The sequence below is a fragment of the Schistocerca serialis genome, chromosome 1, assembly GCF_023864345.2.
Source record: "Schistocerca serialis cubense isolate TAMUIC-IGC-003099 chromosome 1, iqSchSeri2.2, whole genome shotgun sequence".
NCBI lineage: Eukaryota > Metazoa > Arthropoda > Insecta > Orthoptera > Acrididae > Schistocerca > Schistocerca serialis.
In genome coordinates, this window is record NC_064638.1 from 546716463 (window position 1) to 546788551 (window position 72089).

At 41.3% G+C, this 72089-nt stretch overlaps 1 protein-coding gene across 1 annotated transcript; it reads left to right on the forward strand.

The window, feature by feature from the left end:
- The first annotated feature begins 14453 nt into the window (after nt 1-14453).
- LOC126457838 (odorant receptor 2a-like) lies at nt 14454-52443 on the forward strand. Its single transcript, XM_050094475.1, has 4 exons — nt 14454-14549; nt 36832-36945; nt 50807-50962; nt 52352-52443. The coding sequence occupies exons 1-4, from the start codon at nt 14475-14477 to the stop codon at nt 52409-52411; spliced, it is 405 nt and encodes a 134-aa protein (XP_049950432.1). The 5' UTR covers nt 14454-14474; the 3' UTR covers nt 52412-52443.
- The last annotated feature ends 19646 nt before the right edge of the window (nt 52444-72089 follow it).

The following is a 72089-nucleotide window of genomic DNA, read 5'->3' on the forward strand; positions in this document are numbered from 1 at the left end:
GAGTCAAACAGAGCTTGGACTGCGTGTACAAGTACAGCTGCCCATGTAGCTTCAACACGATACCACAGTTCATCAAGAGTAGTGACTGGCGTATTGTGACGAGCCAGTTGCTCGGCCACCATTGACCAGACGATTTCAATTGGTGAGAGATCTGGAGAATGTGCTGGCCAGGGCAGCAGTCGAACATTTTCTGTATCCAGAAAGGCCCGTACAGGACCTGCCACATGCGGTCGTGCATTATCCTGCTGAAATGTAAAGTTTCGCAGGGATCGAATGAAGGGTAGCGCCACGGGTCGTAACACATCTGAAATGTAACGTCCACTGTTCAAAGCGCCGTCAGTGTGAACAAGAGGTGACCGAGACGTGTAACCAATGGCACCCCATACCATCACGCCGGGTGATACGCCAGTATGGCGATGACGATTATACGCTTCCAATGTGCGCTAACCGCTATGTCGCCAAACACGGATGCGACCATCAAGATGCTGTAAACAAAACCCGGGATTCATCCGAATTAATGACGTTTTGCCATTCGTGCACCCAGGTTCGTCGTTGAGTACACCATCGCAGCCGCTCCTGTCGGTGATGCAGCGTCAAGGGTAACCGCAGCCATGGTCTCCGAGCTGATAATCCATGCTGCTGCAAATGTCGTCGACCAGTTCGTGCAGATGGTTTTTGTCTTGCAAACGTCCCCATCTGTTGACTCAGGGATCGAGACGTGGCTGCACGATCCGTTACAGCGATGCGCATAAGATGCCTGTCATCTCGACTGCTAGTGATACGAGGCCATTGGGTTTTAGCACGGCGTTCCGTATTACCTTCCTGAACCCACCGATTCCATATTCTGCTAACAGTCATTGGATCTCGACCAACGCGAGCAGCGATGTCGCGATAGGATAAACCACAATCGCGATAGGCTACAATGCGACCTTTATCAAAGTCGGAAATGTGATGGTACGCATTTCTCCTCCTTACACGAGGCATCACAACAACTTTTCACCAGGCAACGCCGGTCAACTGCTGTTTGTGTATGAGAAATCTGTTGGAAACTTTCCTCATGTCAGCAACGTTGTAGATGTCGGCACCGGCACCAACCTTGTGTGAATGCTCTGAAAAGCTAATTATTTGCATATCACAGCATCTTCTTCCTGTCTGTTAAATTTCGCGTGTCGTGGTGTAGCAATTTTAATGGCCAGTAGTGTAATAAACTAGGGCTTGATGAGGATACCGACAAATACAGCATCAATGGTGTTTGTAAAATAAAATGCGGGTGTTGTGAAATTTTTTATATTTGCCACACGGGTAGAGAGTTTAGGACAAGGTTTAGGGAGCGGCAACAGTGTCTTTGGTTGCCACCTAGCAGTGCCACAGGTCGTATGCCACCAAGCGCCAACTTGTACTCCTAAGCGGGAACGGCTGCCAGCCACTTCACTCTGCTGTTAGTAGCACACATTTTTATGTGGAATCTAATTTTGCTGTGTGGAATTGTAAAATGTATGTCGCTTCTGACGTGACTTGCCAATTTTTGTCAAAGTTGTATGTTCACTTTGTTTCAAGTATTTTAAATGTCTTGTTGTTATATGGTGGTGTAGTATAGGGGCTCCATTTATACACGTGTGTTATTTTGCAAGATTGTGAAAAGATATATTGATCACCAGGTAATCTGAAGATGGGCAGAGACCGAAACGCGTAATGAACAAAAAGAAGGGTCCAGAAACATCCTGTGACTATTATTTCGCCACCAATCAACTGTTTTTAAGCCATTTTTATCCTTGTGATTACAATGGTCAGATACCTCTACCATGACTTTCTGTCACGAGAATATATCCGATATTGTGAATATTAGTAAATTTTTCAGGAGCCATACCCCTCCATGTTTCAGAAGTGCTCGCTGACATACAAAAAAATGGTTCAAATGGCTCTGAGCACTATGGGACTTAACATCTATGGTCATCAGTCCCCTAGAACTTAGAACTACTTAAACCTAACTAACCTAAGGACAGCACACAACACCCAGTCATCACGAGGCAGAGAAAATCCCTGACCCCGCCGGGAATCGAACCCGGGAACCCGGGCGCGGGAAGCGAGAACGCTACCGCACGACCACAAGCTGCGGACGGTGACATACACTATAAGATAATTTAGAGAGTACAGATGCAGATGTAGATTACTGTGACTGTGTGTTACAGGTAACATTCATTCAACATGAAGTACAATCACGAAATTCGTCTTTCAGTATTTCTGTTATCATTTAAAACTTATGTCTCTACCTATGAGATGAAGGTGCTGCGAATATATATGTGACTGCTGGTTTTTCACTCGTACATCGGCTGACAGTTTTGCTGTCAGCAAGACCGCTACGGTCGCAGGTTCGAATCCTGCCTCGGGCATGGATGTTTGTGATGTCCTTAGGTTAGTAAGGTTTAACTAGTTCTAAGTTCTAGGGGACTAATGACCTCAGCAGTTGAGTCCCATAGTGCTCAGAGCCATTTTTTTTGCTGTCAGTTTGCTACAGTAACTGATAGATAAACGTCGCGATGAATGGAACTTCCTATCGGTTCCGAACTGCTCGCCGGATTCTGAGGACAATGCTGCACCAGTGAATAACCTGACCAAATGTTAAACGATGGAGTCAAAGTTTCAATGTGTCAGCACACTTCTTATGTTTTTTTTAAATATCCAGCTGTAGGTGGACTGTCGCCCATGTGGGTCAAGATATCCGTGGTAGGATCATCACATGTACATTCCGCTGCATTGAGAAAGACTCATTATGGTAATCAAGAAAGGGTGCCTGGTTTGTAAACACCAGGGGAAATCTTGAAAAATTTGTCAAGTTTCTTAATAGTGTAGCTCAAAGAATAAGAAATGTAAGCCCATGTAAGGCTTACCATCTTTTAACAGATCTTTTAGGAGAAATTTGTTATACGAATCAACGAATCATAGCTTTCGGTCTCACACCTTTTTTCCGAATTGTGTTTTGTGTTGCAACTGAAGTAAAGCTTATTAATGATATATGTTCATCTTAGGTACACGTATCTTGAACTAAAAGGAAAGTAGAGGCTTGTTTTTTTTTGGAATTTCTTTACGCTGTTGTATTTAACGTGGACGTTTAAGAAGATGTTACCGCCATAAAACATGATTCAAATTTTTTTCATTAGTGATTATCAAAAACTTCAGTAAGTAATTCATAGATTTGCTTTAAAAGCTATTTGATTTCCAAATTTAAGTTATAAGAATTGTCTACTTTTTAGTTAAGTACATTTTAAGGTAGTATACACAATTTAAGTCCTGTGTCTTTAGTAGTTTTTAACAAATGCGTACCATAACATCACAAAAGTGAACATCCAGAAAATTCATGTTAAAGCTTGTTTCCGTATCTACCCTGCGTAACACTAATGCATCTTGTTTTTGGTGTTGATCTCTTTCCTTTTTTTATACTTTACTTATTCTTGCTTCTTCGGAGGTTTACAACACTGATTTCTTTGCTTCGGATACTCTCCTACGATCAATGGCAATTAAAGTTCTTTGCATATGTAGTCCACCCATCAATTACATAACCTTAAACTTCGACACTCCACTGTCACTGAAACATAGCAGATCATCCATATATCTATTTTCAGAATACTAAGTCCCACCAGAATAGTTTTCATTTCTGCTCCACTATACATTTACTAAAATTCTCATTTGGATTTTGTGTCCCGCCATATAATTACTTCTCTGATAACATTGTATCACTAGGACGTTAGCGACTAAAAAGTCATAAAAAAGAAACAAGTGAGAACAAACCACTCTTTTTAACAGAATTGTCTGCGTGACATAGGTGTGTCGTCATGTGTGCAGACACTTTCGAGTTCTAATCTTGCGGCTTTCTACGGAACTATTTCCTTGAAGAAAAACTCTTTCTTGTTCAGAAAACTATAGAGAGTTTATTAACACAAAAATTTGAATTTTTTTACGGTTATTCGGATACTGTTCCCCTCGAAGCCCGATCAGGCACTCTACAGAAGACGAGCAAGGGTTATGACTTGAACCAGGAGGAGTTGAACAGTTGAACAGCTAATAGTTGAGGTGTTCCATAGTTTGTGACCACGCTCATGTATAGATTTTGCTTCTGAACTCTCCACGCAGAACTACGATAACGTAGTATCTTTGCTCGTGCAGATGGTGGCGGTGCCGGCGATGATCGGCTGGGTCCTCTGTCCGCTGCTGTCCCGCAGCGTCGCGAAGGCAGACCAGGGGCTGCAAGAGGCTCAGAGGCAGCTCCCGGCGCCGGTGTGGCTCCCGGTCGACGCCTACGCGTCGCCCACGTACGAGATCCTGTATGTCGCCCAGTCCTTCTGTGTTCTCGTCACAGCTGAGTCGTGCGTCAGTATAAACCTCTTCTTTGTCCATATGATGCTGATGGTTGCAGCTGAACTGGAAGTTCTGAATGACAACCTTTCTGCCTTGGAAAATATTAACTTGAAAACACGAAGAACAGAGAGAGAGGGACTTGATTCTAGGTATAAAATAAATGGCAGAGGATTGGCATTACTTAACGGTGGGCAGTGTCTTGATGAACACGCGCTGACAGAGAACGCTGCACATGAGTGGCTTCATCGACAACTGGTGAAGAACGTGATACATCATCAGGCAATCATAAGGTTAGCACTGCAGAAATAATTCACATCAGAAGAACGTCTCACTGTCTTTTCACTTTCGCTTCTCATTGGCAATGTTTTTCTGAGCACCCAACCTACAGCAATAATTGCTTTATTGTTTGTTTTTTTATGTGAGGACTGCATGAGAATAAATAGCAGGCTGCCGTGATAACACATGCACCTCTATACCAGTTACAGGCACAGTAACCAGTTGTAGAGAACTTGTTATCACTTAACAAGCAACACACAAAGTTTTAAGCAGACATCTTTCAAAAAATTACCACAGATCAGACTAAAAGTTGCAGAAATAATAGTAATTTCAATGAGAGTTTATTAGTAGGCTGTACACTGGCAACCTTCACATGATAATTGAGGTTAGCATGTACTGCCAAATATGAAATGAAGTATTTGGCTAAAGATTGTACCTTTCTTAACTTCTAATTGCTGGCTCTGAGCACTATGGAACTCAACTGCTGAGGTCATTAGTCCCCTAGAACTTAGAACTAGTTAAACCTAACTAACCTAAGGACACCACAAACATCCATGCCCGAGGCAGGATTCGAACCTGCGACCGTATCGGTCTTGCGGTTCCAGACTGCAGCGCCTTTAACCGCACGGCCACTTCGGCCGGCTTTAACTTCTAATGAGTCCACAATAAAGCTGATGTAAAGCTGTTCTAGAATAACTGATACCGTAGTGCATATTATCACAGCCAACATTAATTAATTGTATGTAAAATATTCTCCAGTATGAAAGGAGTTACAATGAAGCTAATACCAAAAATAAGACTATTTCACAAAATTATACGGAATCGTCCCGTAAGAAATTTACTTATCTTGTTGATAGTTGAAGATGTAGTTGCAGTTTCAGAAGAAATATATCATATTTAAAGTTTTTATTTAAATAAGGATTAGACTACCAAAAATTCGCTGAATGACACACTGACACTGTTTCTATTCTCTTTAAGTTACATGTGATATTATCGTCATTAGTGCATTACCGTCGCTGATTTCGCCACGAACCAAGTTCACACATAACAAAACTGTTCAAGTGCAACTAACTTCCCATTAACTCGCTACCAACTAGCTTTTAACAAACCCTATGCTTAAATTAATGTGTGGTACACAGTGACACATCTAGACAATTTACACTGATTATTTTATGTCTGGTATAAGAATTTACCATAATTAGGCTTCTACAAGATAATAAATAATTCTGTCCTAGCACAGTGTTTGCAACAGTTTTAATCTGCCAGGAAGTTTCATATGTAGAATGAATTTCTTATGTTTTAAATCGGACCAGATTATGATGATATGTTCACAAATATATTAAACAAATTACGTTTATCTAGATACAGTTTTATTAGAACAAAAATGTCCTGTACCTCAAAAGTTCTCAGTCATAGTATACAAATATTTTGATAACTTAGTTGCCCCATGAAATAAATTAGTGTGTCCTTAACCTTTATAGAAAGCAGATTCAGATAATTAAGCGCTCTAGTTGTAGACAGTTTTATTGGTTCAAAATCCAATAAAAACTTTACCAGTTCACGTCTCCAACATAGTGTAAAACTTTCTTTCTGTGATATAAGATACAAAAATATGCTAGTTTCTAAAATATACTTTCCAAAATAAAACAACTAGCTGTAATATCTGTTCTGAAGTGAAGTTTATTAAGAATAAGATCAGTCCGCCAGAAGAACTGCTATTTTGCGACATTAATGTAGTACATAATTTATCGATTCTTTTTGTATGTAAAGTGCTGAGGGGGTAGAGGGCTTTCCTGGGTACTCAAAGATTATTGATTCTACACTACTGGCCATTAAAACTGCTACATCAAGAAGAGAAATATATTATACTAGAACTGACATGTGGTTACATTTTCACGCAATTTTGGTGTATAGATCCTGAGAAATCAGTACCCAGAACAACCACCTCTGGCAGTAATAACGGCCTTGATATGCCTGGGCAATAAGTCAAACAGAGCTTGAATGGCGTGTACAGGTACAGTTGCCCATGCAGCTTCAACACGATACCACAGTTCATAAAGAGTAGTGTCTGGCGTATTGTGACGAGCCAGTTGCTCGGCCACCATTGACCAGACGTTTTCAGTTGGTGAGAGATCTGGAGAATGTGCTGGCCAGGGTAGCAGTCGAACATTTTCTGTATCCAGAAAGGCCCGTACAGGACCTGCCACATGCGGTCGTGCATTATCCTGCTGAAATGTAAAGTTTCGCAGGGATCGAATGAAGGGCAGAGCCACGGTTCGTAACACATCTGAAATGTAACGTCCACTGTTCAAAGCGCCGTCAGTGTGAACAAGAGCTAACCGAGACGTGTAACCAATGGCACCCCATACCATCACGCTGAGTGATACGCCAGTATGGCGATGACGAATACACGCTTCCAATGTGCGTTCACCACGATGTCGCCAAACACGGATGCGACGATCATGATGCTGCAAACAGAACCTGGATTCATCCGGAAACATGACGTTTTGCCATTCGTGCACCCAGGTTCGTCGTTGAGTACACCATCGCAGGCGCTCCTGTCTGTGATGCAGCGTCAAGGGTAACCGCAGCCATGGTCTCTGAGCTGATAATCCATGCTGCTGCAAACGCCGTCGACTGTTCGTGCAGAAGGTTGTTGTCTTGCAAATGTCCCCACCTGTTGACTCAGGGATCGAGACGTGGCTGCACGATCCGTTACAGCCATCGGGATAAGATGCCTGTCATCTCGACTGCTAGTGATACGAGGCCGTTGGGATCCAGCACGGCGTTCCGTATTAGCCTCCTGAACCCACCGATTCCATATTCTGCTAACAGTCATTGAATGTCGATCAACGCGAGCAGCAATGTCGTGATACGATAAGGTGCAATCGCGATAGGCTACAATCCGACCTTTATCAAAGTCGGAAATGTGATGGTACACATTTCTCCTCCTTACAAGAGAGCATCACAACAACGTTTCATCAGGCGACGCCGGTCAACTGCTGTTTGTGTATGAGAAATCTGTTGGAAACTTTCCTCATGTCAGCACGTTGTAGGTGTTGCCACCGGCGCCAACCTTGTGTGAATGATCTGAAAAGCTAATCATTTGCATATGACAGCATCTTCTTCCTGTCGGTTAAATTTCGCGTCTGTAGCACGTCATCTTCGTGGTGTAGCAATTTTAATGGCCTGTAGTGTAATTCGGATGAAACGTTCGGCAGCAGATGCCCTCTATTCTAGTCCCTTAGCGTGTGAAATGGATATCTAGTTTAGTTAGGCCTAGGTATAACTCAGACTGCATCCACACCTACTCGACTCTGTACGACAACTCCGGAATTTACACTTAAGTGCCTGGCAGAGGGATCATTGAACCACTTTCACTATATTTCTCTACCATTCCACTCTCGAACAGCATGCTGGGAAAAACGAACATACAAATTTTTTCAGGCGATTTCTGATTTTTCTTATTTTATTACAAAGATAATTTCTCCCTATATAGGTGAATGTCAAAACAAATATTTTCGCTTTCAGGGGATCGAAATTTCGTGAAAAGATCTCGCCGCAGCGAAAACTCTTCGTTTTAATCATTGCCACTCCAACTTGCCTATCATTTCCGAGATACTCTGTCCGCTACTTCGCGGTAATATGAAACGAACAGACAACCTTTGAACTTTTTTGGTGTTCATCACCAATCCTATCTAGTACGGATCCCACACCGCACAGCAATATGCAGCAAATAATTGTGTTTGAACGATATTAGCGAGTATGATCTTTATTTCAGTGCCTTAATTATCTATGAAATTTTCGATACTTTTTGTTAAAAGTAAGGGAACTGATATTTAGTTTTCCCTTCAGTCCTCTTTTTCTTCTTCTTCTAGCTTCGTAGCTAGACGTTTTTGTCATCTTGTATCTTGAATTGTGAAATGATAACCTTATCTACTTATTTATGATTTTACTTTGGTAGCGGTGTGCATAATCATACATGCAAGTAAGATTAAAATTTTTTGTTTATTTTTTTGGTCTTTTAAATTGGTTGGAAATAGTGGATTTGTTAGCGCAACGATCATGAGCCGTAAGCGCTCTATTGTTTTTTTCTCGTTTCCAACATTTGTAAGTCGAACCTGCACTGTATGTTTTTAACGAAGTCCGTGGGTCGCTAAACTCGTTGCTTTCCAGCGACGACCTAGGGGCTAGAAGCTATGTTTTAATGAGAAGGAATTCGAGCGAATGATTTGGTCACCCCGATCGCCCGACATTAATCCCATCGAATATTTATAGGACATAATTGAGAGGTGAGTTCGTGAACGAAATCCTGCACTGACAATACTTTCGCAATTATGGGCGGCTATAGAGGCAGCGTGGCTCAGTTACTGGGCTTAGTCTTTAATTCAGAGGATATACCGTATGTTATGGTTAAAATGGGGGCTATATCAGCAGTAAATTCTATATAGAATGTGATAGTGTCTGTATTATGTGGTGTTATTATTATAAACAATGAGTGGTAGTGTTCCTATTCCTCTTTCATACTTTTGTCCGTTATGTGACATTTTATTTATTGTGTATGCAGTTTTTCGAAATGCTGCTAGATTATGGATCTGAGGTCGTTTTGATGTAACATTTGTTGTCAGTTCTTTGTCAGTGTCAGAATTTTGTTTCCTGTTCCTCTTCTTATTGTTACTCGCAGGAATCTTATTTGTTTCTGTACTTCCCTTTTAAAATTTTATTTTGTATAGTTTTTATTTATGCCCATATGAAAGTTCACTTTCTCTGCTGGATCGTTTATCCTACATTGTCGAGATATGTGTACCAGTATGTGCGTCTACATATATACTACAAGGGGTATAGTGTTACCATGTTGAAAGATAACGTCACGGATACAGGGCATAGCCACCGGCTTTAACACCTCACAAAGGTAATGCCAGTTATACCTTGTGTACGCGATACTGCTGCCATCTGTACATGTGTTATCACTATCCCATGGTTTTTGTCACCTCAGTGTAATGTCAGCACGGCATGTGAGACACAGTTATAATTGACCAGGACATATAGCAACAATTTTTTTCAAGTTCAGAAGTTGACGGTCTTAACTGTTGAAACCGGTCTTCAGGAATAAATAGTGTTGAACTCAATCTTGGCTATTAAACTTTCTTCATAAAAAATAATCCAGTCACCCCTACGCAGAGCAGCATCAAAACCTTACAAATCCAGGAGCTGATGTATAAAGGGTGGAATGTCAGGTATGCAACCGTGTGTATCTGGGAGGGACGCCCCTCCCCCCCCCCCCCTTTGCAGCCCGGAGGGTTTGGTACTGGCAGAAGCTTCAAATACGATGTAAAGAATGCATAATGAACTACAAAGTAAGAGACCAGACATTCAACTTTTTCAGAACACCAACGAATTGGTGACATTGGAACAACACATGAAAGTCATAAGAATGAACGACCTTAATTAAAACGCGCCCTCCATTAGGCTACAGAATATCTACGTCTTTCTAAAAGCATTTGCACTAATGAAGAAGTAATAAAGAAACAAATAAATATAACCTGTATCTCATAAATCTGGTTAGCGAGCGCAGTAGTAACAAATTGAAATATCTGTAATCAGCAAAGACACCACGCTATATAAATTTATTGCCGCAAGCACCTTGTTCTATAGACCGGACGCTAATAGAAATCTATATACTCACTGAAACTTATACTAAATACCGACATACTCAGTAAAGTACACACACACACACACCTTGTTGTTGCTGAATCCGAAATAATTGTTTCTCCTCCTCTCTGCCTTTCCTTTGCGCCTTTTCGTTTTCGACCTAAATCGAGCACACTTCCTTCACACACACACACACACACACACACACACACACACACACAATCAAGCACACAATCAAGCACACATCTATGAGAAACAAAAGGAAATTTAGCAGTGGATTTATACTACAACACAGGAAGGACTCCACAGACTCTTACAATAATAATCAACATCATTATTAACAAAGAAGCAGAAAATAAACATTCGCATTCTTACTGGTACGCGTGAAGTACGAAAGTTTTGAAGCGTGGGAAAAAATTTCTATCTACAAACGCTTCTATGTCAGCACAGATACAAAGAAAAGATTGCATAATGTCTTAGATGCGTGTTGAATTAACAAGGTTTAAAAGCCCGATCAAAATGTGCACCAGTTGGCCAATGTCAAAAATAAATGTCTAAAAATTGTTCGAAATGAAGTTGTCATGTCTTCATAGTATGTTTAAGAGCTAAATTATCTGTTATGGGACATTGGAGATGCTCCAAAACTGAAAGAAGGCAAAAGGTTATGACAGTAATTAAATAGCCTTTTAGTTAGTCGCAGAAGTGGCTCCCACATAAAAAAGCTTAAGATTAATGGGGTGCTAACAGACACACAATACGTTTTTTTATTTGACTTTAGTGTCTTTCGGTAAAGATGTCAGTTGTGATAAGAGAATTTATTCTGTTTTTTGTAATCTGGGGAAATAAAGACTGGTACTTACTGAAGAATCCATTTACGATTGCGGCTTATATTGCAGTGCTCTAGTGGTAATTTGAGGACAGAAGCACTAGATTTCAGAATCCCACGATCTGCAGATGTAGGCTCCGCTTGATTAAACATAACAATAATGTGCTGAAATATAATGGTAAAGTTATTTGTCTGAGTGCGAACTCATATTTAAGAGAAATTGGTGCCACGGCCAGTGTCTGCTGGGTGATGCCTGGGGATGTAGCGGCGGCGGAGAAACCGGCTCGAGAAACAGCGTCCAGGGCTCGAAAGAAGTTCACATCCGTTCGATATGTCGGCGGGGTCTCATCTGAGATGTACCCTGAGGTCCTGCCTGTGGCTGTCAATGTGCAGTCATCTTCAGGTTGTGGCGTAAGTCGGCACCAATGACGCCCATTGCTTGGGTTCTGAAGCCATCCTCAGTTCGTACAGATGGCTGGTGGAGGTGATGAGTACTGCTAGCTTCGCTCGCAGAGCGAAAGCAAATCTTACAGTTTGCAGTATTTCAGGTTGAAAAACAGTCTGGTTTGCAAAGTTATTTGTTTCAATAACGCGTTTAATCCGTTTGGGTAATCATGAGATTGTGTAAAAGTAACTGGATGTGATGATGCCCAAAAAAGGTGTAACATGTTATTGAAACAAATAAATTTGCAGCCCAGAGTGTTTTACAACCTGAAACAATTCCAAACAGTTGCTGCACCAGCCGGAATCTTATAAATTCTAATCTGCAATATTATATCAAGAACTGATCGGGGTTCTATGGTTTGGAGACGTGTGGAGGGTCTCAACCAGAGGCTCCGTCAATTCTGTGAAGGAGTTTCTGTAGATTTCTTGATCTGCGTTATGAGATGGATGAGATGAAGAACAGTAGGATTCCCCTTGATAGGTCAGGAGTGCAGTACACAGAGGAAGCGACCACTCGGGAAGCAGAGTACTTGTGGAGTGCACGTAGAGTTGTTTTATTTGTTTAAAAGTGTTGGCTATAGGCTGACGTCCTCTGATGAACGCTCGCCTGTCGGTACGCAGAGAGTGAAATCATATCGTGTACAAAGAAAAGACAATTTGAATGTCAAATCGGAAGTAAGTTACCGAAGCATTCGTAACGAATTCACTGAATTTACCACCTTCCACCTTCCACGCTCAATCTGTGATCGGAACAGAAAGTTGTATGAAACCCGAAGTGGAAAGCGCCGAAAAATATAAAGTGTATTGGAAAGAGAGCTTAGAAGCCACAAGAGGAGGAGTGCTCATTGCAGTCGACGAAAATATTGTGTGTATCGGGTCTGACTGTGACGTTATCGCCTGCCGGAGTGACCAAGCGGTTCTAGGCGCTTCAGTCTGGAACCGCGCGTCTGCTACGGTCGCAGGTTCGAATCCTGCCTCGGGCATGGATGTGTGTGATGTCCTTAGGTTAGTTAGGTTTAAGTATTTCTAAGTTCTAGGGGACTGATGACCAATGATGTTGTGTCCCATAGTGCTCAGAGCCATTTGAACCATTTTGTGACGTTATTTGGATGCGAGAAACCAGCTTAAGTGAACCCAAGTTAACCATCAGATGTTTTTACCGGCCACCTGATTCCGTTGTAACAACTGTACAATCATTCAAAGCAAATCTATGCTCAGCAGCACTGATGTACTCCTATCATGTAGTATTAGTTGGAGGCGACTTTATCCTATCGACTATAGTCTAGGATGTCTATGCATTCATTGCAGGTAGTATGGAGAGGCAGTCTTGTGAAAGAGTTCTGAGCACATTTTCCGAAAACTATCTTGAGCAGTTCTTCGACAATCTATATGCAGTTGAAATTTTTTACACCTTGTAGCTAGAAACAGCCCTCTTATCGACAGTGTCAACACAAAGACAGGGACTAGCGATTATGATTTCATCACAGTCACAATGGATAGTAAGATAAAAAACACGTCAAGAGGACGAGAAGCATGTTTATGCTGGGACGAGCAGATAAGAAGTTGTTAAAATTCTGTTTAGGCACTGAAGAGGCGTCATTTATGATTTCTTTGTATACGGATCCAAAGTCTCAACGTATTGTCCAAGTGATGTAATCATTTTAATTATCGTAGGCTGTCAGTTTTATTCCTTTAATGCACCCTCCACCCTCTATAGAAATTGCATGTGTATGATTTTGATATTGGTGATGTATGTGTCACATTAAAAAAGAGAGAGAGAGAGAGAGATTTACAGGCGGGAAGCAACAAGAGTATGGCTGTAGGAATGTTACACACTCAAAATAGAACACTCGAAATAGTTTTTTAGAAGTAACGATGACATTTACTTACTCTGTCTCTTTTTATTTCAACGGTAGTTATGAAAGGAAACAAATTAAGAAAAGTATTAACTTGAATCGCAATAAAAAAGCACACAAATCACAAATAGTTAGAGAATAATTTCTCGCTACTGTATTTTGATTAACACTGCATATTTGCTTAATCTTTTGCACATTCTCCTACATGTTGAGGTGGTGCAGTGGTTGTCATAATGGACTTGTTTTCGCGATAATCAGGTTTCAAATCCCTGTGTGGTAATCTAGGATTTGGAGTTTCTGAATCACTTGAAGAAATTTCTTCAGCCATCTCGAACTCAGCTAGTTCGTTCTTAACGACATCGTTGTCCACGAGGCGCTACTCTCTAACACATCAGTATCCCAGGTACTTCTGCAATCTGGAGTTCACATCGTAGACATTTCAGGTGATCATATATAATGCACATTTCTGTAATTACTGTACAATTATTCGTGTACTATCATGTACTTAACGTTTTGTACTAAGTTCATTCCACACACAAGTGTGTCCACGTTCTAAGTTTTCGAAACGTTTTTTGTTTGCTTACAAGAATATGATTTTCAGATTAAATAGAAAAGAAAACTGATGATAGGTGTCAGCATATTTACAAAAATGAGAATGTTAAAGGGAATGGTTGTCTGGCAGTAAGGTATTACAAAAAATAATACATCGATATAAAAAGTGTGGATAAAACTACAAAAGGAGCCGCTGATTGCTCTGGAAGGTAATAAAAACTGTGAAATACTTTCGTATTGCGTTGATATTAGACTGAAACTGAAAACAATAAAATTCCAGCATAGAAAGGACACACACTGTAAAATTTGGCTGTTTATTGGAGGTTCCCAAAATTATACCAGTCATTAAAATCGTCAAAAACTTGTTTTCTATATAATTTTATGTATTTCAGATATAATACGTAACAAAATTACACATTTTGTGTAATACTTGACCGAAAGTTTACTATAAGAAAGCTATAATACTAATTTGTTGCTCATTTTGTTATAGATCTGTGGCCCTTTTGCAGTCTTCAATGAATGTGTCTATATTCATTCTCTTATTCATCAACATGGCAAACCTGTGCTCTAGCTTGTTCGTCGCCGCCGTAGTAAGTATTTTTCCATTTTACTTATAAAAGTAAACGTGACGTAGATTTAGTTGTAAGATGGGTGGATCGAAAACAAGACTCCCTGTAAATTGCACAATACGTTTTTGCCCAAATTTTCGTAGCCGAACTGAGAGGGGAGATGGACAAATCGGGCATTAAATTGACCAGCGTGAGATCTAGTTTTGGAAAAAAATTTAACTGCTAGAAAGTAATCAGGATAACGAAGAAAACTTAATTAACAGCTTGAGGGAAAATGGAAATATATCGTGCACAGCTGCTGCTAGCTATATAAACGAAGTTTCAAATTCATCTTTTCAGGGCCTAGACACTTTGCATAACAATCTGTGCTGGTATAGTATTTGATTTGAAGATGGCTACCTTCGAATAAAGTACTAAATATAGGTCACTTCAGTAAAGTAGGCATCAGGAAGACAAACGAGATATCAAAAAGTTTATCTCTTAAGGTCTAGTTATTTTCCGCAGAAAAAGCTACAGCTGTGTGATATTTAACTGCAAAATGGTTTCGAAGTAAGTACTAAATTCATGACGATTAGGGAACAGAAGGTCTTAGGAAAGTAGATGTCAATAAGATAATGCTTTCTGAACAAACCTCAAAAATAAAAAAAGGTTGAAGAAATCTGTCAGATGTTTTGCGACACGGTTTTGCTGAAAGCAAGAAATAAAATAGATTAGAGAAACATTCAGTTTGCCAATTTTAGACGAATCATTTAACAGAGTATTTGACCTACTTCTCTCAATTTTTGTGCTTATTGTTATACTAGCTTTTAAAATGGAGGACCAATGAGTGGTTAAGGGACTGGAACGAATCCAGGGGGAGCGGTACGCGTTTTGTGTCCGTCGGTCTCCTGATATATTTATACCACACGGACACGCATAACACTAAGTAATTCAAAATGATATATTATTCGGTGATACCAAATACAAATTCTCGAAAGAAAATTATTAAATTTGTGGGGTATATAAAATTTATTGAGTCTGAAGTGAGAATTCACTCCCAATGACGTATAAAAATACTGCAGAAATAATCAACTGGGTTGCATAGAGTTATACGAGGATGTTTTCGATCACAACTTAATGCTGAGTATTCAAATTCAAATCTTACTCCCGGAAAAAGAAGAAAGAGCGGACGTCACCTGGGAGAAAACATGGGGCTGTTCAGATGTCTAATCCGAAACGGTTTACTTCCCCTCCGTTCATCTGTTGAGTGTGACTGTAATTAGTATAGTGTGGTGTCATGTTTGTGTTGGATAACGAGAGAAGTGTAAGGATGGAATCCTGTACCACTACTCCTCTAGGACAGAACTAACGAGTCGGCCTGGTTTAACGTGTACATCCGACAAATGGATCATCATCAATATATGCGCTCACTTCATAAGCCATTGCAGAGAGGTTTAGAAGCTAGTAGAGAACATTCATGCAAAGTCTTGCGATCAGGAACATTAGCCACGATATGACCTTCACTTCCCGCTCAAATAATGGCGGTGGAAGTTTCCTTCGCCACCAGTAATCGAAGCGAGTACCTCCAAGTCGAGCGCTGCTGCACAGACGTCCTTTAAAGTCCTATGCTATGGAAGCTCTTTTGTTATCAAACAGAAGGTGAAAAGAAAACACAAATAACAAAAGTCTGTAAGAGAGAGACTACAGAAAAAGAAACACAAGACAATACAGAAAAGCATCTTATAGGGAGTATTTCTAAAATCCCGTAATGAAGCCCAACAACGTGAAGAGATTATTTGAGAGATGATGATTTGAATAGGAACACATGTATGTACCCATTCACTGCTATAGAAACGCACATGAAAAACAGTGTGTTCCACTTCCTTAAATCTAGTGGGTGAAAATGTGACTGTAATTTCCTGTGTCTGTCTCTTAATAACTAATAACTACGTTTGTAACAAATTACTTACTGTCACGAGTGATAATCGCTGTTGTTTTGGTTGTTCAGGGTGGCCAGAAGCAGTATGAAAAGCTTGTAAGCTTTTGCAGGGGAGGTTGTGCTGGCAAATAGCTGTTAAGAAAAAATTTCGATACGTTGCTCCATTCACGAGTTATTTAGCATTGAAGTTAGCCAACCAAATTGTCGCGCGCGCAACTTCAAGCAGTCTGCCAGAGACAGTGTCACCAAACGTGTTCATCATATGGTTTCCTCAAACCGAACAGGCGTGCATTTTGCTCACCTTGCTTGAAAAGGCACATTTTAAATGGTAATGAGCATTTCAACAAGTGGTAGCTCGCGTGCCCACAGACGTCGGAGCATTATCGCATTTCAACGTGTGAAAGTGCTTGAATTTGTGCGCGCCACGACCATATTGGCTAACTCCAATGCTAAATAACACGGCTCAAGGTATCGATTTTTTTCTTAACAAGTATTTATCAGCATACCTCCCCTGAAACACCTTTACAAGCCTTTCAAGCTCTTTCTGATCGCCCTGTAGATGTGGGATTGTGGAAGTGTCTAATGTAAAGATTATTCATTTTGAAAACATTCATAGTTCGTAAATGAAAGTGCGTAGAACAGAAGTACTATGAAAGCGATTTAACCTGGTAGTTATATACCACGGGAGTTGTCCGAGTGACAGCACATCAAGCAGTTCTGAGGAGGTAATCGCCTTGCCTAATGAGTGTTATTTCTGAGGAAGCCAATACAATAATGTCTTTCAAGAACGTCAACATGAATAGGTGAACGACGTACGCAACTGCGGTGTTAAGTGGGAACTTGCAGTTTTATTCGCAAGAGTATAGTTGCAGAATGTTTGGACTATCTAGTTCCTTTGCTGTATGAATGTGTGGCATTCATAGCTATTTGGATTAATTTCTTTTGATAAATAATCTACTTTCCACATATTTCACTACAAGAGAGGTAAGAGTTTTGTTGATGAAACATCGGGACACGGAGAACAAGCCTGTCACAGCAGAAATGTATTGCAACATTTGACATTCCATTAAGTGCGACGAATTTGATAAAAGCATGTTACTTAATTGTTTGCGACAGGTTTGCATGTGTTGGCCAAAGCTACGAGAACCCCTGTATTTCAAATGGGTGATAAGAACAAACCATTCTTCTCCAGATATTAGTGCGAGTATTATATTGACATTGCTTGATTCACATTTTCCAGGTCAATTGACCTGTGTTTTCCAACCCACGCTGTAGAGTTTTCCCCGTTGATTAAATACACAGGTCGTCAGTGTATTATAAAACTGTTACTTTAGGTGACAGAGTGTCATGCGGGTCGTATGTAAACATACTGACGGAAACGGAAAGTGTTCACCATGGAGATCGGTCCCATACTTATCAGTGTTTTGGGAGGTGTTTATCACAGAACGGATATTAAACGACTAAACTTTGATTCCGTACAGAACTGATATCCACCATCAAGATCAGTGTTAAATGTGACCGCCAACAGCTGCGAACACGCTCTTATGTTTATTATGGCTTGGGAGCTGATAGCCTCTGAATGTCATCTTGAGGAATTTCTTACCATTTCTCAAACACTTGCTACGTCATTTCATGAAGATTCCCAGATGTAGGCTAGCATCAAAGTGCACTTCATCCTATCGCAACCCGGTGACGCTCTTTGGGTCCAGATCAGAGGAACGAGCAGGCCAGTCTAGGATTCGTACATACATCAAAGCGATTGTGATGTGAACTGCAGTGTGAGAGTTTGCATTATCCTGCTGGAATATGTCATTTGGTGCTCTGCTCACGAAGGTTGTGACAACAGGGTTTACCGTTCTTTCCACAAGTTGGCGAGTATTCAGTCTCCTATCAAAGATTACCAAATCAGTAGAATGTTGTCATATTCGGCATCTCACCACGCCATGACTCTGGTTTTGGAGAAGTATGGATCTCGAGAAGAGCTGCTCCCTGTGATCTTTTACCAGGTTGTCTACGGACAGGTTGACGTCGATCTGATCGCCACAAACAGAAGGGTGGTTTGTCGCTGAGCACCACCGTATTCCACTGAATATATCAGATGACTCTGCCTCTTCACCGTGCATGCGTCTGTGGTCTTGGTTGGTGTCAAGGGTAAACGACGCATGGCAGTCTGAAATCTCAATTCAGTTTCCAGTAATCAGTTCCCCACTGTTTGTGATGACACTCTGCCTGTAATGCCAGGATGTAAGCTGTCGTCATCAATCTATTCGTCGGAGCGAGTCGAACAATTAGACGATCTTCTCGCGGGGTAGTCTTTCTGGAAGGACCAGTGCGTGATGGTCGCAGCCCTCCCCCCCGCCATCCCCCTCCTGTTGTGCTGAGTCCATCTTTTCACCACTTGTTCTGCAGCCATTCTATTACAGGTGACTGTCTACGGGATCTGTCTGTACAATGTGAGTACACAGAGTGTGTCAAACATCAGTGTGATGCTCCCATGCCACCTTTGTTAACGTCCAAATGATAGTGGTAAGCTACAAGTACATGCACACTGAATTGACGAAAGTCTTGGGGTAGCGACATGCATATATACGGATGGCTGTAGTTGCGCGTACACAAGGAATAATAGGGTAGTGCATTGATGGAGCTGTCATTTATACTCAAGTGGTTCATGTGAAAAGGTTTCCGACGTGATTATGGCCTCACGACGGGAATTAACAGACTCTGAACGCGGAATGGTAGTTAGAGCTAGACGCATGGGATATTCAATTTCGGAAATCGTTAGGGTATGTAATATTTCGAGATCAACAGTGTCAAGAGTGTGCGGAGAAAACCAATTTTCAAGCATTGTGTTTCGTGTATTGAACCGGGGACGTGGAAACGACGGAGAGGCTTCGTGTCGTTGTAGCCCTCAGTCGTTGACAACCTCACAACAGGCTGCAGCAGTCCACCCACCTCACCGTCACCCCACACTGAATCCGGAGTTATCGTACAATATAGCACCCCCCCCCCCCCTAGTGGACTCCTGCCCCACCGCCCGGAAACGCCTCATACCAGACGAGTGTAGCCCCAATGTTTGCTTGTTATAATAATTATGGTGTATGCATACGTGGAGACAGTGTCTGAGCAGCAATCACTGACTTAGTGTAACTGAGGCGGAATAAGTGGAACCAGTCCACATTCACCGAGACCAATGAAAAACCGCCTTAAAAACCATCCATCCACAGGCGCCCGGCACACCGGATGTCGACACTAACCCACCGGGCGGATTCGTGCCAGGGACCGGCACACCTTCCCGTTCGGGAAGCAGCTCGTAAGAACGCGCGGCTAGCCAGGCGGGCAATTTCAAGCATTACTTTTCACCATCGACAAACCAGTAACCGACGGCGTTCACATAACGACCACGAGCAGTTGCGTTGGCGTAAGTTGTATAACATACAGGCAACACTGCGTGAAGTAACCACAGTCATCAATGTGGGATGCCAGCCGAAGTGGCCGAGCGGTTCTAGGCGCTACAGTCTGGAACCGCGCAACCGATACGGTCGCAGGTTCGAATCCTGCCTCGGGCATGGATGTGTGTGATGTCCTTAGGTTAGTTAGGTTTAAGTAGTTCTAAGTTCTAGGAGACTCATGACCTCAGAAGTTAAGTTCCATAGTGCTCAGAGCCAGTTGAACCATCAATGTGGGATGTACGACGACTGTATCCGTTAGGACAGTGCGGAGATATCTGGGGTTAATGGGCTATGGCAGTAGATGTCCGACGCGTGTGCCTTTGCTAACAGCACGACATCGCCTTCGGTGCCACTCTTGGGCTCGTGACCATATCATTTGGACCCTAGACAACGGGAAAATTGTGGCGTGGTTAAATGAGTCCCGATTTCAGTTGGTTAGAGCCGATGGTCTGGTTTGAATGTGGCGCAGAACCCACAAGCCAACAAGGCACTGTGCAAGCTGGTTGTGGCCCAATAATCATTGTCTGGAAACGGTGATGTTCGACTGCATCGCGATCATCTGCTGTCATTCTCGGACTTAATTTTCCCAAACAATGATATCATGTCACTGGGCCGCAACTATTCACGATTGGTTCAAAGGACATTCGCGACAATTCTAGCGAATGTTTTGGCAACCCTGATAGCCCGACATGAATCACATCAAACATTTATGGGACGCAAACGAGAGATCAGTTCGTGCACAAAATCTTGCACCGGCTACACTTTTGCAATTATGAACTGATATACAAGCAGCATGGCTCAGTATTTCTGCAGAGAACTTCCAACGATTTGTTGAGTCTATTACATGTCAAGTTACTGCATTATGCCGGAAAAAAGCAGGTCCGACATGATGTTAGGCGGTATCTCATGAGTTTTGTCACCTCAGTGTATGCTAGGCGCGAATAGCGATCTCCATTTGAAAAATTCTGTTAATGTGGCCAAATATGTTCAACCATTCCTGGTATGTGGGAAAATGGATCTTTTCTGTGCTGAAAACATTGCAAATCACCTCGCATAAGGATGAAATTCTCATCAACACATGCCACGGTTATGGAAACACTGGAATATCAGTTTGGTAGTTTTCGGTCAAACTGTACGAGGTGTAACACCTCACTTTTCCGTCAGTGGATGTTCAAGAGAAGGCTTGTCCACGAATATATTTCCCCTCTTTATTACCAGTGGCCTACGTGAATGCAGGTGAAGCAGTGGCAACGGTGCTTGTTGGCGCAAACGGCCACGGCACTAGAGTTGGGATGGCTACATAATTCTGTCCATGACTTCCAGCTCCTCATTAACTCTCTTCTTCCATGTCTCGCAGCGTTCCGCGCTGCGAAAGGCAGTTATTCAGGCCTTTGGCAGAGGGTCGCATTAATATGACTGGACAGTATAGCTGTATAGATGAAGAGACTGAGAAAATGTATGATGAGATAAAATAAAATAAATTATTCAACACAACAAGGAAGGCAAAAATTTAACGATGATTGAGTGTGTGTGTCTGCGTATGGTGGTGGAGGTGTGGGGAGGGTTGGAGGTGTTGGGGGTTGGGACAGGGGATGGAATTCGATACTAGGAAAATGATGAGAAGTAAGTTTAGTAGGAGAACAGGGAATAGGTGAAGAGAGTGGGAGGGGAAGCTTTATAGCGGAATTTTACTAAAACATATATTAATCATTCCTAATAATTGGTTTAAAAACAAGGACAGTGAAATAGTGAAGGCAGTAGAGGAACAACTAACAGGAAGCAGAAAGACATGGTCCAATAGAAATACTTTGGTAATGCATGAGATTTTGTCCTTAACTAATGAAAGGCGAAAACATAAAAAGACAATAAAGGCAGAGGGAAAGAGGGAATAGTTACGTTTAAGAAGTGGGGCGGGTAATAAGAGCAAAACTGCAAATCAAGAGTGTCTAGAGGGTAAATATAAAGCTGTAGAGGCATGCAACAGCATGGGAGTGATAGGCGCCGAATATAATAAAATTAAAGAGAACGTAGAAGAGTTAATATAAAGGACTGGAAATGAAAATGAATGTTATAGGAAGTGACGAAGAAGTGGCTGAATATATTCGGGAGATGCCATACAGTGAGCGCAGTCTTTGATGGAACACTGAAAGACCTCAGCAGAAAAAAGGTGTCTGGAGTAGATGACTCTCAATCATAATTATTAAGATCCTCGGGAGAAAGAACTTTTGGTATGCAGGATATATGAGACAAGCGAAATATCCTCAAATTTTAAGATTAATGTAGCAGTGTCAGTACCAATGAAAGCAGGTGTTGACAGGTGCGTGTGTTGCCGAGCCATCTATTTAACAAGTCTTGGTTGCAAAATATTAATCCGCATTATTTACGGATGAATATAAAGGCTAGTAGAAACCCATTTAAGGATGAAACATTTGGAATCCAGAGAAATGTAGTAACACGCTGGGCAATACTTACCGCACCACTAACGCAGATTTAAAAAAAAGGCAACAACCTTTATAATATCTGAATGTTAACGAAAAGCTTTTAACGATCTTGAATAATGATATCAGGGACAAAAACCAGGAACTCATAGGCTATCCACAGAAACGAGACTGTAGTTGCAAGAGCAGAAGGACAAGAAAAAGAGGCAGTACTTGAGAAACGAGTCAGACGGGTATGTAGCCTGTTAGCCCGTCCTCCATGTTATTCAATTTGAGCAGGCAGTACAGGAAACCAAGGAGAAATTTATAGTAGGAATTCAAGTTCAGGAATAAGAATTAAAAACACTGTAATTCTGTCAGAGACAGCAAAATACGTGGAAGATCACTTGCATGGAACAGATAGTGTTTTTAAAACATTTTGTAAGAGGGACATTGAAAAAAAGCAAAACAAGAATAATATAATGCAGCTGAATTCACTCATTTGATGTTCAAGGAATTAGATTAGTAAATGAAAGACTAAAGGCAATGGTCAAGTTTTACTATTTAGGCAGTAAAATAGCTGACTTTCACAGAAGTAAAGAGAATGTAACAAAAAGACTACAGCATCATCAGCAAATAGTCGTAGACTGCTGCTCACCCTACCCGTCAGATCATTGACATTCTTGTGTTATTAAACTAAATATTATTTTCTGTTATGTGAACTCAACAGTAAATGGTCAGCATTGAGTCCTATTTAAATACGAATTAGATTAATATTTTGTAAACTAATTTGTTTTTGTAATTACAGTACATCTTGCAAAGTGGTACCTGAAATATACAGGGTGTTACAAAAAGGTACGGCAAAACTTTCAGGAAACATTCCTCACACACAAATACAGAAAAGATGTTATGTGGACATGTGTCCGGAAACGCTTAATTTTTATGTTAGAGCTCATGTTAGTTTCGTCAGTATGTACTGTACTTCCTCGATTCTGATGATCAAATTGTAAATTTTCACAATCAACATGTGTGGGCTGACGAGAATCCGCACGCAATTGTGCAATCACGTCATCAACACAGATTTTCTGTGAACGTTTGGGCAGACATTGTTGGTGATGTCTTGATTGGGCCCCATGTTCTTCCACCTACGCTCACGCTCAATGCAGCACGTTATCATGATTTCATACGGGATACTCTACCTGTGCTGCTAGAACATGTGCCTTTACAAGTACGACACAACATGTGGTTCATGCACGATGGAGCTCCTACACATTTCAGAGAGAGGGGAGGGGGGGTTTTTTGGGCGCACGACAGCATGGTCTTCAGCGCCTACACATTTCAGTCGAAGTGTTCGTACGCTTCTCAACAACAGATTCGGTGGCCGATGGATTGGTAGAGGCGGACCAATTCCATGGCCTCCACGCTCTCCTGACCTCAACCCTCTTGACTTTCATTTATGGGGGCATTTGAAAGCTCTTGTCTACGCAACCCCGGTACCAAATGTAGAGACTCTTCGTGCTCGTATTGTGGACGGCTGTGATACAATACGCCATTCTCCAGGGATGCACCAGCGCATCAGGGATTCCATGCGACGGAGGGTGGATGCATTTATCCTCGCTAACGGAGGACATTTTGAACATCTCCTGTAACAAAGTGTTTGAAGTCATGCTGGTATGTTCTGTTGCTGTGTGTTTCCATTCCATGATTAATGTGATTTGAAGAGAAGTAATAAAATAAGCTCTAACATGGAAAGTAAGCGTTTCCGGACACATGTCCACATAACATATTTTCTTTCTTTGTGTGCGAGGAATGTTTCCTGAAAGCTTGGCCGTAACTTTCTGTAACACCCTGTATAATTGACCAACTTAGAGATGAAATCTGATAAGATCCCGTGAGCGACAATGGCGTTGCATAAAGTAAGTAAATCGAATCTGAAAGTGTGTCTATCATACGTGAAAGCGATCGAAACATTTCAGGATACCACATCAGGACTGAAAATCTTTGATTAATAGCAGTTTGGTACTTTAAGGCCATCTTCAGCTAACATTAATTTACAATTTGCATTGTCTTTAGTGGGATAAACTGACGTTGGTGTTCATATTTGGTGCGCTACTTCAGAAGGTATCACGACAGCTAAGTCGGAAATCCAAGCAGAGCGAAAATTCGTTCTGGGAAGAATCAGTACTGAGAGAATTTTTCTTAAAAAAGAAAGAGAAAGGCTAGTACCAGTCGCAATGTTGCCCCATGTAGCCGTACTGTGTTGACTCGGGCACGGGATGATTTATTTGTTGTTTAAAAGCTGCTGGAGATCATCATCGGTGTGTATGTCTCGAAGTCTCGTCAAACTTTCTGAAAAGGCTACTTCAGCTGTTATTAAGGGAATAGGAACAGGATACTTCTGGCCATGGACGTTCGTAGAAAGCTATCCAGCGGGGAACCAAGACTTTAAAATTGCTATTTTTGGTGTAATTTCAAGATGTTCCTTACAAGAAGTAAATTTTACAGATGACGCACGACACTGATCACACTCCAGAGAATTCTGGAAGTGTTTGGGAATTCGGTGATGAATGCAAAAAAAAAAAAAAAAAAAAAAAAAAAAAAAAAAAAAAAAAAAAAAAAAAACAGCTCTGAGTACACCATATTCCAGGAAAGAGACGGGGGAGGGGGCAAGTTACGCTTCCCTTTCCTCCCCACCCTGGCCCTCATCCCCACCATTCTTGCGGACGCCTGTGGATCCAACTATAGATTGCTGGCGGACATTGGAACGAACAATGCCTATTCACGGGTCAAAGTTTGTACTTGACTCATTCCAGCGATTGGCCGAGATAATCGATAAGACGGATCAGACTCTCGCTATATCAACGAAACTATATGCAGCGTTTTCTCTAGAACTGACTATAGATATCTGTTTTTGAGTAGAGTGGAATCCCTTCAATTCGAGACTAGGGTGCCGGCTTCGGTGGCCGAGCGGTTCTAGGCACTTCAGTCCGGAACCGCGCGACTTCTACGGTCGCAGGTTCGAATTCTGCCTCGGGCATGGATGTGTGTGATGTCCTTAGGTTGGTTAGGTTTAAGTAGTTCTAAGTTCTAGGGGACTGATGACCTCAGATGTTAAGTTCCATACTGCTCAGAGCCATTTGAACCATTCGAGACTAGAAAGGTTCCGTGACTAGCTAGACTACTATTTCTGAAACTTACCCGTAAGTTGTGAATACCGTAGTGTCCCGTAAATGTTTTAGAGGCATACTACACACCAGAAGCTGCATCTGTGTGTGAGATCCACAAAAACGTTTTTAGACAATGTGATTCTCCACACAGTTCAGATAAAGACAGATTTGGGAGACTATGCAGTTCTAGTACAAGATTCAAAGAACTGCTCTCAAAAAATATTCTATTAGTTATCACTCTAGTTGTCACTACTAGTTTGAGGCTGCTCACAAATAACTCTCTTGTGCAAACCTCTTCGTCTCAGAATAGGTGTTGCTCTTACATGTTCCACTGCCGTACAATTCTGTGCTTGGAAAGTACATTATCAGAAGTTTCTTCTTCAAATTAAGACTGTATTTGACACCAGTAAACTTCTTTTGTACCTCTTTGCCTGTGCTAGTCTGATTTTTATGTTCTCCTTGATTCGTCTCTCACACCTTAATTTGCTTCTAAGGTTGCGTCTATTTCGTCTTAAGTTTATTGCTAATCACATTTCTGACACTCTTAAATACACTCTCCTTTTTCCAATTTATTCCCCCTCCATATTCAGTACTCATTAGACTGTTCATTCCATTCATCAGGTCCTGCAATTCTCCTTTGGTTTCATTAACGATACAAATGTCACCAGCAAATCATTTCGTCCAGAATTTTTAGTCCTACTCCTCAACTTTATTTCCGCATTTTTTTTTTGATGTGACCCTTGGACAATAGTGTCAAAAGGATCCATTCCCATCTTACATCCTTTTTAGTCCAAGCACTTTGTCCTTGCTCTTCCACTCTTGTTGTTCCTCCTTAGTTCTTGTACATAATATATACTGCCAGATTTTTGCTATAGTCATTCCTATTTTTCTCTGAATCTCGAACATTTTGCTCCATTTTCTGTTCTCGGACGCCTTTTGTAGGTCGACAAATCCAACGTAAGTGTCTTGATTTTCCTTAAGTTTTGCTTCCACTATCAAACGCAACGTCAGAATTACCTCTCTGGTGCCTTCACCTTTTATAAACCAGACCCATCGTCATTAACAGATCGTCTATTTTCTTTTCCATTCTTCTGTATGTTAATCTTGTCAACATTTTGGATGAACGAAACGTTGAGCCGATTGTAAGATGGTTCCAGCAATTAACTGCCCATGCTATCTTTGGCAGCTGATGAATGATACTTTACGAAGGGGTCTTGATCCTTCTTGCATCTTGTTTCCATTCCAATGGGCCTACGTCACAAAAGCCTCTCTGCTCCCTTTATTTTTCCTAAAGAATTAACGCCTTCTAATAGTTCCTCATTTTTCTTTTCCATTCTTCTGTATTGAAAGTCTGATGGTACGTCTCCAGTCAGATATTCTACACACTATCTTGAATATTTGTTTGGTTACCAATTACCCCATTGATTTTAGAAATTCAGTAGGGTTGTTACCTATTTCCTCTGCATTATTTCATCCCACGCCTTCTAAATCCCTCCTAAACTCTGACTAATACTGTATCTCCCATGTCTTCCTGTAACATGTCATCAATCAAACAGTACTCTCACACACAGAGGACTTCAGTGTACTCTTACCACGTAGCCGGTCTCTCCTATGCTTTTGAAAACGGAATTACAATTGCAATTTTAGTTTTGATAACTTTTTTTTTATTTCAGCGAAGGTTCTTCGACAATACCATAGGATGAATCAGCACTCTCGACGACCATTTTGTTTTAGATTTCTTCACGTTTTTGCTGCAGGCATTTCACTTTGGCTTCAGTGCAGTTTATATTTCTTTCATTACTAAGTGACTTATATGGCTGTATTTCTGTCTTTCCCTCAGTACTTTGCACTCGCTTCTTTAGTCGACCAATTGAAGTATTTCTTCTTTTATCCGTGGTTTGTTAGCAGTTTTCTCCATTATACCTACGAATGTCTGTCCAACCTCTATGATTCGAAGTTTTAGATCGCAGTATATAGCCTGTAATGCATATAGCGGTATTAATTATCGCAATATCTACGGCCTTAGCGAACTTCAAACGCATTTCATTATTTCTCAGCACTTAGTATCCTACTTCTTTCACTTGTTTCAGACGATTCTCTTAAGCTGCATCCTACTCTTCATAATCACTAAATTGTGATCCTATTCTGTATCTGCTCCTAGATACGCCTTACAGTCTAATAGCTGACTTCGTAATCTCTGTCTGAACATAATATAATCCAGCTGGGATCCTGTCGTGTCTCCGAACCTTTAACAAGTAATCCTTTTCATCTTTTGATATATGATCGTTGTGCTCGCTGTTCCTAAGTAAATTTTTTTGCAGAACCCAATAGGTCTTTCTCCTCTCTCATTCCTGCTACCAAGCCTACATAATCGCGTAAATCCTTCTTCTATTTCTTTTTCTACTACGACATTCCATTTCCTCTTGTTTATTTGATTATCATCTCCCATTACGTGCTGATGCCCTATTTACTTTCTCTCTCTCTACATTCTCTACTTGTGGCGGCAGCATGTACGGCTGAACTATTGTTGCTATCGTCGGTTTGCTGGTGCTGTTTTGCTGCCTGAGGACATTCATATCAGTGATGGGTTCATAATATATCACTTACTGCCTTACTTTCTTATTCGTAACGAATCCTTCTGTTGTTAGAGTATTTTCTGCAGCTGAATTCATCTGATCAGAAATCTATATCTCCTTTCTATTTCACTTCACTGACCCCGATTATATCTAGACTGATCCTATCCATTCCTCTTTTCAAACTTTCTAGCTTCTCTACCGTATTAAAACTTTTGCTGTCCCACGCTCAGACTCGTAGAATGTTAACCTTTCGTTGGCTGTTGCATCTTTTTCTCATGGTTGCCTCGGCGTTGCAGACCTCCGCATCTTTGGCCAATCGAGATATCATAAAGACACTCTCAATTACAAATCATATATCTTGTGGATACAGATTATATGACATTAACGCAGGGTTTCCTTTACCTTCAGATGTTGATCATTGCTGGTTCTTTCGCCTTTTAGGAACGGTTCCGTACAACAGGGGCAAGAGGTTTTACTGAAAATCTCCCCGCTACTGTGCCCTTCTTTGACAATGACGTTGGCAGAACGAGGGTTACTACTCATATAGGAAGTCTTCGACCGCAATTACTGATGGTTAACATGCAAAATTTAAGAATTGCCTGTATTTTTAATTTATTTTCGTTTCTACGTTAGTAATAGTCTTGAAAACAGTAGCACGATGACGCGCACGTTGACGACGCCCATAGCGCTGCCTGTATCTTTGGTCATGGCAACGGTCGGTTTATTGTTACTGTTGTAAAAACAGCTCGTGCTGCTGCTGAGTTGGAGAGTTTTTATTCACGTTCCGTGATGGCTTATCTCACCTACCATACTGATGAGGTAGCTAACAAAGATTTTGGCAGATCTCGTTATTATTATAATAAGGCCACGATTCTCCGTGCACATAGCAGACGAAGAGTAAAGAGTACTGAAAGTGTTTTCATTTGGTTTAAGGAGCATGGGTGTTGTGAAAATGCAACTGTAACTGGTGACTGTGCTGTTTATCATTATCAATAAAGGTGATCTTCATGTCTTAAAAGGGGGACTGCTGACCTTCGCTGTTTAGTCCCCCTTAAACATCCCAACAACCACCGCCACCACCATGTCTTAAAAGAAAACACATTGATCTTGCCAAAAGACGAGAAGTGATTCATCTTGGTGTTCTAGTTCTCTGGGTTGTCCCCGGACAGTAACAGTAACCTTGATGAGTCCCAGTAGCTCCGAAAGGCTCGACGTTTTGTCGTACTAGGGTGATCAGCTACTGAAGAATTTGCAACAATGGGCTCATGTTTGATGTACTTTGAAGAACAATGGAGGTCATATTATACTTGGTGCACAAAGCCGACAACCTAAAATTGACAGCATTCAGATTTTTGAAACGAATGTCATTGTGTATCTAAAGGGAAAATGGAGGTGGTGTAGTCGTCGTACTGGTAGTAAACAAGCAAGTTAAATCAATCGGAACAGAAATTGAAGCTGCAAGTGAAATTGTCTGGACAAGACGCAATATCAAGAGAGCACATAAACTAATAACTGAATCCTTCTGTCGACCACCAGACTCGCCCCATATGTAACTGAAAATTTCAAGTCATAAGTACATATATTCCACAATTATACTGTCATTATTGGAGGACACTAATGATTGTGTAATTACATGACATAGTTACATGTTTTAAGGGGTGTGTAAAATAATACTAAATACTTTCTATGAAAACTATTTACACCAGATATTTCTGACGAACACTCACGTCGGAAATACATTAGATATAAAGGCAAGAAATGAAGGCTTGACATCTTTGAGGATGTCTGCACTGAAACAGATGTCAGTGACCTTGAAACAGTTGCAGCAACAATGGTTTTTAAAGTGAAAAGTGCAACTTAAACAGCTACAAAGATTTAAATGCTCAGTAAACTAGACAAAAAGGCAGGCGTTTCATATAGGAAGGGGGACCTCAGGTCACTTAGCAGTGGAAAGGAGCATGTAGCATAACTGTGGCACAAGCTTGGAAGAATATTTGACGAAACGCTGGATACATACCCACGCACCAGAACGGTTCACGACTGGAGAGACCTTCCATGGTATTCAGTCTCTGTAAACAAATTTCCAAAGAGACCCTGAATGCTGAACAGTTTTGTGAAACAAATCATATGACTATATAAAGAGAGAAACTAATTGAAATACATTTGATTGTCAGAAACGCTAAACTTGAATCCTTCAATGACTGTAATAGAAGAATCTTCGAGAAAAATTTCTTTCAAAACACAAAGAATTTCTAATCATAAGTGTAGGCTGTTAGCAGCACGAAAATTAATGGCCATACACTTACGGATGACTTGGGAACTAAAACTGAGGGTAGCAAAGCAAAAGCAGAAATGCTAAACTCCGTTTTCAAACGTTTCTTGATTAAAGAGGAGCCAGGATTATTGATCCAGTCTTATCCTCGCACCATAGCATAGTTGAATGCCTTACAGGTAGATACTAGTGTCAACGGCGGTGAGAAATGGATGAGACCGCAAAAACCGGAATAGCTCCAAGGCGTGACGGAATCCATGTCAGATTATAAACGGAAAAGAAGAAGAAAAAAACAACACATACGTACAGAAGGGTGGGGGAAATGACGCACAAAACTAACCTCGAATAGCTTAGAAATCAGTCGGTAGTAGAATCTTATAACGTCACGATAAAGGATGACAGCCAAAACAGTTGCAGGATAAAAATTTATTAAAATTTCTTGACCAAGGTTTCGGTACATACAAATATACCTTCATCAGAAGTAAAAAATCTGAAATTACATCATGTAATGGAGATTAATAAAACAATTATGCCAAAGGCGTCGTCAATTGTTTTATTAATCTCCATTACATGATGTAATTTCAGATTTTTTACTTCTGATGAAGGTATATTTATATGTACCGAAACCTTGGTCAAGAAATTTTAATAAATTTTTATCCTGCAACTGTTTTTGGCTGTCATCCATTATCGTGAAGAAATTCAACAGTTGCTGTTGCAGCCATGTTTAAAATCTTGAGAATCTTATAATATACTCTGATCTCAAACATAATGAGGCTTCTCGAACAGAATTACGTTGTCCATGTCAACCAGTTTGGATCCACAACCGACTCGCACTTTACTCTCATGAGTCATGAAAACTATGGATGAAGGCAGTCGGATAGATGTAGTATTTCTTGACGTCCGAGAAAAATATGACTCAGTACCGCACAAAACTAACCTCGAATAGCTTAGAATTCAGTCGGTAGTAGAATCTTATAATATACTCTGATCTCAAACATGATGAAGCATCTCGAACAGAATTACGTTGTCCATGTCAACCAGTTTGGATCCACAACCGACTCGCACTTTGCTCTCATGACTCATGAAAACTATGGATGAAGGCAGTCGGATAGATGTAGCATTTCTTGACGTCCGAGAAAAATATGACTCAGTACCGCACAAAACTAACCTCGAATAGCTTAGAATTCAATCGGTAGTAGAATCTTATAATATACTCTGATCTCAAACATAATGAAGCATCTCGAACAGAATTACGTTGTCCATGTCAACCAGTTTGGATCTACAACCGACTCGCACTTTGCTCTCATGACTCATGAAAACTATGGATGAAGGCAGTCGGATAGATGTAGCATTTCTTGACGTCCGAGAAAATATGACTCAGTACCGCACTAACGCTTGTTAATGACAGAACGATCATATGGGGTGTATAACAAAATTTGGGACTGGGTTCAGCATTTCTTGGCAGAGAGGACGTATCATGTTATGCTGGATGGAGAATCATCGACAAATATAGAAATTTTTTCAGGTGTGTCTCAGGGAAATTTGTTGGAACGATTGATGTTCATGCTGTATATTAATGATTATTTTTGTATTATTTATTTACACGTCTAGTTCCGTAGGACCAAATTGAGGAGCAAGTCTCCAAGGTCATGGAACATGTCAGTACATGAAATTACAACATAAAAGTAATAACACAAAAAATAAAATGTTTATGAAACCAGAAAAAGTCAAGGCATAAGTTTAAGCAAACGCAATCTACAATATTACATGAGAATTAGGTTAATTTCTCAAGGAATTCCTCAACAGATTAGAAGGAGTGACTTATGAGGAAGCTCTTTAGTTTCGATTTGAAAGCGCTTGGATTACTGCCAAAATTTTTGAATTCTTGTGGTAGCTTATTGAAAATGGATGCAACAATATACTGCACATTTTTCTACACAAGAGTTAAGGAAGTGCGATCCAAATACAGATCGGATTTCTGCCGAGTATTAACTGAGTGAAAGCTGCTAATTCTTGGGAATAAGCTGATATTGTTAACAAGAGACGACAGTAAATAAGATATATATTTACAGGCCAACGTCAAAATACCCAGACTAGTGAGTAGGGGTAGCAAGAGGTTCACGAACTTACACCACTTATTGCACGAACTTCCCGTTTCTGAGACAAAAGTATCCTTTTACCCTACGGCATAAGCGAATGAAAATAAGCAAAGTGGACTAATTGTCGTGTCGAACGATCACTTACTTCAGATACCGTTCGAATAGTAAAAATGGCAGCATTAAGTCTTTGAACAAGATCCTGAACGTGGGCTTTGCACGACAGTTTGCTACCTATCTGAACACCCAGAAATTTGAACTGCTCAGTTTCACTAATCATATGCACATTCTGTGAAATTGTTGAATTGTGTGTTAGAAACCATAAAAACTGAGTCTTATTGTGATTCAGCGTTAGTTTATCTTCTACAAGCCATGAACTTATGACATGAACTGCACTATTTGAAACCGACCCAATGTTCCACACAACATTACTTACTACCAAATAGTGTAATCAGAAAATTACCCACAATTTATATAAATAAGGAACAGGAGTGGCTCCAACACTGGTCCCTGGAGCATCCCCCATTTGACCATATCCCACTAAGTCCACAGATCCAGCCATTTTAAAGAATAACGGCAGAGATACTGCAGATGATGCAGTTATCAATGATAAAGTACGGTCTGAAAACTATTGCACAAATGCTCCATGAGATCTTGATAAAATTTCAGAATGGTACAAAGAGTAGCAACTTTATTTAAATGTTCAGAAATATAAAACTGCACAATTCACCAAACAAAGAAATGTAATATCCTGTGACTACAATATCAAAGAGTCATAAATGAAGTCAGTTATATCATACAAGTACCTTGGCGTAACAATTTATGGTCATAAGAAATGGAATGATTGATCACACTTTCATTTATAGGTAAATTAGATGGTACTTTGGTTCACTAGTAGGTCGCTCGATAAATACAGTCGACCTAAAAAGGAAACTACTGACAAAACTTTCGTGGGATCCATTCTGAAATACAGATCAAATGTATAGGGCCTATACTAAATTGGAATAATGGAGGATATAGAACGGATAGAAACAGTGACTGCACAATGGTGATAGGTTTGTGTGAAGGGCGAAATGACGTCATGGAACTGTCGATAATCTGAACTGGAAAGACGCTTGAGGATAGACGCCACCTATCCAGTGAAAGCCTACATATAAAGTTAAAAGAAACGAGTATTAAGTCAATGTCCTGGAATGTACTACAGTCCCCTATGTTTCGCTACCGAACACACAGCCATTTCAGCTTGCATTCTGCCCACGCTCCATACTGGTTTGGGGACGGAAGAAACACTGGTACGTGGTACACAGTGTTAGTCCTTGCTATCATACACTTCGCAGGGGTTTGCACAGTATGGATGTAGTTGTAGAAATGACGACAGAAGCGATCTCAGAAACCAGGCGCGAAGTAGTCATTTGTTCAGACTTGACGGTAACGCTTGATGTGTTAAACGTTTGGCGTTTTTACTGCTGGCTTTAAGGGACGCATTGCGGTATCCATATTTCAGAAAGTTGTAAAAGTCTGTAACGACCACACAGCTCTATTTTTGAATACCGTGTACTTTTATTGTCTCTTAAGGATGGGTGGTCGCGCCTGCTATACTACATGACCTTGCTACAATACTGAGTGGCTATCGTAGCGTCTAGCTACGAACTCTCAAAGAGTAATAAAATTTACATTTACAGAACAGCTGTTACTCAGATCGAACTTCTTTTGAAGATGTTAATCTCGAGTTAATCTGATTACTATTACGGCAATCATAGTTATTCCGGAGCATTTAATGGAAATTTATGGGGGTAGTTCTATGTAGGAATAACATTTAACACTTTAGTTCACACTCACCTTAATCATCATTTTTGTAATTAGATTTTATCACTAAGATTTTCTCAGTATTTGCAACTGATCTGGGAACCAGTGCAAACTCGCCTTCACTATTTTACTTCTGAAAAGGAATAATTACGGCTTCTAAATTCTGCCACCAGAAAACCTGAAGGGACAAATTTTGAAAATAGTTTTATTCATTGAACCTGAAATAGCTAATAAAGTTATCTTTCTATAACTATAACTGAATGGTACTTAACTTCGATACACTGTCACGTGTGGCACTTGATATACAACACCTAACAGAATGCAATCCAATTAACTTCCGGTACGAGATTTAACCAACGTAGTCCATGGCTGTCACTGCTCAATTTGGCTGCTATCCACACTCTTGACGACGAGTAGGACGCTCAGACAGGTGTGGCGTCGAAGCGGAAAGTGGTCCGAATTTGTGAGCGCCATCTTGGGGCTGCTGCTAGAGCTCAGAAGTCCCGGGCGAATGGTTGTGCATGTGTGGCGTGATCTTTCGTGGAATTCGTTATGTACCCTTGAGCCTGGTTCGCAACAGAACCTTAATCAACCACTGCTTGCTGTCTACTATCTCCACTCAACCTGCTGCAAATTTGTTCCAAAGAAAAAGTGTACCAAAAAACGGAAGAGAGAAGGCCACCTGCTAACCATATAACGATGCTCTCTGCTGGGCCAGAGTACCGCGAAAGGAAAGGCAATCCAGAGACGGAAACGAGAATGGAAAAAAGGTGGCATTTAAAAAGCATGATGGCTTCCCCATTTCGGTAGTTGATAACACCCTTTGCTTTATAACAAGCTATTCCTTTATCAAAAAGAGATCAGACGTTCACAAGAATGAGTTTTGCAAAGTCATATGTGTACAACATTCTAATGAAGTACACAACTGCTAATTGTAAAATAGTTATGTAATTCAATATCAAACACAATGAAATAATCATTAATAAAATATACACTAATGGCCATTAAAATTGCTACACCACGAAGATGACGTACTACAGACGTGAAATTTAACCGATAGGAAGAAGATGCTGTGATATGCAAATGATTAGCTATCCAGAGCATTCACACAAGGTTGGCGGCGGTGGCGACACCTACAACGTGCTGACATGAGGAAAGTTTCCAAGAGATTTCTCATACACAAACAGCAGTTGACCGGCGTTGCCTGGTGAAACGTTGTTGTGATGCCTCGTGTAAAGAGGAGAAATGCGTACCATCACGTTACCGACTTTGATAAAGGTCGGATTGTAGCCTATCGCGATTGCGGTTTATCGTATCGCGACATTACTGCTCGCGTTGGTCGAGATCCAATGACTTAGCAGAATATGGAATCGGTGGGTTCAGGAGGGTAATACCGAACGCCGTGATGGATCCCAACGGCCTCGTATCACTAGCAGTCGAGATGACAGGCATCTTATCCGCATGGCTGTAACGGATTGTGCAGTCAATAGATGGGGACGTTTCCAAGGCAACATCCATCTGCACGAACGGTTCGACGACGTTTGCTGCAGCATGGACTATCAGCTCGTAGACCATGGCTGCGGTTACCCTTGACACTGCATCACAGGCAGGAGCGCCTTCGATGGTGTACTCAACGACGAACCTGGGTGCACGAACGGCAAAACATCATTTTCTCGGATGAATCCAGGCTCTGTTTACAGCATCATGATGGTCGCATCTGTGTTTGGCGACATCGCGGTGTATTCGTCATCGCCATACTGGCGTATTACCCGGCGTGATGGTATGGGGTGCCATTGATTACACGTCTCAGTCACCATTTGTTCGCATTGACGGAACTTTGAACAGTGGACGTTACATTTTTAGATGTGTTACGACCCGTGGCTCTGCCCTTCATTCGATTCCTGCAAAACCCTACATTCAGCAGGATAATGCACGACTGCATGTTGCAGGTCCTGTACGGTCCTTTCTGGATACAGAAAACGTTCGACTGCTGCCCTGGCCAGAACATTCTCCACATCTCTCACCAATTGAAAACGTCTGGTCAATGGTGGCCGAGCAACTATCTCGTCACAATATGCCAGTCACTACTCTTGTTGAACTATGGTATCGTGTTGAAGCTGCATGGGCAGCTGTACCTGTACACGCCATCCAAGCTCTGTTTGACTCAATGCTCAGGAGTATCAAGGCCGTTATTACGGCCAGATGTGGTTGTTCTGGGTACTGGTTTCTTAGGATCTATGCACTCAAATTGCGTGAAAATGTAATCACATGTCAGTTCTAGTACAATATAGTTTTCCAATAAATACCCGTTTATCATCTTCATTTCTTCTTGGTGTAGCAATTTTAATGGCTAGTAGTGTATATGTTACTGACAATTCAGTAAGAAAAAGTAAGTGCAACGTTTTTCTGTTACAAATTACCAAGTACAACCCCAACTTTTGGCTGTTGTACAGTTTTATTCAATTCATTATATAAACTACTTTAATCAGTGTTGTACAGAACAGAAGCTAAATTAACTTTCTATTATTTAAGGTAAACTACCCTCTATTTTTCTTACCAATTGGAACTGTTTGCTGAATTCTTAATATGTTTCTTTCTATAGCTGTTGCAGAGAGATGGAAACATTGGTAAAGCCATAAATGCGCTTTTCTCAATACCTGGTCTTCTGTACGAAACTACAATTTACTGCGTATTTGCCCACATCATGTCCGATCAGGTAAGCGACCAAGTACATGTAGAATTATTTGTTTTGTCGTTAATTTGTGGACATGCCAAACGTAATGTCTCGTCTCCAATTTGCCTGCTGTGCGCAGAGTGTGGAGAGAGAGGGAGGGGGTGGAAGAAAGCAGGGTGGTCTGTGACTATTATATTTAACATTATTAATTATTTTATTTAATGAAACTGTTAAGCAGTTATTTAATTCTCTTCATTTTTCGTGCTCGACAGGAGCAATAACTCTCCTTATCGACTTAATAGCGTCTATATAACGGGGGTAGTTTAGTAGAAGTTTGTAATAATTTTAAAATTAGTGAGTGGAACCATTATCTGCGTTTAGCTGCCTTAAACTATAGCCTGCCGGCCATTTCAATTTTTTTAGCTGAAATTTTTAGTGTGCAGCTGCAGTTGAAACTCAGCGACTATTTTGTTGAAGGCTAGTTACAGTAAATCTGAACAACCATTACAGAAATATGCTAATTATATGCAGATATTAAACACACACATGGAGGTCAGTCAAGCGCTATGGACATAGTTCTCATCCGTTCACGAGCATTTGCCTACATATTCAACACATCTTTCCTCAGAGCAGTTGCATGTTTATTGCAGTAGGAATCTGCATGAAAGCTGTAAAACGCTTTTCGTGATAATCCACAATGCTTCATCAAAATTAGAAAAAAATAACGATAATTCCTCGTTAACGTAGACTAAATTAGACTTAATAACTCCATTAGTTCTTTGAATATTACGCAGTAGGAAGTACTTTCTCAAGAAGTAACCCTAACTAGAAAAATAAAAAGAGAGTCTAAAATTTTAGCTCCCAGTGAAAATTACGAATACAGTAGAGACTGTACCATAAAAACGAAATTAATTTCGACATGGTGATCCATTCGTCAAGATCATAGTCAACGACGGGGACATGTACGAAAATATTCTAACTGCTGTGCGGTATCAAAATATTCTGTATATTGCACTACATTAAATTGCGTCCGAGGCAGAACGAATAGCAAAAAGAGCAACACAACGTCTATAGCCAAACATTGCAAGATCGAGCCCTGCGTTCATTTTCAGTACGACTGTTTGAACTTTGTCCCAGATTAGGCATAGGCCGGCCGTAGTGGCCGAGCGGTTCTAGGCCCTTCAGTCTGGAACCGCGCGACTGCTACGGTCGCAGGTTCGAATCCTGCCTCGGGCATGGATGTGTGTGTCGTCCTTAGGTTAGTTAGGTTTAAGTAGTTCTAAGTTCTAGGGGACTGATGACCTCAGGTGTTAAGTCCCATAGTGTTCACAACCATTTGAACCATTTTTGAACCCAAATTAGGGTTCGATTTTTTTCAGGCAACAAACACTGGGGCTCCCAGTTGGGAGTGGTTGGCATGAAAGGAATTTTTCCCTCATGAATGGAACATATTCCACTCCATGGAAAGAAGCGTAGTCCAATCTTTCCCTTTGTGATTACTAGCCGATCAGTGTCTTACGCCGGCCGCGGTGGTCTCGCGGTTCTAGGCGCGCAGTCCGGAACCGCGCGACTGCTACGGTCGCAGGTTCGAATCCTGCCTCGGGCATGGATGTTTGTGATGTCCTTAGGTTACTTAGGTTTAAGTAGTTCTAGGTTCTAGGGGACTGATGACCACAGCTGTTAAGTCCCATAGTGCTCAGAGCCATTTGAACGATTTTTTCAGTGCCTTACCCGTTGTATCCAGAGTTCAGGTATATGTTGTTTACGGCTAAACTACTGAATAGTTAAGCAAATTCAAAGTACATGACAAATATTACCCCAACATTCATAAACATCATAGGACGAACACTGTATTAATTAAGGTTACTGATCGTCTGAAATACACATGAAGAGTTGTGAGGACACAGTATTGACACTATTAGACATCAACAAAGTATTTGTGGTCGTCAAGTTTAACGTACTGCTCATTAAAATGCAACAGCAGAAATTTTAAGATATTACGCTGAAGTGATTGTCGCCGGCAATGAAAAGTCGTCTTGGATGGACACTCTCCAGTGATTACCAGAGGGATCAGTTCTGAGCTCTCTACTGTTTTTCTTGTCACTGACACGTCATAGATTGTGCTCTCTAAAAACCCGTTAATGCGCACAATCTCGTGCATAGCCCAAAAGCCAGACCTGAAGAAATCAATACTTCGATCGTCCACAAAAATGATGATCTGTCTTCAGTGGTAAGATGGGTGCAAAACTAAAACTAAATGCCAAAAAGTCACAAGTAATTTTAGCATCCCATCAGAAAATAATAAGTTCTGAGTTTCGCGTACAGCTTGCCCCTCTTCTTCTCGTCAGCATTTCAATACTTTATCAGAAAACAGTGAAGAGCCTTTTTGTAACTTTAGATGAGCGTCTCTTATGGTCAGAAAATGCAGTCGCCATTTACGGGAAGAATTCCGACTGCCTCTAATTCCTTGAAACTTTTCGGAATATACGAGGGTTGTTCGGAAAGTAAGGAACGATAGGTCACGAAATGGAAACCACAGCGAAAATCAAAACCGTTTTCTTTGCATGTTTAGCTACACCTTCCAGGTACTTCTCTACATAGTCACCGCTCCGACTTAGACATTTGTCGGAGCGTTATACCAAATTTCCAACATCACCGTCATAGAAGGCAGCCGCCTGTGCTTTCCAATAATTCTCTACGCTGGTCTACAGCGCGTAGCCTGCGCTCAAGTGTTGTCTTCATATCCAACGCTTCATGTGAATAGAGATGATACTCAGGACGAGACAATTAGGCCTGTATTGTGGGTGACCGAACACTTCCCATAGAGAAGGCTGCAGGAGCGTCTTCACTGCCCCTGCAGAGTGCGGCTGAGAATTGGCATGAAGAAGGAAGTGTGTGGCAGTTGTGTTACGTGGGCTGAATTCATTAAGGCGAAGTATCTCAGTGGGCCTTCCTTCTTGACGGGAGACATCGTTGTTCTAGGCTCCTTTACTCGCTCACAGGCGCTCACAACTGAAAAGAGCGTCATGATGCGATCGACGTGCATACTAGAGACAGTGCCCAAAACGTCTGTGAAAAGCCTCGTCGAATTTTCACAGTGGTTTCCATTTCGCGACCGATCGTTCCTCACTTTCCGAATAGCCCTCGTACAGGTGTTTCCACTAGATGTGATACGTGAAGTTGTGCTATCACTTATTCTGCCGATCCTCCACTATTGCGATCTATTCCAACATGGCACCAGTAGTGCAAACACTAGACGGTTAGAACTGATCACGAATGCTACTCTGTGTAATATCTGCAACGTCCTTCTGCTTGACCATATCGCTGCTTAATACGCCAAATTCGGTTGGTTGCGACCAAATACATTACTTGACTCTATTGGCTTCACAATGCACGTGCACGCCGCTACCTTTCATCAGAGATGAAGGGCCTGTCATCTCATCATAATCCAAACACAAGATCTCGTATATCTAATACTCTACCTGTGTACATCCGTGAAACAGGAACATTTGCGAAGTCCTTCACCGTTGCTGCTGTGCGCCTCCGTAATAGGCCACCCAGTACTCTGCGCGCAGTCAGAGTCCCTGTCGCTTTTACGTAGTAGCTGAAGCCGTTCCTTCGTTCACCCTCATAACGTTGCCGCAAAAGTCGACGTATATGTCCAGTTTTCCTCCGCCAAATTGTAAAACAAATGCTCCTATCTTAACCCATTTAAGCTTCTTTTTCTTTTCATTTCTCAAGCAGTCACGTAACTTCTTTTCCATCTTCCCTCATTAATCGCATTTTATCGCGTTACTCTTTCTATCCTCTGTCACCCCTAAGCTCATGTCAATTGCTGCTGGACCTCATAGCTCAAATCCAGCATCCTGTACCTTGTTTCTGTTGTTATACTCACGAACGAAAAAAACCGTATTTATTTTTTTCTGTTTCTGTATTACAGTAATTGCTGAATATTTTATAGCGTTGCATATTTCTTGTATCTTATAACATGATGTCGAAGTTAATGTAATGCAAAATATAAGGGCGACCAAGACGTTTCCTTTGGCAGGGCATCCAGTCCAGAATCTGTATGCCAATCAGGCAAAATTTCCGCGAGCATTGAGATAATCACCTCACTGAGGCACCAAGTTAAATATACCCGTCTGGTAACACACAGCGCTCTGCTGTGATAAAGAAGTCCGTAACTGCCTGCCGAGCATCCGTGTCCGAAATGAACTGTCGGCCCTTCAACGCCCTTCTTAAGGGACCGAAGGCTTGATAATCGCATGGAGAGAGAGGTGGGTGGTCGAGTGCCTCGCTCTTGAGATGGCGTAACTTCTGGGCTACGATATTTGCGGCACGGGGACGTGCGTCATCATGAAGCAGCAGCGGCGCCCCTTGTCGCAGTTAGCCCGCACGTTTCGCCTTAATTACGCTCTTATACACCCGCAGTCGAGGTCGCGCTGAGTTAAATACACACTGCCTAACGCCCTGAAATAAAAACTTATTTGCAGAATGTCTGGTTGGATGTAAGATAGACTGATGGCCCAAACCTTGACACGTGATATAAACAAATAAATAACTAAATGAACAAAAAATTGCGATTTACGGCAGAATTTGTCTTAAACTCAACAGAATCCATCTGAAAACTGCGATCGAGATATAAGATCAGGTTTAATTTAGTTTCTCGGACACTACGAAGTCAAAAACATGAAGGTCTAGACTGTAAACGTTCACGAATCTTTTAAATAGGTATAGGAGAATACGGCCGGTGGCTTACTGGGTATGTGGTGCAATGTACCTCATCAATGTGATAGGGCACCACTGTTGAAGTCTATAACCTATCTGCTATATTTCCACACCAAAAAAATTCGTTTAACTGCTGCGAAACTTATGAAACATCCCGTTAGGAAAATGTGAATGACTGTGCTAGTAAACCTCTTACGTTATTTGATTTTCAAACAGCTGAGCACACATGTCAGTTCTAGTACAATATATTTGTCCAATGAATACCCGTTTATCATCTGCATTTCTTCTTGGTGTAGGAATTTTAATGGCCAGTAGTGTATATATATATATACATATGACATCCATCTTTACAAATTTCCTTTTTCTGGCGAACACACGTCCAGATCGTCCGCTTATAGCAACCTCTCAAAACTCTGCCATCGCACTCTCCACATCCACCACTGCTGGCGGCTCACTTCCAACTGCGCAACGCTACGCGCTGTTCCCATCCAACTGCCCATCATTACACAAGCGAATATTCCAACAGTGAGTCCAACTAGCCACAGACTGCACACAGCACAGTCAGTGATTTTCATAAAGAGCGCTACGTGGTGTTACCAACATAAGAACCTAAACAGCCTACTTACACTTATAACGCGTTTCATTTTTGAAGTCCGCTCTTCAAATTCCTTCTGTCCATTAGGGACCACGTCAGCGGTTTCTGGCCATAGTAAAAAATTCATCAAACGGTTAGAAAATCATATTAAATCAATTCTAACTACATAGTTTGGTATTAGGTGTTATGTCACAACATTTTCTGCATAGAGTTCATCTTCCACTGGAGACGTGAAGAGAGAACCACGACAGCTTAAAAATCATGACTGAATAACTTTAATAACTTAGAGTTACCTCCTCCTATATGCTCTGAGAAATTTTAGAAAAAATTAGCTATGCCTAGAGTCTTAAATTAGCATGTCTTCAATTTGGCACCGCTTGATATTAGTTTCTTCTCTATACCATCCTGTAAACTGAGTTTTGTACCATCTCTCGTATTTAATCTAGACATACCTTTACAAGAGGCGGCAAAAATTTAAAAAATCCAATGATTCCTAAAATAAAAGTGAGAGATTAATTCTTCGTGAAATGGAGAGTTCATCTGGTGAAATTGTATCTAGAAGCAAAGCGTTTAGGAAGAAGAGCTAGTTTTGAGAAAGAAGCAATGGTTAAGAAGGGTGTACGAGAAGGCAACTAGCTTTATCTTTAGGGGTTTTAATCTGTTCGTGTAACAAAATGTAGTGACGATGATCATAAGACAATAAGGCATGGAGATGAATGGTAAAAAAGCACCTTGCATAATTTTCGATGTTGATGTTGTAATACTGGCTGACTGTCCTGCAGATCGGATGCTCAAGATTTTCTCTTCGGCCCTCGAAGAAAGTAAGCTGAAAATGAATCTCTTATAGCTTGATCACAGTGCAAACATAAATTTGTGTACATCCAAAGATAAGCAAGTAACGATACCTGCAAGATGTCTTTACGTAGATTGACAGATGCAGTTAGGCAGTCAAAAAGATAAGTGGTTTTGTCAGTAAAGTGTAAGAAAAACGAAAAAGGCATTTGGAAATGACTACATATGGAAACCAAAATATTGCTGAAACAATTGTTATATGCTACTGAATAATGGGCAATGGATGCTACGACAGTACCAACTGGGAATAAAATTCACCAGTAAATAACGGATCGATACGAAAAGTAAGACGATTGTGTTATAAGAAAAAAAATGGTTAGAGATATCTACTTGAGAAGAAAATTTAATTTCGTCGCTTTTCCAGGCATGAACATGGAATAGAGAGACGTTCTTATGTCGAAAGTAAAAAGAAGTGTCCATAAAAATCCAGGAAGAATTCTACTGTATCTTGGAATTTATAACATACATGGACCTTAAATTAGATGGAAATGTCTCACCCTTGGAGGGGTAGAAGGAGAGCAGAGCTTTGCGGGCACAATTGACTTCACAGGTGTAGACAGTGCAGGTAAGTCGGTACCTGCCGTAGTTAAACTGCGACGTTCTGACAGCACTGCCTTACGACAGCCTGTTTTATGTTAACCATAACAAAAACACCGTTTCATATCCGTTTGCAGACATCCATTTGCAGACAGCAGGATGACCTAATAGAATACCAATTCTTCCTCTGTCCACGTAAATTAACGTTCCAATTTACGAGAAATGCTAAGCATACAGCATCTGCAGCAGCATATGAAAGATGTGAAACTACGATAACGAATTCTTGCTGTTTGGGCCAGACATCACACGTTTTTAAATCGGGTGACTATACGGCAAGTGAACACAGCCTTTCTGAGGACTATAGCTGTGATGTTAGATTGGTTACTGTCACTTTTATCGTCTAATAAAGCATTACAATGCTGGTACGCATATCAAGAGCTTCGAGTAAACAGATTTTCAATTTTTTCTTGGAAAAGCTGGCGCTTATAGAACACAGAAGTCTAGATTGTTATGTTTGCTATGTGTATGTATGGGCATTCTTGTTTAAGTAATGTTCATGTTTTTATGAGAGGCGGGTCGAAAGAAAAACGTAAATAACGAAATGAGTGTTGGAGGAAATGGAATAAGAGAAGTCAGACTAACGGAAGCAACAGAGGAAGTTTCGTTTCAAATGGAATCTGAGTTAGATCCTCTTTTTAAATAATTAACGCTTTCGGCTCATCGTGTGGACGAGATTCAGATTATCGATCATTACGTAGCGTAAAAAACTTTGGTTTTTATTATCAGTGTCAGTTAAATGACAGATAGCAAGGAGGTGACAGTGGTAAACTCAGCATACTCACAAATGAGAAGGATTTTTTATAACATATATTCGCCTGACCAGCATTACAACAACATTGACAATTATGAACAGTTAGATTCTTCAGAAAAATAGTATTTTCATTAACACGGAATTATTTTTCCTTCCTCCAAAAGAGGCAATATAAGAGCAACAATAAAGTTATTAATGAATCACACAATCAGAATGACATTTAAAGTTATTCTTTTAAAGATTTAAGGAAAATTTTAAATTTTAGACACAAATTGTGAGACAATCAATGTTAAAAGAATTAACAAATTTTATAACAATTTTCCGTTATTCAGTAGATGAGTTAATAACACATCCAGTTCATACGTAAATAATAAAAGCCTTAAAAGTATTAAATCACAACTAAAAGAGCTTAAAAGAAATATACTTGGTTAATAATCAAGTGTTGATCCAGGGTGACAGCTTGAGCTTTGCCCGAACATCGTTCCGTCCCTTCATTTAACTCAGATTAGGTACTCTGAAAAATTAAAACTACACAGCCACAAGGTAACAGGAATGAATTACAGATCGCACGCCTAAAGATCTCATAAGGCCCTTTCAGACCTTAACTGCGAGCAGTATATGTCTTTAGATTTCATATCTGTAATCTTAAATTTTTAAAAAAAAGGTGGCAATTTAACACATGGATATTTTAAAAGGAACAGACAATTCAAAAGAAGGAAACACTCTACTTAAAAAGATTAATTATTTTTATACGCAGCTATGACTGTACAAAATAGTAGCTGGGCAAGGTATTGCTTTCTTCTCGTGACCATAGGAATGACTCTAAACATGTTTTGGTAACTCGGAAAGCTGATCTACGTCGAGGACTAAGACAAAACTAGACAGCGTTGTTTGCGAGATCCCATATTAATTTTCTGTAACAAGGCTCTACTCAAGAAATAGATTTCGCTAAACGCAAGCAGTACTTTAGTCACACGTAACAAAAGGTTCTCAGCGTTTTATTTCTGCACCGCTTCTTGTGTGAATAGCAAATAGTGACAGCAAGCCTCCACAAACTAAAGCAGCAGAGATAGGAAACGTGCTGACTCTCGAGATGCAATTCGCGACCACGAAGGCAGGGGAAATCAGAAATTCTTTGAGTGCTGTAGGCACACTTTTCACAAGTATGAAGGAGAAAAGAAAAGTTTTTGCCACAAGCACAAAACATGTATGATCACGAGTCCGCCCATGCTACTCTCCTGTCTCGTATTCTTTTTCGAACGTCACTTCATTTGAGACGCCAATCTCAGGCTTCACTAACACGCTATCAGACAGCTGTTTGGCTGTCCTCCCACATCTAAGATTGTGTATTAGGTTCACCAGCCTCACTAATTATTCAAAACCGCATGAGGCAAGGACTATACTTATATGCTTTCCTTAAGCCTCAGTGTAATGGAAACATGAAGTTCTGCGACTCGTTCGTTGGATCTGTGAAATACAGGTAGGCGATCAGTAAGGGAATATCAGACACAAACAGTAAATACAAACACCTAAAGCAAGTAAAAGGATAGCTAAGTAATGAGAAGATCACGGATGAATAGAAATGGAACAACAAAATATAGCTTATTCCGCCTCAATTCAATGAATTTCATGTCCAGTTAGCAAAAAGTAGCTAGCCAGATTTTTGCCACGGTCACAAACATAATCAAAACAAGGGAAACAAACACTCGTGAGCGAAAACAGTAAGCCGATATGCTTAATAGATTATTTGTCCACTTCTGGAATGTAGTACCGGCGATGAACGTGGCATGGGTTCCACAAGTCCGTGGAAAGATTTGGGAAGTATGTGGCACCAGGTGCCTACGCACGGGGCACTCATTTATAGGTCGTTCGTTAGTGGGTGCGGAGCAGACGACCGGTTGCGTCCAAGATGTGTTCCATCTGGTTCAGTGGAGGCGAATTTGGTGACCACGACATCAAAGAGAGTTTACTATCATGCTAGTGAAACCACAAAAACACGATTCTGGCTTTGTGACACGGACAATTTTCTGCTGGAAGATGTCATCTGCATCGGGGAAGACAAACATGAAGGGATGGAGGTGGAGCATAATGAAGTTCACGTAGTCCACAGCAGACATGTTGCCTTTGATTACTATTATAGATGCCACTGATGAGGTGTATATTCCCCTCAGAACAATACTGCTCTCACCGGCTTGCGTCCGCGGCGTGCTTCGACCTGCTGTTTCTCGAGTATGACAAGAAACATGGTTATTCCCACGATGCGACACGAGTCCACTGCTCCATGGTCCAATCTGATTGATCCGATGTCCAATGCATTTGCAACTGACGATGTCGTTATGTGGACTATGTCATATGAGAACATCGGTCCATATGTTGCGGAACCTGATATTCAACAATGTACGCTTGGCGTGCTCGGTAACAATTGTGCCCTTAACAGCGTTGTAATCTGTCGTTAGAACTGCCACAGACTGCCACGTATCCCGCTTCACATGGCGGGCATGCCTCCGAACACATTTACGATGGGGCGTGGATGTCGCACCACGTCGTCTATTAGTGGTTTACAGTCCTGCAGCCACTTTGCATAAATACTCACGATAGTAGCACGCGTTCAGCCTATCAGCTTCTCCGTTTCTGGCATGCTCTTACAACAACAATAATTTCCAATTCGTCTCGCCTCTGTAAAAAGTGTCAAAGTGACTCGGAAAACGGTGCACTCATTTATGTAATGCGGAAATGGAGCTTTTTATCGGAGGTCCGAAAGGGCTTGATCATTGGCTTTCGGGCCAAGGGTGGAAGAAATTCGAAACGGCTAAATCTCTAAACTGTTCACGTGCTGGCGTGGCTAGAGTATAGCGCGCATGGCTAAATGACGTTATCCAAAACCGGAGGCAATTGTGGTGGACCACGGACCGTAGATGACAGTGGTGGGCGACGGCTGCGGAGATGTGTATGGGCGAATAGACGTGCATCTGATGAGCAATTATGCACTCAGATGAACCTAGGGGCTAACAACACTATTTCCTCAACGACCGTTCAGCGAACGTTGCTGCGTATGGGCTGTGCAGCAGGTGCCTGGTTCAAGCCGTCATGCCACGTGCTGTTCATCGGCGACGAAGAATGGAATTTGCACGAGTACTGCAACTGGACTGCCACCAAATACCGCAACTGGATGGCCACTGAGTGGCGACACGTAGCCTTCTCAGATGAATCACGTTTTATGCTTCGTCGGACAGTTGCTGACTTCGGGGTATGCGGTATGAAACATCTGAAAGCAAACACCCTGCTACATTCGTCGGAGACATTCAGGCTGGAGGAGAGAGCGTTATTTTTGTAGCATTCCGCGGGTGATCTTGTCATTCTATAAGGCACAAAGGATCAGCAAAATATGCCTCTATCCTTGGGGTAGATGTCTATCCCTACTTATAGTTAGTTTTTTCCTCGGCACAATGGCATCTACCAGCAGGACAATGCAACGTGTTACTCAGCTCGACAAGCGCCAGGATGAGTTTATTGTACTTCCCTGGCCCCCAAACTCCCTGGATGATGTGTGGGACAACCTCGATCGGGCTGTTCGCGCCCTGGATCCTCAACCGAGAAAGTTAACGCATCTGCCTAATAATAGAATCGGAATGGCTCCGTATCCCTGTTGGTACCTTCCAGAACCTCAATCACTTTCTTCCTGCACATCTCGTAGCAGGACGAGCTGCAAACGGTGATTATTCAGGCTCTTAAAAGGTGGTCACGTTAATGTGACTGGACAGTGTACTTTCCTGTCTGCGTCACGTGCCCACAAAAAACGCATTGTTTTGACTCCTCAGTATACTTAAGCTATACTGCGTTCTTATCCCGAAAATAGCGCTTCCTCCCAGTGACGCCCATGTTATTCAGACCGGTCGGTGGCTGGTCGGAGCTCAGTCCTACGCCTGTTCATCACTGTACGCGCGACATGCCCCATTCCCCTGCTACCACGTTCTCCAGCTTCGTCGTGACGAGACGTTAAATAGTAATCTCTTCCTCCTTCCTCCAGCGCCGGCCGTGGTGGTCTCGCGGTTCTAGGCGCTCAGTCCGGAACCGCGTGACTGCTACGGTCGCGGGTTCGAATCCTGCCACGGGCATGGATGTGTGTGATGTCCTTAGGTTAGTTAGGTTTAAGTAGTTCTAAGTTCTAGGGGACTGATGACCACAGATGTTAAGCCCCATATTGCTCAGAGCCATTTGAACCATTTGAATCCTTCCTCCAGCGTCGCTTTTAGCGCCTCTTGTCTAATTACATGTCTTCTGTCCCCATTATCTTCTTGCACCTTTCATTAATAAAGACGTGATATGATTCCATGTAGTTAACCCTTCAGTTTCACTATCCCAACGTTGTTGGTAAGAATCCTCTACATTTGCAACACTTTAACATACCCGTGTTGAGTCACACCACAGCAATCTCCTTGTTTTGATCCTCTCGATAGCGAATTTTTCGTGATGCCATTAAAACACGGGAGCTGCTGCCGATGTATTATTAAGGCCAACAGCAACCACATTTCAGTTGCTCAGACGCATTAAGTTGCCGTACAGTATTGACTGGAACTGAAGTAAATTCCCGTAACGCAGCTTAGCTGAGAGTTGATGGGGACTTTTGCGTAAAAGGAAATAAAACTAAACTCGGCTCGAGCAAGCGATGGAGGCCCAACGGTACCGACCGACTTCCGTGTCATCCTCTGCCCACAGATGACACTGGATGCGGATGTGGAGGGGCATGTGGTCAGCACACCGTCCTCCCACCCGTATGTCAGTTTACGAGACCGGAGCCGCTACTTCTCGATCAAGTTGCTCCTCAGTTTGCCTCACAAGGGCTGAGTGCACCGGGCTTGCCAACAGCGCTCGGCAGACCGGTGGTCACCCATCCTAACGCTATTCCTGCCCGACAGGTGATCTGACGAGAAACGGTGTTAGCCTGCGGCAAGGCCGTTGGCGTAAAAGGAAATGCCGATCTAAAATAACCATTCCATCGCGTTTCTACTTCTCGCCAATCGTTCCCTTGCGCATTTCACAGATGACAATTAGATGCAGTAAAATGAGGTATTAAGCATTCACTCCTAAAAATCAAAAGATATCTGCACAGATTTTTTTCTAAATTATTATGACAACGAGTCACCATTTACAGTAATATAATTTTTAAACATAATCATTCAGCTTTTCAATGCACTAGGTCTGTCTCTGCACGAGCTTTTCCACGTCTCCCTGAAAAAAAGTTTTTCCCTGAGCAGCAAGCCACCTCTTCACCCGAGATTAATCGCCTGCCTCGTTAGCCATCTTTCGCTGTACCAAAGAAGTGGAAATCCAACGAGATTGTGCAGGATGATCAAAGACCTGGTGTTACATATTCTTAAGACTTTGAACGTCATGAGGGGTGATATAAGGACAATCGTAAGCTTCCAAAAAAAGAAAAAAAATGTGGCATATGTTTGGAGTTGTAGTCATCAAGTTGGTGGAAAGCATTTCACTGTAACGTTGACTGTTGAGTGTTGACCCCTTTTCCAGGCAATGTTCCAGAATTGAACCTTGTGCATCCTAAAAAATTTGAGCAACAATTTTCCTGCAGAGAATTGCCTCCTGAATTTCGTATCGGCTGCAGACCTGGAGTGATTCAAGCTCTAACTCTCTGCTCTCAACAGAGTGATAAACCAGTATTTTATCTCCAGTGATGATACCTTCAAAAATATTTCACCTTCGTCAGCGTGACGATTCAGTACGTGCTGGCAGATTCTGACACGATTCTGCTTGCTCTCATGATTGGTTTATTCTGTGACCCGTCTTGTACAGACTTTACGAAAGTTGAGCCTGTTATGGATGGTGTCCTATGCAGAACCATAATTGTACGTCTGGTCTGGAACTACTTCAACAGTCACTGGACGGTTATACAAAATCATGTCACAGATTTTCTCGTATCGCCATAAAAGAAGACATACAGGTTTTCAGAGAGCTATTCCTTATCGGTGCAGAGAGGGAGTGGTGCAGCCATGTTCAGTTCATAAGAGCGCAGGGTAAAAAGCTAAAACCTGAAAAAAATAAGAAAATGGTGTCATCTAGCTGCTGTTGAGCGCATTTAACTAATGCCAACCTAAAGACGATTAGAACGATAACGTAGACACTTAAGGACTTACACTCAACTGACTGCTTTAGTTTCTTATGATCTCTTTATTATTTAGACTAAGTAGTTTCAAAATGTCGAAAATACTTTCCCGTCCAGTTTTATTTTGGCCATCCTATATACATTAGACATCGCCGGGAACTGGCCACACAGCGTTTGCACACCTTAACCGAACGCAGCACTCTGTAATATATTTGCACAGTTATTGATGCGGGTAACTGGTGTTCCAAACCTGTTTCAGAGCGAGAGGCTGATGTACTCCGCCTTCTGCTGCGGCTGGGTCAACAACGACGCACGATTCAAACGCAGCCTTGGCATCTTCATGATGATGACAGTACGACCGATCGTAATCACGGTGGGCAAGACGTGCACGCTGTCCAGGCAGATGCTGTTGCAGGTGAGTGAGACACAAGTAAGGCGTTATCACAGATATGGCGAAAACTGCAATTTCACTGTTATCCTCAACTATAGCCGTTGTTGTGATGGAGCACGATGCGTGTCATCGATGCAAGAAGAGAGGCCAAGCGTGGTATGTCAGATGTAAAGATTGTACGTTAGTACTGGGGGACATATGTTCTTGTAATAGCGAAACGATTCATGTCCTGACATGGTTCCTGCTCAAAGCTGTATCTGACTGCATTAATTGGCCACCAGAAAGGCAGAAATTAGTACAGTACTGTCATTCATTCATTGAGCAAACCTGGTGTTTTAAATGTTTATTCCTTCAAAAGTGCAACGGTTCACCTTTGGAAATGGATGTGAGGTCTGTACACGATCGAGAAGATCGTAAACAGAATTTAGGAACACATTGTGTTTCAAATCTTTCGAAACTGATGAAGAGTACACAGATGAATTATCAATGTATAGAAAAATTTAAAAAAAAGTTGAAACTTCCTGGCAGATTAAAACTGTGTGCCGGACCGAGACTCGAACTCGGGACCAGCTGTGAGGACAGTGCGTGAGTCGTGCTTGGGTAGCTCAGTTGGTAGAGCACTTGCCCGCGAAAGGCGAAGGTCCCGAGTTCGAGTCTCGGTCCGGCACACTGTTTTAATCTGCCAGGAAGTATCATATCAGCGCACACTCCGCTGCAGAGTGAAAATCTCATTCTGAAAAAACAAGTTAGTCGAAATGGTTCATTTTAAATTTCCTAAATCACTCCAGTATTTCAAATGAATTTATCTGTCCCCACTAAAGAGCGTGCACGACGCTTGCCCGTCCTCTGTTAGAGTTTTGCTCTCCGGTATGGGATCCTTACCAGATTGGATTGACGGAAACGTCGAAAAATTTCAAAGAATGGTAGTTCGTTTTGTATTATTGTGGAATAGGGGAGAGAATGTCACATACTTGATACGCGAATTAGGATGGCAGTCATTAAAACAAAGGCGTTTTTCGTCGCGTAGAGACCTTCCTACGAAATTTCAGTTTATTTTCCTCCGAACACGAAAATATTTTGTTTAGATACATCTTCATAGGGGGAACTCATCATTCTAATAAAATAAGAGGAATCAGAGTTCACACAGAAACATTTAAGCGTTCGTTTTTTCCGTGTGCTGTTAGAGGGTGGAACGCTAGAGCAGCAGTATCAAAGTGATTCAGTGAATCCACTGTAGAGATGTCATATAGATGTAATTAGCTATCGAGATTCTCTTGGTTACTGATTGTGATTGTTGTAACTTTTATTTCGCAAGGACCTTGGAGAAAGTTATAACCCGATGTTTTTGAGATTACTTTTCGTGTGAATCGTCAAGTAGTGGCCATAGACATATATATTTTGCTTTGTTCACAGGTCTTGAACGGAACGTACGGCTTATTGAACATGCTCTACTACATGCATAAAAGCAAATGAAACGTCACCGAAGAGGCAGACCTGAAGACCACACTGAATGTCCTACACGTTTTAATAACACGGCAGAAACAACTGTACTACCAAAATTTAAATGTTTCCTGAAAATGTAAAGCAGAGCTCTGTTGATAAAATATCAGTCAACAGTCATTTCATGAACTCTCCATGAAAATCATTTACGACTTTTAATTTAATATGAAATAAATTTATGTATTATTTTGATATGTATTAAATCCGCGAGTATACCCACACTGTGTCTGTCTTTGGAGCGAATAATGTACTTAATCTAATCTTGCGCCGGCCGGAGTGGCTGTGCGGTTCTGGGCGCTACAGTCTGGAGCCGAGCGTCTGCTACGGTCGCAGGTTCGAATCCTGCCTCGGGCATGGATGTGTGTGATGTAATTAGGTTAGTTAGGTTTAATTAGTTCTTAGTTCTAGGCGACTGATGACCTCAGAAGTTAAGTCGCATAGTGCTCAGAGCCATTTGAAGCATTTTGAGCTAATCTAATCTTGCATTTTCACAATATTGTTCAAAATATTAATGTTTCATGCTGGCACTTTGCAAGACTTAATTAGAAATTTATGTCACAGAGATTTCTATTACATTATGTCGACGCCTTTGGTTTGCAAATAAATGTGTAGATACTTAATATAATCCGGAGTAGCGATGACTGTAATAACAGAAACTTCATGCATCGGATCACCACTATATGCAAACTTTTACCTTCAAGTTTCACAGTACGGCGATTGAGGATCTTACTTAAAAGAATTAAATAAATGATAATCTTTTCTAGTATTACGAAAAGCTCACTCGTCTTTAAGATAATTGAATCCATGTTACATAAAGTTGTGTTTCTATGAGAGTATAAACAGTATTAACACCTTATGAATACATACCTGTACGGTAGGAAGTTACGCAAGCAAGCATATCGTGTACTTTAGTTCGGAGTGGAGAAAGCTCAGACGAAATTCGAACACAGCACTGTCAATCTGGGTGTAGTGTGCGCTTTGTTCTACAGCGTGGCTCTGCCGAGTGCGTATCAAAGGGAAGAAGAGTGTGAAACGACGCTTGAGAGTTACACATGAATTACACGTATTGATAAAGGATAAAATTTTATGCACAGCATTTCAACACGTAGCTCTACAACACCAACGAATAATTGACGGAATGGTCTCGGTAAAACTATATTACTGGTCTTGTTTTTAAGTACAAAGAAAATAATTTGGGACTAATGTTGATTATTAAGATACAGTAATGTCGAAAGCATCATAAAGCTAATATGTCTCAAAATAACTGCAAGCAATAGCAACAGAAATGCTCGGGATAGCTGAAAACTTCTGTCTGTATTTTCAGCACATCGCTGTGGACACAATTAGAAAGAAATGGTCGATTTATAGCTGCGAAGACAGAAAAGAGGAGTTATTATAAAATATTGTTGGACATTTCATGCAAGATTGCTACCATGGGAAAAAATCACTGAAAGTAGTAATGGAGCAGCAGTTAGGTCAGGCCACGCATTCCGTTACAGACTGACAAATAGAATTCCTACTGCAACTCCAGCCTATTATTCTGTTCACCAAAGGAATTCAGAACTATTCCAAGACAAGTTAAACATCACAGAATGCAGTTTTCTTATCCCTGTGAATAGTTTTATTGCTTTTTGCCCAAATAAACGAACAGAATGCCCACTGTATATAAATGAGAGAAGAAATGATTGCCTAAAAGCGTCTACCACGCGAGAGAGATACAGTTGTACGAATATTGTAACAACCCATTTACATTTTTCAAGTAAGTTTAGTCATGCAGAAAGGAATGAGATGAAAATAGTTATGCGACAGCTCGCAGGTTCGACATCACGATGAAAATTACCATTTTCTGTTTTCTTCTGCTAGCTTTTACAGTTTATTTTAAATTCTTATTCACGTATTCGATGTATTTCAATTTAGAGCACACCGCGTGATCTCCCATGTAACAAAAGTTAAAGAATCGGAAGGAAAGTTGAAGATGAAACTGTGTGGGTTTTGAAGAATACGGGAAAAAGTGATTTCTGACGGAAGTTTGAATCAGTAGTTAAATATCGTAGCTTAACTTTGTAATTGACTTAGAAACAGAAACAGAAATATAATAATGTGTGTTAGTTTTATAACTCTTAAGTATTACCAATTATTAACAATTTAACAGACGTTTGAGTCCTCCATGGGGCATGTGTGTGTGTGTGTGTGTGTGTGTGTGTGTGTGTGTGTTGTCCTGTTGAGTTAGATTAAGTAGTGTGTAACTGTCATCACTAGCAAAGAGAGTGCTGTTGTGTGGCGAAAGAGTGTGTATGACTGGATGGATTTTGTTATATTAAAGAACTTCAAATTAGTAAGTATATAAAACGATGTGAACCTATTCTATTTCTGCAGACTGACATTCAGCAGAAAAAGCTTAAAAAATAAGAGAAGTTCAATTGCGGCAGCTGGAACAGAAACCCTAGTTCCTTGATTTACCCTTCGGCGGTTACAGCAAAATTTACAGAAGAAGAGGAATTAATTAACTGTGAGACTAAGTCTCATTTAAAAACATTCATACATAGTTCAGAAAAGCGGTTTACGAACCATATGTGCTACTTTAAATTTTGGAATCCCAGAAAGGCTGAAGTAAAACAGAAAGATTGATAATCAGTAGTTCTGCATTCCGGCTGACTGGGTCGAATAGGTAAAGATCAGGCATCAGACAAGAAATGACTTTCTTGCTCATATGACGCGTTACGGTATTTATCCATCATCATACATCCAGGAGCGATTGCTTGTGTTTGAGAGAGAAACATTCACAGTTTGCAGCAGTCGCTCCTGGATATCTGATGGTGGATAAATTCCAAAAGACGTCACAATAAAGTCATTACTTCCCTGATGGCTGACTTTTACTTTTGCGACCCAGTCAGCCTGAACGCAGAACTACTGATTACTATAATAATGGTCGAATGCCTTCTTCCTGACTTCATGTTACATTTACAAAAAGATCGATATGAGATGTGTCGTCACTGCTATTTGCATGTGTGGTCGTCTTCCCTGGCTAGCTTAAGTTGGTAAGTCTAAGACTATGTGGATACAGGAACAAAATTCGATGAACTTGCAGCTTACTATCATTTCAACAGTGAATATCCGTATCAGGATATCAAAGCCCTTATAACATAAGATTCACCGGAAATGATTCTGGAGTATTTTAAAATATACGAGTGCTGTCCAGAAAGTAAGTTACGATTGATCGCGAAATGAAAATCACAGTGAAAATCAGAAATGTTTCGTTTGTAAGAGTTAGCTACACCTTTCAGCTACTTCTCTACGTAGTCGCCGTTCTGACTCAGACATTCGTCGTAGCGTTGTACCAACTTTCCAATACCCTCATCATAGAAGGCAGCCGCCAGTGCTTTCCGCCAATTCTCTACGCTGGCCTAAAGCTCGTTGTCTGTGCCAAAATGTTGTCTTCATAGCCAGCGGTTCGTTTGAGCAGAGATGAAACTCAGTGGGAGACAATTACGGGCTGTATTGTGGGTAACCAAACATTTCTAATTGAAACGATGCAGGAACATCTTCATTGCCCCTGCAGAATGAGGCTGAGAATTGTCTTGAAGAAGAAACCGCACGACAGTTATATAATGTTGGTTGCATAGCTTCAGGGAAAAATTCTCACCAGGCCCTCGTACTTGGCGGGAGACATTATTTTCTATAACGTCTTTACGCGCTCACTAAGAGCTCAGGAATGAAAAGAGTGACATAATTCTACCTAGAGTCATACTAGAGACACTGCCCAACACATCTTTGCAAAGTTTTATCGGATTTTCATAGTCGTTTCCATTTCGCGACCGATCGTAACTTACTTTCTGGACAGCCCTCGTATTTTATTCCTAAAATTTAGAGCTGCTTACAAGATTTCAAATTCCGAAGTTATCGAGTATTCCTTACATCAGCTGCCATAATGTCTTCGTGACGTACAGCTTTAGTTTACTGACAGTCTGTTCCATGTCTCTGTGAGGCTCAAAATCTCTTTCAGAATATGTACATACCTTTGTTAAACTTACACAAACCCATCGACTGAAGACAAATAATGCTTAAATACCTTTTAATCGTATAACAAAGATATTATTCGCATTAATGAATAACAGAATTAAATACGCATCCCTTCTTACGAATAGTATCCCGTTCAGAAAAGGTGACGGTAGCCATTTACCATCGCGCAACGGTATTGGATGTGGCGACATATGAAAATGAAACCTAAATTATTGTTCAGATCATTAGAAATAATAGAGGCATGTGTTTTAATTAACATATTTGGTGAAGTGTTAGTGAAGTGTTGCGCGGGAAAGGCGTTTCGCTTTGCAAAATTTCATTCTAAAAGATTGCTAAACTTAGGGAGTTATCAACTCTCTCGAGTAGTTTGGCAGCTAGTTTGTATCATGAATCATAAAAATTTGGCAACCTTCCATATTTCATGCAGACTGGCAGGAGCGGAGAATCCACTGGACATGTTGTGGGGACTTGCTGTATGTGTACCTATGATGCGTCTTCACAGAAGGTAACGTGTAGAGTGGAGTCGTACATGCCTCCTGGACAGTCGAACAGCGGGCCAACATTCTTTTCACAGATGAGCCCCGATTTGGTCTGGAGAGTGATTCTCGACGGATTCGGATCGAAATACGATTCTGAGACCCGAACATTGTGGGAAGGATCCATAATGGTGTGGGCAGGCATTTTGTTGACCACTCGAACAGCTCTTCATGAAATTGTACGGGTGAATCGAAAAGGTTAACTGCTGTCCATATCGTGACGAGGTCTTGGGACCTTATGTACAGTCGTTGCAAGGTGCTGTGCTCCCAGACGTCATTATGGTGGACTATAGAGAACGAGTGTTCGGAAACGGAAGATACTGCACGCATGGCGTGGTCTGCTCGCTCTTCCGATTTGAAACCCATAAAGCATGTCTGAGATGCATTATGGAGGCGGGTTGCATCACCTCAGCACCCACAAACATCTCTCGAAGATTTGCGAGCAGCTCCGCGGGAAGAATGGGCATTGTTGCCTCAACATGACATTGATGACCTTAGTCACAGTATGCTCCGTCGTTGTCAGGCCTGTGTTTCTGCCAGAGGTGATCACGCCCCGTAGTGAGCACATTAACCAGTTGTCGCAATGTGTGTGCAGATCTGTTAAGACGTAAGAAACGAAGAACATTTTTGCCTACTGTTGTGTATGTTGCAGTAGTTTACGTTCTGTAATTTTTACGTTGTTTCTACTGCTTGTACTGTTTTCTGTGCAAAATAATCGCAACCTTGTGTACAGGGAGGGCCGATACTGAATGGATTTAATAGTATAAAGTTTGATTTTTATTTTTTCACGTTATGATCGTCAGTGCCTTCTGCCTGGCGGTAAGCTGCAGCGTCTCAGTCACGTTGCCTAGAACCGGATAGAATCACCCCGAAACTCACGTCTTGAACTATCAGCAGCTAAACTCACATGTTGCTGACGAGGTAACGCTACCGAACTACGCGTCTTACGATCTGACCGAGGCTTGGAGGTGGTCAAGTGGGGGTGGAACCGCGGCCGGTTGCCGAGAGCGGACACGCCGTTCGCTCTCTTCTGCTGGCAGCTTCCAAACCGATCAGACGCCCTCCGCACCTGCTCTCTTGGGCGGCTGCCCATTCAATCTCGGCGGCTTCTCCAGGACTGCCTTTCCTTACGGCATTAAAACTTCATACAGCTTAAACTATGTTTTATTCTTCACCTCAACGGGTGCCTACTGCTTTCCCCTCCTGGCCAGTCCTGACGCATTAACACTTGCAAAATTTCCATTTGTTGATTTAATTTTGGACACCAATGTACAACAGCTTTGAGAGGCTATCCTTAACACGTCTGAGCTAATTTAAATATCTCCACGTAGTTTCAAAGTTATATGACTGGTTATTGAAAACAAAAGTCCTTGCTTCTAAAAGTGACAGGCATCAAATATTACGGTTTAATGTTCTGTAGATGACAGAGCACAAGCTCGGATAGAATAAGTATGAAGAAGATAACTATTCGTTTCTCAAAGGAACCATTCCGATAATTGTCTTAAAATATTTGGAAAACAATGCAAAACCAAAATGGTAATGTTCAGACGGTGAATCGCATTCCATTCTTCCAGACTGGGAATCATATGCATTATCTATTGCACTGCCTCTCTCAGTACATAGTGTTAACTTTGGACGAAGCTTCTGGTTTTGTTTTAGCATTGTAGCGATTACATGATAATTAATTGTGTGGGCCTGGTACATTTTTCTGGAAGTGGCTAGTACTCGATTTTTCGCCAGAAGAGAGTGTGTCAGGAGGGCTTGGTGGTCCTTAGGGTCGGCAGCAGGGTTTTCACGGTGTCTTAAAAGCAGGGAACGAGAGCCTCCTGGATAACAGTTTTTGCTGAAATGGCCCAGTCTCTCGGAATGCTTATTGTGGACAGTCCCTGGTGCTAATCCGCTAGCCACATGCATGGATGCTACCGGTTATCCCAGATTTCCCATGAGGTGTTTGGTGGCGAAACTTGCCTTCCTTTATGCGTATGAGAAAGAGGGCCTCTTAGCGGCGCTTCCCTGGCACGTGAAAGTTCGTTGCTTTTCATAATTATGGCCTGTCCAATCCAAAGTAACGTCCCTGCAACTAGACGCAGTGCGGTCGTTGCTGAACATTGCAGAGAGACTGCTCGAAACCAGTACCAACATCATGAATCGTAATGATGCTTTTTGCTGATTTTGATTCCTACAGTCTTCCAATTAAACCCGAGTCGAGCTGTGTTTGGAGTCATTTTATTTTTATAGGCTACAAGTTGAAACGTCCCCTTTGAACAATTATGACAGTCATGAATAATTGTTCAAAGGGGACGTTTCAAAGTTTCAGAATAGTACCCTGTGTTCCTTATTGTCAGTTGTTCAGTTGATTAGATTTTTTTAAAAAAAGTTTTGTATTCTCAGTGTGACTTAAATTTCCCTATGGTTAGGCAGGCCTAAAATAATAAACCAGCACCATTTATTGGACGTTTGTTTCATTGTAACGAGTTTACAATGTGTGTAGTGGCCAAGCACTATTTTTAAAGATGTAAGAGACACGAAGATGTAACGAGTGTCAAATTCTCAGGCTTTATAGCAGAAGTAGCTGGTGCAAAAGCTATTGAACCATATTTATATCTCTTCCAGGTTTGTTAATTGTGTCACTATTTATGTAAACAGTGTCTTGCGATCCACGTAGGAATTTGTGGCATACTCAGCATATGCAGATGCACTACACTAGTGTATTGCAAATCGTATTTCTTTAAAACAAAACGGACGTAATTTTCAAACTGTATATAATCTATTGGGCCAACGGCCTTGCCGCAGTGATAAGTCCGGTTCTCGTCAGACCACCGGAGTTAAGTGCTGTCGGACTTGGCTAGAACTTGGATGAGTCACAATCCGAGTCTGTCGAGCGCTGTTGGCAAGCGGGGTACACTCAGCCCTTGTGGGGCCAATTGAGGAGGTACTTGATTGAGGAGTGGCGGCTCTGGTCGCGAAAACAGACAACGGCCGGGAGAGCGGTGTGCTGACCACATGCCCCTTCATATACGCATCCAGTGACGCCTGTCGGTTGAGGTTGACACGGCAGCCGGTCGGTATCGTTGGGCTTTCCGAGACTGTGCGGGCGGAATTTTGTTTTTATATAATCTACTGGCGTACTTACAAGCGCTCTTTTCATTACCAGCCTCTACTCCCAACTACGTGATAAGTAAGGTTGTTAGCAAAGAACTGTAGTAGAAATTATGATACAAGGTTGGTACATCATACATGAAGTCTTTTCTGCAGTATCATTGGTAACGGGTAGTCGAAAGTCGTAAAATAGTGCTATAAAAACTTCTAGAAACAAATATTTCGTTACTGTTGAATGAAGGACTCTCGAATCAATCTTGGCAACAGGTGGGTCGGCCCTTTCGACTATGGTGCAGTAGTTTCACTGGGAACCTTTACGCAGCCACCATACAGTCCCAGCCTCTCCCCATACGATTTCAACATTTTTGGAGCCCTGAAGAAAAAAACACTCGAGGACGTTCATTTGCTTCACATGAAGAGGAGCATGCCTGGGTGCAGTCGTGGTTCCATAGTCACCTGCAACCGTTTTTCCATTAAGGCATTGACTACCTTGTCTCACAGCGAGATGAGTGAATAAATAGCTATGGCAATGATTTGGGGTAAAATAACGAACAGTTTACGAACTTTTTTTTCTATCTACCGTGTATTCTTTTGACTACCACTTGTAGAGCATACAGGCCTCAGTACCGCACAGGGTGTGGTGTATGCAGGTCTGTGCCCCTGATGTTCGACCACCACACTTACGCGCGTATTTCGCAGGCCAGGTACAACCCCTGCCTCGTACAGCAGGTCGGTTGGCAATAGAAGAGTCGCTGAAACCTCCTGCAGCCGCCACAGCATGTGAGGGACAAGCCGCGCCGGTACACAGCGTCCGCGTGATCATATGTCCACGTGAAGCCACGCCTGTAGTCTTCTGCGGAGTCTTAATTAGGTGTCTCCTGCGCTACAGTCCAGGGCTAAAACAAATGAGGACGATCAGCTACCGAGAAAACCAGTGGATGCCTCTACTGTCTGACCACCGTGACCTTTTGTGACTTCGAGGTGACTATTTCTGCTCTTTAGTTCAGGAGAAGCTAATTCTGAGCAACGGCACATTGAAGACTTTTCACAAATAAGTTAGTCTTTATTACGTTTTGTTATAAATAACGTCAGTTCACGACATATCGGTATCAAAAAGCCCGCATATATTTTTAAGATAAATCGTGTGACTCAAATATAGCATAGTGCTATGAGTGACGCAGCAGAGAAGCAGAAAGCAAAACGTTCGCATCCGATCGTTTTCTTAAGTCTTTTGTTCATTGCTGAAGTATTCCATGTTATTCGATGTACGATCACGTTCCAGCGTAAGCTAGAACTTTGGATTTGCTACAGATCGGTATCACCACAACCAAAATTTCCAGGGGTAGGGGTGGGGGATCAAATACCATATCCAGGCCCTTTTAATGCAGGACAGTTACGCTTATATTGGGACGTCCAGTTTTGTACGCATTGCAGTCCATTTTAACATGTTTTTTCAACAATGGCATTCGTTTCGAGTTGTAAGCTTTCCGAGCGCATTTTCAAAGTATATACATACATATTCTATAGAAAAGAAACATTTCGGAAATCTGAACGATTTACACGTTGGAACGAAAAGAGGCTAGTGTGTGGTGTTTGACACCCTCCCTATGAAATCTTGGTTGTGATGACAGACTGATTTCTAGCATAGCGAGATGATATTTTGGTTTCAGTTGATCAAGGCAACGAATATGAACACTGAATAAACATGGTGATAGCAGACTGATCTGCAGCGTAGCCTAATGTTTATGTTCACGCTATATTCAACACATTTTTTCATAATTGAAGAACCTTTCGTCATAAAAACTGAAACTGAGAGGTAAATTCAGAGAACCTACATTAGATAGTGGACAAGCCTAAGGCAAATTTTGATGCCTACTATGTGGAAATATACGCTAGGAAATCTCGATGTATTCAGCCAATTTTTGTGAAAAGGAACAATATAAATGTCACTACTGTTCGTCTCATGCTGCTCGTCGCACAACAGTGTAATCTTTTGGTTTTTAACGAGACTGATGTCAGAATATCTTACAGTTATTCCTGAGAGAGAGTGCTCGTATGTAAATAGCAAGGAATATTCCAAAACACACTTTTATTAAATCGATACGATATTCCGTGAATCTTTTCCACATGCAAAAGTGGAAAAACGTTGTACACAGTTGGACGCGAACCTACTAACTGTCGTTTCTGGACTGCATGACTCATCGCAGTATGGTCTGCATGAGTGTCACTAAAGTTGACATTAAAATTTATCTTAATAAAAAGTGAAGGCTTTTTAACGTCGTTAAGTGACATTTCATTCTAACAAATCGTAGAAAAAGAATAATATGTTTGCGAGAGCGCTGTTACCTCTAACTGACTTCTCCAGAGCTAAACAGCAGAAATGGGCACCCTGGACTTGCGTAGGACCATGGCAGCGCGACCATACAGACATCTATCGGTTTGCTCGGTAGCTGAGCGTCCCCAGCTCTAGATCTGTTCCTCCGCTCCTCTAGAGCCAATCACTTTCTGGGCTCCGACCGACCGTCATCCGCCACGATTCCTTGCTACAGGCACAACACCTGCCGCTCTTGCTGCCCATCGAAAGATGTCGTAGCACCATCGCTGCCAGCTGCATTCGGTGCTGGACTTCCGTCAGGCGCTCCCAAAACTACCACTTGGTAGGCTCCTCATACGACTGTCCACCAGCATACCGCCTCGTTGGACTGTGACGTTAGGGCACCTCGTTGCTCGTTAACTGACTGCCGACGAACACCCGTCCTCTTGGAACTGTGTAGCTGCTTATCCTGCCTGCTCCTCGCGGCTTCGACGTTCATGGAGTTCGTGCTAGTGAGAACCTCTTAGGCATAATCAAATATAGACATTTCAGTTGTTATCGAGTGCAAATTGTCCTCAGAAGCTATACTTAGTTTAGTGTATTAATGAACAAACCTTTGTTCTTGCAATGCGTGTATTTCAGTTAATGTCAGTTAACCACTCGGTCAAAGATAATTCACAGGGCGCACACGTTGTCCATCACAGGTGCTGCATCCAGGACTGAGATGGTGGCTCCGACCCTTGTAGGACACCGGCGACTACAATGTATCGTACTCCAAGACTATCCACAAACACTTGGGCCAGCCGTACGAAAGAACGTTACGTTGTGATGCGAGATAATACACGGTTCTACTTTCTACTAACAAAGAAGCCCTTGGCTTCATTAATTAAATTGTCAGCCGTACGCTGTGACCGAGCGGTTCTAGGCGCTTCAGTCAGGAGCCGCGCTGCTGCTACGGTCGCAGGTTCGAATCCCGCCTCGGGCATGGATGTGTGTGATGTCCTTAGGTTAGTCAGGTTTAAGTAGTTCTAAGTCTAGGGGACTGATGACCTCAGATGTTAAGTCCCATAGTGCTTAGAGCCATTTGAACTACTTTTGAATTAAATTGTCTGCCAAACCAGTTTCAGTTTCCCCCTTATAAACACTGTTCCAAGAAAACCGGAAGTTCCTGCAACTGTCGTAATCTCGTCTCGTTGAAAGAACTTTCCGCTACCGTCGATTTTTCAGGCTATTGTCGCCTCTTTGCGACGGCTATGTTCCACTTATCTGTCCTGGATTGTGTGGATCGAACGGTCAATGTAAACTTTCCCACGCTGTCACGGAATTTTGTATATAACAGGCTTCCTGAGTCCCAAATCATCTTCTACAAAGTCGAGTTGTGCGATTATCTTGGCAGGTGGGTAGAATAGTACGAGTGTACTCTTAATGCTAAATCTCAAATCAGCCCCAGCATAAGGAATAAACGCCACAGATCTATACTCCCCTTCGTGCACCTCCAGTAATTGTCCGAACTTAATAGATACACAAATCTCCTTCTCGGAGGAGCCATTTTTCTTAAACACCTTCGCCAAGTGTACAGCTTCCTGTATCACATTGTCCGTGTGGGAAGTAGCGTACGTTCTGCGTACCAGATTCCTTAGGATGACACTGCGTTGGTACGGCGGGTGACAACTACTTTCATGTAGACATCGATCACCGTGTGTCGGCATTTGGCAGCTATGAGAGAAAAAAGGCTACTCAACGACATTCCTTGACAGAATATTCCCCTTGCATACGTTATCTTTGGTAGAACAGACAAACGGAAAAGGTACCCTTATACCTGAGAGTTGGTAATTTGGGTGCGCCCGCTCACAACCTAGAGGAGTACTCCGCCCATTTGTAGGAGAGTGTGAACACCATATCTCCAATCGCTGGATTTTACTCAACGGCTGAAGTCCTTGAAGCTGGAACGTTCGGATTTATTTGTGAGTACTCATATGGTATCAATGTTCATTCGAGTCCCTCTGGAAGAGCTTTGATTTTGATTAGTGAAAAACAGGATGAAGAGTTGGTGAAGCTTTGTCTTCAAGTGCTGACGTCCATGTATTTTTCATTTAATGGCAATAATTTTCAACAGAAAGATGGAGTGACCACAGGCAAAAAAAAAAAAAATGGTTCAAATGGTTCTTAGCACTATGGGACTTAACATCTGTGGTCATCAGTCCCTAGAACTTAGAACTACTTAAACCTAACTAACCTAAGGACATCACACACATCAATGCCCGAGGCAGGATTCGAACCTGCGACCGTAGCAGTCACATGGTTCAAGACTGCGTGTCTAGAACCGCTAGACCACCGCGGCCGGCAACCACAGGCACCCCTCGATTGCTCGCAGTTGTCAAAAACCGACACATACTGATTGATACCTGCAGGCAAAGAGTTACCATCCAAGTGGGAACTAATTACATGTAGGGTCCCACAAGGTTCCATTTTGGGGCCCTTACTTTTTCTTGTGTATATCAATAACCTTTCATCAGTAACATTACCAGATGACAAGTTCGTTTTGTTTGCCGATGGTACAAACATTGCAATAAATAGCAAATCAAGTGTAGTCTTAGAAAGATCAGCTAATAACATATTTGTGGACATTAATCACTGGTTCCTAGACAATTCTTTGTCACTAAACTTTGAAAAAACACACTACATGCAGTTCAGAACTTCTAAGGGGTGTCCCACGAGTATATGTCTAATATACAATGACAAGAAGATAGAAGAAGTGGACAGTGTTAAATTCTTGGGATTACAGGTTGATAATAAATTCAACTGGGAGGGGCACACCACAGAACTGCTGAAGCGTCTTAACAAATCTCTATTTGCAATGCGAATTGTGTCAGACATAAGGGATATAAAAATGAAAAAGCTGGCATACTACGCTTACTTTCATTCCATAATGTCATATGGGACTATTTTTTGGGGTAATTCATCAAGCAAAGCTGAAGTTTTCCGGGCAGAAAAACATGCAGTAACAGTTATATGTGGTGTGAACTCAAGAACATCTTGCAGAAGCCTTTTTAGGGAACTAGGGATACTAAATACTGCTTCCCAATATATTTATTCCTTAATGAAATTTGTCATTAAAATATATATCCCTTTTTCAAACCAACACCTCAATTCATGGAATCAATACTAGAAATAAGAATAATATTCACAAGGATTTAAAGTCACTTAGTCTTGTACAAAAAGGTGTGCATTATTCAGGAACAAACATTTTCAATAACTTGCCAAAATAAAAAATAAATATACATATATATATATATATGTATATTTATTTATTTATTTATTACATGCTTATTACCTTATAAATAAATAAAAAAACTTTTTATTTTAAATTCAGTGACTTAGTATTTAAAAATGACTCTTTCATACAGTGTTCATTAAAAAATGACGATCATTCGACTTGGGACCTCTGGAATGGTACATAAGCTTATTTGTTTGAGTTGTGAATATTTGTTATGTATTGTTGTTTTTCTGACATGTTCTACATCCTTGAGGACCTCCTCACTACGGATCAATTGGAATGAAAGTAAATCTAGTGTAATCTAATCTAATCTACCAACTATGATGTATCATGCAGTGTAACTTGCTGTGACAGTGCGAGAGAGAGACAAAGATATTGTTTATTACTCTGTGGCGGTCAGCGCTTACATAATTATTCTTAGGATATAGAGTTTTTTGTTCTTGTTAAGAGTAATTTTAGGAGAGGAGAGCCATTCTTGTGATGTAAAAAATCGACGCCATTGCGAGTTTATATTTCACATTGTAAAATATAAATGCATATGGAAGGAAATCGGTTAATAGAACAATAAAATATTGTTCATTTCGAGAAGGTACGTCTTATTATACACCCAGCGATATACTGCTATTGTGATTTACTAATAAACACCAGCTGAGAACAGTTCCGACGGGAGTGTTCAGTTCTGGTGAAATAGTTCGATGTTTACTTCGGAAAAGAAGTCACTTCATGGATCATTCAAATCCACAATAGTAACTGGACATTTCTCAGAACTGAAAGCAATCTGATTGCTATGCAACAGAGCCCCGAAGAATATTTCTCCGTACTTTGGTTACCACTTTCAGCTCAACACGGTATCTGCAGCATCTGGAGCAGATTTCTACAACAACGGAAGAGTGTAATCGCTATCAGTTTCACACACCGCCCTGTGTACGCTGTATGTATTTACCCACAACAGTGAACATACAGTTACTCACACACATAGAAAAACAATACTAGGTGGTGTGGGGAAACATTTCAGTAAAAAGGCCCTGTAGAGCTAAACAGGAATTAGCCTAGTAATAAAAGGGAGACTTTGTAGATGGCGACCGTGACAGGACACGATCCTGATACAACACTCATAGTGAACCTGCAATATAACCATGTTAGTAATTTAGTAATTAATGCTTCATAGTGTGTATATATGTCTAGTTTTATAGAGTAACTACATTATGGTCCTTTGTATGTTTCATGCTAACTGAACATGCGGGAGTATCTTGTGAAGAGAACGAGTACGCCGTCCCAGCAGCCGAGCAGAAACTTCAAAAAGGCCAGAACATTTGAATTACTAGCTTTCTGGAGCATTTATGCATTTAGTGAACTTTCATCTATTAATTTTCTAAGTATAAATAGTGTTGCTATATTACTTTTACTAGAATTCCTGTATTTCAGTAGATATAGTTAGACACTATTTTATGTGTTATCTATGTACTGTGTTTGTGTCACATTGTAAAGTGTACATTGACAGCATTAGGACATTAACGTTTTTTGCGTGTGTAAAAGTTCAATAGTCACTTTTGTAGGTCTTATTTAGAGGAGAAACTGTCAATTGCTCATTTACATGGTGATAACTAGATGTATGTTCAAAGCCAATAAGCAAGCACGCATCACAATGCCACAAAATGAGTTAAATAGTGTGAATGCATCGTCAACTAGTGCCACAGAATTTAATACCGCCGTAGGTAGCGATATGTCGATTACGGCTGAGCAACCAGCAATAATTAATGCGCTCACGCCGTCGACACAAACGGTTGCTAGTTCCGACATTCATATGTCGAAAGAAGTCCAGAGAAATATGCAGCAACCAACAAACAACATGAATTTCATCTCTGACACAGACGCGTGCGAAAACGAAATGACTGTACCGAAAATTGTGCCGGTACAATCCTCATTAAGCCCAGTGCAATCGCCAATTGCTGAGAATACCGATTTGTTATCCCAGCTGATGTCAAGTTTGACTGTCATAACACAAGGGATTAAGGCCTTGGAAACATCGCAATCTAATCTTGCAACGGCACAATCCACGTTTGCAAACGATATGAATCGTAGATTCCAGGCATTGGAAACTACACGATCCACTTTTGCAAATGACATGAATCGTAGATTCCAAGTATTGGAGAGTGCGCAATTTAATTTGGCTCAGGAGCAATCTAATAAACTAAAAGAAATAAATGATAAGATTACTGAAAAATTCCAGAGTTTGGAAACAAAGCAGAGTCACTTGATTACCAGTCAGGCACAACTCATAGTTACACAAGAACAACAGTATTAGGAATTAACAAACAAATACAAAGACATCTTATGTCGTCAAGATACACTAAATCATCAAGTGCAAGAAGTTATTTATGTACAGAACACTGTTGCGCAAGACGTGAATACAATTAAGCACGATAACGAGCAAGCTGTCATTGAGCTTACTCGGAGGATAGACACTCTCAGTCTCGAAGGCGAGAAACACATAGAGAAACTTTTCAGTGAACATAAGATCGCATTCTTTAAGGACATTGAAGATTGGGCGAAAGAGCAAACCGAGACAGTGCGAAATTATGTTGACAAAACCTTGAAAGAAACGGTTTCTAACGTGCAAGTTAACAACGAAGCTGCACAAGAACAACTAAAAGCAGAAGTTAAAGAGATTAAGGAGAATATAGGAGATGAATTTCCTGCTTGGAAAGCAAAGATAGGAAATACATTAAAAGCATGCCAGCAAGGTCTAGTTAATACTAGAGGGGCACATACTACTTGCAGTTTATCAAAAGCAGACATTATTCCTGATGAAACCAGTGAAACCGAATCCATGCAACAATATCCATGTATTGGTGCATATTTACGTAATCAACCAGAAACAAATTATCGAGATTATCATTCACCGCGTAGTAGCCACCAGAATACACCTGTGACTATGAATGAAGAGAAAATGCTTAAATATCGTCAATTCCAGATATTTATTCCCGAAAGGAAGTCGATCAATCCCGTGGTATTTATCAAGCAATTTAAAGGGATATTGCCGCGAATGTGGACTGAGCAACAAAAAATTATGTACGTTGCAGGATTCATACATGGAGATGGATCGATGTGGGCGTCAGAAGCATCCGATTGGTGTCAAGATTATGACCAATTTGAACACGCTTTCTTGCACAAATACTGGAATAAGGGAGTACAAGAAAGACTACGTAAGGAAGTTTTTGACCCACAACCTTTTTCTTTCAAAAATGGATCTTTAAGAAAGTATTTCGAGAAGTATATAAATAAAAGCAAATACTGGAATGAACCAATCCCAACGCAGGATATCATTCGAATATTAAAGGGCAAACTTCCACTTGAAGTTAAGGAAAAACTTCCACATGTGCCTGAACAACATGTGGAAGATTTTCTAGCCGCATTGGATTCAATAGACATTCTGTTCGAAGAATCACGTGTGCGCTATAACCAGCCAAGTTACCAACCTAACAAATACAATAGTAACAACAAACAGTATGGAAACAAACCTTTTGCACACAATTCACCAAACCCACAGGTGAATTATTTCCAGAAAAACGTGAAATTTGGTAACGAAAATCCCGACCAGTGTAATCATGACCAACAATGTGAACAAACATATAAACGGAATTGGAGGAAGAATAATAAGAAGAGGAAAGGATACTATCAAGAAGGGAATTATCAGCAAAAACGCCGATATCAGCAACCAACCCAAGAATATCACAACCAACCACAAACTTCAGGTTGGGTACCAAATGATAATGCAAATGAATGGAGAAATCAACCACTAATAATAACCGACGTAACGGAGCAGACATCTACTAATAATGGACTATCGTCAAACTAAACTCGACTGTCAGAAGCCCCGACGGTGCAGTCGAGGAAGTTTTCAGGGGCGAAAATTCAAGCGTCAATTTCTTTCGGTACAATGATGGCAAATTATTAATAGAAGAACTTCAGCAGGATATGATGCCTTGTCAAGAGGAACATATCACTGAACCTATTGCGAAAATTCAGGCGGCACTTGAAGGCATTACTGTGCAAGTTACTTTAGATACAGGAGCAGCAGTAAATGTCGTTTCTGAGAAGTTATTTCAAAGAATACTTCAGAAAGCAAATCCACCGATTTTCCTGTTCAATGTTGTAGAATTGTAGGTCCTACTGGTCAAACGTCTTCTCAGGTTAAAGTGCAGACTCAACTCCAGTTAGATATAGAAAATGTAGCTATAAATTGCACGTTCCTTGTAATAGAAAAATTGGTTGAGGACTGTATCCTGGGTAAAAGATGAATTTAGAGAGAGAAACTGGCATATCGATTTTTCTCTAGGCTGTGCCAGTTTTACAATAATGTATCAGAAACATCAACTGAATCTTCCCAGGGAATATAGTACCCATGGAAAGTATTGTCAGGGACGAAAGCTGCAAATAAAGTGGATACATAGCAAACCTGTACGGTATTAGCAAATTAATTACTTGCAACCAGTTTTAAACCCTGAAGATATGGTATATGAAAAGGTACAAGAACCTGAATATTTGCAACAACACCAAAGAAAGCAATTATATGATCTTCTACAGGAATATCATGAAGTCTTTCAAGAAAGACCTAGTGTAATCAAGGGATACACATGCCATTTAGATGTGATACCACGCCAAGTTTTCTGCCGTATTTTTTATCCAGTACCGTGGCACCAACGAAAGGCAGTTGATGCGGAAATCCACCAGATGCTTGAATGGGATCTGATCGAACTTTCGACGAGTCCATACTGTAGTCCGCTTCATGTTGTGATCAGTGTGGAATCCGTACCAGATCGGTTTGACGGAGGAGATAGAGAAGATCCAAAGAAGAGCGGCGCGTTTCGTCACAGGGTTATTTGGTAACCGTGATAGCGTTACGGAGATGTTTAATAAACTCAAGTGGCAGACTCTGCAAGAGAGGCGCTCTGCATCGCGGTGTAGCTTGCTCGCCAGGTTTCGAGAGGGTGCGTTTCTGGATGAGGTATCGAATATATTGCTTCCCCCTACTTATACCTCCCGAGGAGATCACGAATGTAAAATTAGAGAGATTAGAGCGCGCACGGAGGCTTTCAGACAGTCGTTCTTCCCGCGAACCATGCGCGACTGGAACAGGAAAGGGAGGTAATGACAGTGGCACGTAAAGTGCCCTCCGCCACACACCGTTGGGTGGCTTGCGGAGTATAAATGTAGATGTAGATGTAGAAAAAGGGAGGAAAAGTTCTTCTCGTGCTAGACGCACGGCAGATAAATAAGATTATCGTGCCCATGCGAACTCATCCGGAAAATATCGATGAGCTAATTCAAAAGTTCGAGGGGATGAAATACTTAACAAATATTGATTTGAGAAGTTCATTTTGGCAGGTGGCTCTAGACGAACCATCAAAAAAGTACACCGCATTTGTACATGCAGGTAGAAGCTATCAATTTAAGGTTTTACCTTTCGGGCTAAACGTGAGCTCAGGAGTTTTTATAAATGCTCTAGATTATGCATTGGGACCTGCACTTCGAAGCAATTTAACTTTGTTTGTGGACGACATGCTCATAGCTACGACCACATGGAAGGAGCACATTGATTAATTGAGAAGATTGTTAGAACGTTTCAAGGAAGCAGCCATAACCGCAAATCTGCAAAAGTCCCATTTTGCTCGAGATAAAATCAAATTTTTGGGTCATCTTATAAATGGAAAAGGCATCTTACCGGACTCCGAGAAACTAAAGGCAATCAAAAACTTTGCAGTTCCAACAACAAAAAGACAGTTAAAGGGCTTCCTCGGAGTTGTCTCTTTTTTCAGGCGTTTCATTCACGACCACTCTATTAATGCAGAACCGTTGTACAGCTTGTTGCGCAAAAATACTCCGTGGGTGTGGACGCAACAATGCCAGAATGCATTTGAAGCAATAAAACATGCCTTAGTCAATTCACAAATATTATATCATCCAGATATGAGCCAAGAATTCGGTTTAATGGCAGATGCTTCGGAAATTGGAATAGGTTCATGCCTTTTCCAAGTAAAGATGATAGATAGGAAATCAACTTTCTGTCCAATAGCTTTTGCTAGCCGACTCTTAACTGCTTGTGAAAGAACATATACGACTACCGAAAGGGAAGCATTGGCCGTAGTCTGGTCATTTAAGAAATTTTACTATCACTTATATGGAGCGAAGACAACAGTATACTGTGACCACAAAGCGTTAAGTTTTTTGCAAACATGTAAATTATTACATCCAAGATTAGCAAGATGGACGCTCTCACTCCAAGAGTTTTAATTTGAAATTAAATACCTAAGCGGACAGGATAATTTCATCGCTGATGCACTGTCTAGAATGCCAGATGGAGATTTGTCAACTATCAACATCACGGGCAATCCGTCCGAATTT

What these genes read in the sequence shown, in the direction of transcription:
- LOC126457838 (XM_050094475.1), top strand. Translation starts at nt 14,475, where the DNA reads ATGAATGTGTCTATATTCATTCTCTTATTCATCAACATGGCAAACCTG. An exon ending in GCTTGTTCGTCGCCGCCGTA is followed by an intron (nt 14,550 to 36,831) that starts GTAAGTATTTTT and finishes TTCTTTCTATAG; the next exon opens with CTGTTGCAGAGAGATGGAAA. An exon ending in CCAGGCAGATGCTGTTGCAG is followed by an intron (nt 50,963 to 52,351) that starts GTGAGTGAGACA and finishes CTTTGTTCACAG; the next exon opens with GTCTTGAACGGAACGTACGG.